Source organism: Arachis stenosperma, chromosome 9 (assembly GCF_014773155.1).
Source record: "Arachis stenosperma cultivar V10309 chromosome 9, arast.V10309.gnm1.PFL2, whole genome shotgun sequence".
NCBI lineage: Eukaryota > Viridiplantae > Streptophyta > Magnoliopsida > Fabales > Fabaceae > Arachis > Arachis stenosperma.
The window spans coordinates 16,981,234-17,044,780 of record NC_080385.1 but is presented as its reverse complement, the minus strand read 5'-3'; the positions used below and the strand labels follow the sequence as shown (position 1 = coordinate 17,044,780).

At 36.3% G+C, this 63,547-nt stretch overlaps 2 protein-coding genes and 2 non-coding genes across 4 annotated transcripts; 3 read left to right on the top strand and 1 right to left on the bottom strand.

Moving 5' to 3' along the window:
- Positions 1 to 12,229: 12,229 nt before the first annotated feature.
- Positions 12,230 to 14,508, bottom strand: LOC130948004 (protein NODULATION SIGNALING PATHWAY 1). Its single transcript, XM_057876717.1, has 2 exons — positions 13,985 to 14,508; positions 12,230 to 13,835 (listed from the first exon to the last, which is right to left on the bottom strand). The coding sequence occupies exons 1-2, from the start codon at positions 14,436 to 14,438 to the stop codon at positions 12,559 to 12,561; spliced, it is 1,731 nt and encodes a 576-aa protein (XP_057732700.1). The 5' UTR covers positions 14,439 to 14,508; the 3' UTR covers positions 12,230 to 12,558.
- A 25,368-nt stretch (positions 14,509 to 39,876) lies between these two features.
- On the top strand, positions 39,877 to 39,984 carry LOC130953676 (small nucleolar RNA R71). The gene has a single exon (XR_009075837.1). It is a non-coding gene; the product is annotated as a small nucleolar RNA R71 (small nucleolar RNA).
- An 8,378-nt stretch (positions 39,985 to 48,362) lies between these two features.
- LOC130952919 (small nucleolar RNA R71) lies at positions 48,363 to 48,471 on the top strand. Its single transcript, XR_009075094.1, has one exon. It is a non-coding gene; the product is annotated as a small nucleolar RNA R71 (small nucleolar RNA).
- A 4,815-nt stretch (positions 48,472 to 53,286) lies between these two features.
- On the top strand, positions 53,287 to 55,822 carry LOC130948569 (F-box protein At2g02240-like). Its single transcript, XM_057877338.1, has 3 exons — positions 53,287 to 53,676; positions 53,898 to 54,016; positions 54,967 to 55,822. The coding sequence occupies exons 1-3, from the start codon at positions 53,407 to 53,409 to the stop codon at positions 55,382 to 55,384; spliced, it is 807 nt and encodes a 268-aa protein (XP_057733321.1). The 5' UTR covers positions 53,287 to 53,406; the 3' UTR covers positions 55,385 to 55,822.
- The last annotated feature ends 7,725 nt before the right edge of the window (positions 55,823 to 63,547 follow it).

Here is a 63,547-nt window from a genome sequence, read left to right as displayed (position 1 = left end):
CTGTTTCCTTTCACTTTCCTCAAAACAATGCTCGCTCCATTTGCCTCCTTGCCAAATCCACAAGTTGAAAGAAATGATATAGAAATTGTTACTATAAGAATAAAATGGATGGCTACAGATGGCTCATCTTTTTTATACTGAAGTATTATGTTACAAAGTTCTTATATTTAATGATAGTGGAAAAAAGTAGCCTCCTTATATGTATAAACAGAAGTTAAATTTTAGTGCGTAACACAGAGTTACAGTAATAATAAAACAATTACTCTCTCTCTTACACTACAAAGTACTTTTTTACTTTCTCTCTTCATAAACTACTATATAATATTAATATATTATTTTTATAGTAGTATAATAATATTGGTAAATACTGATAGTAATATTTTTCTATACTTTATTTTATTACCTCTTCTCTATTTATTTTATACCACGTTATCAACACGAGACTCTGATCAAATTTTTAGGAAGACTCAAATAACAAATTTTTATTATGTCAAAACTCTCTCGTCTTGAATTTAATGCTCTTGATATATCTGGAAACAATTATTTATCATGGATATTAGATGCTGAAATTCATCTTGATTCAATAGATCTTGAAGATACCATTAAGGCTGAAAATAATGCATCTCAAAAGGATAAAGCCAAAGCCATGATTTTTCTTCGTCGTCATCTTGATGAAGGATTGAAAAATGAATATCTCACATTAAAAGATCATGCAGATATTTGGAAATACCTTGAAGAAAGGTATAATCATCAAAAAATGGTGATACTTCCTCAAGCTTGATATGAATGGACGCACTTGCGTCTGCAGGATTTTAAATCCATAAATGAATATAATTCTGTAATGTTTCGAATCACTTCACGAATGAAATTATGTGGCAAAAAGATAATTGACAATAATATGTTGGAGAAAACTTTCTCAACCTTCCGTGCCTTAAATGTGCTCCTGCAGCAGCAGTATCAAGAAAAAGGGTTTAAAAAAATTCTGAGTTAATTTCTTGCCTTCTTGTTGCTGAACGCAATAATGAGTTGCTTTTAAAGAATCACGAAGCGCACCCAACTGGCGCCGCCCCATTTTCTGAAGTAAATGCGACAAATCATTATCCAAAAAGAGGTAAATGGCAAGGTTTTAATAACAAAAAAAAAATTATGGAAGAAAAAAGAATTATGTTGAAAGGAGAGGATCTCACCAGAAGTGGGATAAAGAAAGAAATATTGGGCAAAATAAATCAACAGAGGATAAGTGTTTCCGTTGTGGTGGAAATGGTCATTGGTCACGTACCTGTCGTACACCAAGGCACCTAGTCGATCTTTATCAAGCATCTTTGAAAAAGGATGATAAAGGAAAGGAAACAAATTTCGTTTCAAATGATGCTAAAAATTTCATCACTTATTATGATGTATCCGATTTCTTTGAGGATCTTGAAGGAAATATTGGTCGTTTGATCAATGACTGAATAGTTTAATGTGTGAGATTGTTAAGTATTCATGTAAATAAATAATGTAAAGAACTTATTGTTAATTTTTATTTTCTATGTATTTAAGTTTTAAATATGATGTATATAAATAATAAAATATTAATGTTTATGAATTTTGAAATCATTAAATGTGTCAAGTTTTAAAATAAAATTTGAAGGGCAATTTACCTATATAAAATAAATCCTGGAAACCTTTACCTGATTACAACAATTGGAAACTTGCTTCGTGAATGTCTTATTTCACTTTCTATATAATCCGTGGGAGCCAACCACGGTTTTAAGATTACACATAAATCGTGGCCGGCAGCAAATGATTACATGCAATTCGTGCTCAACGTAAATTGTGAGAGGCAGCCACGGTTTGCCGTTGGTGAATGCAACACATAAACCGTGGGAGGCAGCCACGATTTATGAGAAAGATTTTGTGTGCATAAAACTTTGGAGGTAGCCACGGTTTATGCATGAGCGGCTATGTGAAGTTGGGTGGCCGAGAGAGAATTCGAGGAGCTTTGTGGTTTATGGACTCAGCAAACTTGTTTACATTTTAATACGATTTGAATTGTATTAGTATATTTTTATTTTTTAATCAATTTAATTTTATATAAATAATTAGATTTTTAAATTATAAAATTTGTATTAGTTTGTAATTTAAAATTTAAATAGACATAATTTAAATTAATAATTTATAAAATTGTATGTATTCGTATTATTGTATTCATATAAATATTTGAAACTAACTATAACTAACTATAAGTTTACAAATATGATACTATATAAATCAATGATATGTGTAAAATTATAGTTAGTTATTGTAATTGTGTAAAATAAAGTACTTTACAAGGATATTTTGAAACTAATATGTTAATTATTTATATACTTAATTTGGACACTATAATTTTGCATTAAGATAAAAAAAACTATTAAAATTATTATGGCTTATTATAATCAACCACTATTAATATTATTGCACATCATTCAGCCACTATATTTATAATTCAATGATTATAATGTAATTTAAAGTAGTCCAAAGTCAAAATACACGGTATAAGACATCCAACATAATTACATTGTGAACTTTACACATATATGTACTAATATCTCAAAAACTCAGTCAAAGATCAATAGGCATATTTAACTATTGTTACTGAAGTTATTACATATAATTCAAAAATTAAATTATACCCCTCAATGATATTATCAGATGATAATTTAAAATGTTGAGAATAAATAGAAATAAAAGATGAAATTAGATGATAATTAAATACATTCATATTATTTTTAAATTAAAAGAATATACTTATTTAAAATAATATGATTACGTTTATTTAAATTTAAAATTTTTTAATAAGAATATGTTTATTTAAAATATTAAAATTTTAAATTTTAAATAAACCTACTTATATTAATTTTAAATTTTATTTAAAATAAAACGAATATGTTTATTTAAATAAAAAATTAAAATAATAAGAGTACATTTATTTAAAAAAATTTAATTTAAAAATAATATAAGTATATTTATTTGTTAGTTAAAAATTAACAACCATTATTTTTTTTAAATCGAATAAATATAATTAATCATATGAGTACAATAGTAAAAAAAAATCATATGAGTACAATAATACGAATACATACAATTTTATAAATTATTAATTTAAATTATATCTATTTAAATTTTAAATTACAAACTAATAAAAATTTTATAATTTAAAATTCTAATTATTTATATAAAATTAAATTAATTAAAAAATAAAAATATACTGATACAATTCAAATCGTATTAAAACGTAAACAAGTTTACTGAGCTCATAAACCACAAAGCTCTTCGAATTCTTTTTCAGCCACCCAACTTCACATAGCTGCTCATACATAAACCGTGGCTATCTCCAAAGTTTTATGCACACAAAATCTTTCTCATAAACCGTGGCTGCCTCCCATGGTTGATGTGTTGCATTCACCGAAGGTAAACCGTGGCTGCCTCCCATGGTTGATGTGTTGCATTCACCGAAGGTAAACCGTGGCTGCCTCCCACCATTTCCGTTGAGCGCGAATTGCATGTCATCCTTTGCTGCAGCCACGGTTTATGTGTAATCTTAAAACCATGGTTGACTCCCACAGATTATATAGAAAGTAAAACAAGACATTCACGAAGCAAGTTTTTAATTGTTGTAATTAGGTAAAGGTTTCTAGGATTTATTTTATATAGGTAAATTACCCAAATTTTAATATATGACATTAGTTTTATGTACAGTATTTCTTAAAAAAATAATTTTGATCAAGTATTCACTTTAACTGTGTATACTACTCATTTTATTATTATTTGTTTTTAAAGAAAATGGCAAGGATATATAATGAAGATGTATGTCTTGTGAATAGTGCAAGTTCGCATACTATTCTCAAAAGTGATATATATTTTACCCATCTGGTGCCAAAAGAAGAATGTGTTAATACTATTATTGGCTCAGGCAATGTGATAGAAGGCTCCGGAAGAGCTATAATTTTGTTTCCTGAAAGAACAAAATTTATAATAAATAATGCACTATTGTCTACGAAGTCTCTAAGAAACTTGTTGAGTTTCAAAGATATTTACCGAAATGGATATCATATTGAGACAATGAATGAGGGAAGTCATGAGTACTTATGTATCACAACTCATGATTCAAATAAAAAAGTTATATTAGAAAAGTTGTCCCCACTTTCATCTGGGTTATATTATACCAAAATCAGTGCAATTGAATCACATGCCATTGTAAACCAGAAGTTTGCTAACCCAAATGAATTCATAACTTGACACGACCGATTGGGTCATCCGGGAACAACTATGATACGGAAAATTATTGAAAACTCCCATAGACATTCACTAAAGAACCAGAAGATTCTTAAATCTAGTGAATTTTGTTGTGCTGCATGTTCTCAAGGGAAATTAATTTTAAGACCATCACCAGTAAAGATAGGATTTGAGTCTCCTGAATTCCTAGAAAGGATTCAAGGTGATATATGTGGACCTATTCATCCACCATGTGGATCTTTTAGATATTTTAGGTCCTGATAGACGCATATTCGAGATGGTCACATGTGTGCTTATTGTCTTCTCGCAACCTGGCGTTTGCGAGATTACTGGCTCAAATTATTCAATTAAAAGTACAATTTCCAGAAAATCCAATTAAAGCAATTCGTCTTGATAATGCTGGTGAATTCGCTTCCCAAGCTTTTGATGCTTATTGTATGGCTAATGGAATAAGTGTTGAACATCCAGTAGCTCATGTTCACACACAAAATGGGTTAGCAGAATCACTTATTAAGCGTCTCCAATTAATTACTAAACCCTTACTTATGAGAACAAATCTCCCAACCTCGATTTGGGGGCATGCTATTTTACATGCCGCAATACTTATTCGTTTGAGGCCAACGAGTTACCATCAGTTCTCTCCTATGCAATTAGCCTTTGGCCAACAGGCAAATGTTTCCCATTTAAGAATATTTGGGTGTGCGATATATGTTCCCATTGCACCACCTAATCGCACCAAAATGGGATCCCAAAGAAAATTGGGGATATATGTTGGATATGATTCTCCCTCTATAGTAAGGTATCTTGAGATACAAACTGGGGATGTATTTAAAGTCCGATTTACGAATTGTCATTTTGATGAATCAAAATTTTCAACATTAGAGGGAGAGAATAAGCTTCCTAAAAAGGAACTTAATTGGAATGCATCATCGTTAATGCATTTAGATTCTCAATCAGGGTAATGTGAACTAGAAGTTCAAAAGATTATACATTTGCAAAGAATAGCAAATGAATTGCCTGATGCATTTTCTGATACAAAGAGGATAACCAAATCTTATATACCAGCAGAAAATATCTCAATTCGAATTGATGTCACAGTTGGACAAATTGCCACCGAAGCAAATACACGCCAGAAGCGTGGCAGGCCTATCAGTTCCAAAGACAAAAATCCTCAAAAGAGAAAAGAGATAAATACTATTTCTTTTGGAAAAGACATAATAGAGACACCTGCAGTTGTCCAAAATTCTGATATAATTTTAACGCCAGAAGAAGTTTAGGTACCTAAAAATTGTGAAAATGACGAGATCTCGATAAATTATGTCTTTACAGAAGAGAAATGAGACCGAAATAAGACAATTATCAATGAAATATTTGCATATAATGTGGCATTAAATATCATGCATGAAAGTAAGGATCTTGAGCCAAGATCAATCGAAGAATGTCGACAAAGAAATGATTGGCCAAAATAGGAAGAAGTCATAAAAGCTGAATTAGACTCACTTGCAAAGCGTGAAGTTTTTGGACCTGTAGTCTGTACACCTGAAGATGTAAAACCTGTTGGATACCGATGGGTATTTGTGAGAAAACGAAATGAGAAAAATGAAGTTGTGCACTACAAAGCCCGACTTGTGGCACAAGGTTTTTCACAATGGCCCGGTATAGATTATGAAGAAACGTATTCCCGTGTAGTGGATGCGATAATATTGCCTTATTTAGTCAGTTTATCTGCATATCATAAATTGCATATGCTTTAATGGATGTGGTAACAGCCTATTTATACGGCTCATTAGATCGTGATATCTATATAAAAGTTCCTGAAGGACTGAAGATATCTAAACCATCCAATGAATATTCGCAGGGGTTATACTCAGTTAAATTGCAAAGATCTTTATATGGTCTAAACCAATCTAGACGAATGTGGTATAATCGTCTTACTGAGTATTTGGCAAAAAACGGATTCAAGAATGATGATATATGCCCGTGTGTTTTTATAAAGAAAACTGCATCTGGATTCATTATAATTATTGTGTACGTTGATGATTTAAATATCATTGGAACTCTTGAAGAGATTCCAACAATTATAAAAACTCTAAAAGAAGAGTTTGAGATGAAAGATTTTGGAAAGACTAAATTTTGTCTCGGCCTGCAGATCGAGCATACAAAAAATGGGATCTTTATTCATCAAATAACATACACAGAAAAGATCTTAAAGAGATTTTATATGAATAAGTCACATCCATTAAGTACCCCAATGATCGTACGATCGTTGGATGTAAAAAAGGATCAATTCCGTGAAAATGAAGATATCCTTAGTCCTAAAGTACCATATCTTAGTGCCATTGGAACACTAATGTATCTTGCTAATAATACACGACCCGATATATCATTTGTTGTGAATTTATTAGCAAGATATAATTCCTCTCCAACCAGAAGACATTGGAGTGGAGTCAAACAAATCTTTCAATATCTTCATGGAACAGTTGATATGGGATTGTTTTATCCCTATGGATCCAAGTCACAATTAGTTGGCTATGCAGATGTTGGATACTTGTCTGATCTACATAAAGGGAGATCTCAAACAGGATATCTGTTCACATATGGTGGTACAGTTATATCATGGAGGTCCACAAAACAGACAGTAGTAGCAACCTCATCTAATCATGCTGAAATACTCGCGATACATGAAGCTAGTCACGAGTGTTTTTGGCTCAAGAGTTTGATCCAATATATTCTGTCATCATGTGGACTGATTAACCATAAGATAGCTCCAACTGTCTTGTTTGAAGATAATACAGCATGCATTGCTCAGTTTAAAGGCGGATACATCAAAGGTGATAGAATAAAGCATATTTCTCTCAAATTCTTCTTCACTCATGATCTTCAAAATCAAGAGACAATTGATGTCCAACAGATCCGCTCAAGTGACAATCTGGCAGATATATTTACAAAGTCACTCCCAAAATCTTCCTTTGAAAAATTGGCACATCAGATTGGGATGCGTCAATTTCGAGATATTAAATGATGTTGATAAGAGGGGGAGACTGTATTCTTTTTTCCTTAGTCAGATTTTTTCCCATTGGGTTTTTCTTGACAAGGTTTTTAATGAGACAGTCCCCATCACAAAGGATATTGTACTCTTTTTCCTTCACTAAAATTTTTTCCCATTGGATTTTTCTTTAGTAAAGTTTTAACGAGACAATAATCATAAATGGTCATCCAAGGGGGAGTATTACGATAAGAATGAAATGGATGACCATGGGTGGCTCATCTTTTCCATACTAAAGTGCTATGTTACCAAAGTCCTTACATTTAATGATAGTGAAAAAAAGTAGCCTCCTTGCATGTATAAACAGAGGTTAAACCTCAGCACGTAACACAGAGTTACAGTAATAATAAAACAATTACTCTCTCTGTTACACTACAAAACACTTCTTTACTTTTTCTCTTTATATACTACTAATATAATATTAATATATTATCTTTATATTAGTATAATAATATTAGTAAATACTAATAGTAGTGTTTTTCTATACTTTATTTTATTACCTCTTCTCTATTTATTTTACACTAGAAATAATATTTTTTGGAGTTTTTTGGCCGAGTTTTTGAGATAGTATTTTTTTAGTTTATTTAAAAAAATTTAGAAAAAATAAAAGTAGTTTGATGATTAGATATGATCATATGAGATAAAAATATTTTTTATTTATTAATTATATTTAAATATAATAACACAAAAATATTTATTTATTATGTTAAAATATTTTTATAATAATTTTTTAAACAAATATATAAATTATAATTTTTTAAAAATATATATATTTTTAATATTTATACATTTATTATTAATTTTTTAAATATATTAAAAATAAAAAATTATTAAAATATTTTTTTAACAATTTAATGATACTCAAATAAATTCTTTATTCATATTAGTCAATATTTTGTTCAAAATTTGAGATATAAATATAAATTATTTGATCTTATTCTCGTGTATTATTGCATGAGTATAAAACTCCAATCCTTAAATTTAATTGGATCAATTTAGAAAAGTTATCTAAAATTCTGTTAAATTCAGGCCCCTGTATAGAAAAAGTATATAAAAAATGTGATCCAATTTATATAATTTTAACCAATTTGGGTTGGTTAATGGTCAGTTCATTCGTCGCTTAAGCAAATGTGGAGGATTTGAATCCTAATTTCCTCCCCTGACTTCACCTGCAACCACCTTCATCGTTCATGCTTACGCGATCCAAGTTTGACTCCGCCACGAATTGTTTATTACACTCACAGTTCTGACTACCGTGATTTGTATGGTGTTATCGAATCTTTCTCCATGCAGTCAATATTGGATAATCCGCTAAAGTCGATTACTTCAGTGGACAATGCTACCACAGAATGGTTGGTTCTTGTCATGGATTGTTATGCTTTTTTGATGATGATGGCGGCCAGAATACGCATGGCATCTTGTGGAATTCCTGTACCCGATTCACATTCCAATCACCGCAAATCAGCGGTCAGCCACCCTTTGTGGCTTTGGTTACGATAATCTCAGTGACAGCTAGTCAGCTACAAGCTATTTGGACTTATAAGGAAGAAAGTGCCACTGCCATCTGGTTTGGAATTTAGTAATAGAATTTATACATTTGGACCAACTTCTTCGTGGAGAATAATTGATGATATCCCATTAGGCCTACTTGGTGTCCCAACTGACGATCTTTTTATGCCTGATAATATGGAAGGGGTATTTTTTGGTAGTAACAGAACATGCACTATTAATTAGAATGTTAATCATCTGGTTGTTTATTTTGACTTGGTAAAGAGATTTGTGTTCATTTTTTTCTGTCTTATACCGATTCAGATAATTATTTCTGGAGGATGAGCACTTACTTATGTATCTTGAAAGACTGTCTTTCTGTTTGTTATGAGCATTTGAACGCACAACACTGGTTTCTGTGGCAGATGAAGGAATACGGAAATGCTCAATCTTGGACTAAATTGGCAATCATTCCCTTTCACCCACAACTCGTTAATTTGGGTTTTCCTTTACAATCTTTCTACATTTTGAAAAGTGATGTTCTTTTGGCCATTTCTCCATCTTTAAGAATAGTTTTGTGTAATTTAAATGATGGCAGCATAAATTTACCTGTGATTGACCGCACTAGTGATGGCATGTGTGCACCTTCACTTGGTGAAGTCTTTTGTAGCATTAGTTCACTACCAACTTTGTTATTAATAATGTTATCAAATTTATTTAAATGTTTATGTTTCAGTTGAATTTAAATTAGATGTTGGAAGCATAATGTTCTTTACTGTTTATCGTTAAATATAACCAAAAAATAGATTTACGATCGAATTTGTTTGTATGTGGCCTATTATATATTAAAACTTCATTAAGACTAAAAATTTCAAGTACACATTAGAAGTTTAGGAAGATTAACATTGAATGCTAACTGCTCAACATCAGTCTTAACAAAAAGTATTTAATCATATCAATTTTTTTTTTAAAATTAACAGACTCATATTTACATAATTTCTTTTAAATAAAAAATAAAGACGAACTTATTCAATAAACAGATCTCGTTACTAATAATTAGATCCTAAGAAATTCTCTTAGTAATTAAGGTTTATTAGAAAATGCTTGGCCACCCAACTTTTTTTTTTCCTTTTAGGACTAATCATAATGAGTATCTTTTGTAATAAACTTGTAAATAACATTAAAAAAAGAGAATACATTAGCTAATTGCAGCTAAACTTATTCTCTTGGTTTTTCTTTTGCTTCAGTAGTTATTACTTCATTAATTATTCTTGTCAATTTACTGTTATATTGAATTTGTTGTTATTTTTTTATACACAATTGGATATATATCTTTATCTGTGAAATTTTTACTGTATAACCCTTCCACAAATATTCAATAATCTTTATTCTTTATACTATTAAGATTTAAAAAATATAAAAAAACAAATAAATTCTAAATTTTTAATCTTTTGACAAATTAGTCCTTTAAAATATTTAATTATAAAAACATTTTTATTTTTACAAACAAGAGATATATAAATCTTTTCATTTATTTACTTCTTCGGTATCTGACTATCCATTACGGTAGCAAGAAAAAAGACATTTAGATTTAAGTCATATTTTGTGAACCTCATCTTGTGCTTGATAAACCTTTCTCACTGACCATGACTCCATGAGTAACAGCACCAAGGCCCTAAGCAATTAGCAGCGGCAATGTTGGCATTACTTAACAATTACCCAATTTAAAGACCTAAATGTCCTCTTACTTTTTGGTCTCTTTTTTACTTTGTCATTGTAATAGAAAGACACTGTAATATTCACGTCATTAATTCTTGTGATTCTAGAAAGGTAAATGGACATAAGAACTTATATGCCTCAAATTTATAAAACATGAGTATTTTGTAATTAAATATTTTAAAAAAATAATTTATCAAAAAATTAAAAGATAACCTATTTTTTTTTCTAAAATTTAATATTTAAAATTTAATGTTAGTAAAGTGTTAGCCAAAAATAATAAATTTTATTAATAGAAATTTCATGGGTCATTTCACTTACTTGAGTGCTCAAAAAGTTAATCAGAATAAAAGAACAAGAATAAAAAATTGAATTTTAATTAATTAACATTAATTCATTTATATTGTAAAATTATTGTTTAATACTTATTTTTAGAGAATTTAGAATTAATATTTAAGATTTGACCAGTAGGATTTAGAATTTTTTTTAACACGCATTTCATAGAGTTTAGCTTTTTAGCTTTATTCTATATATTTTGAATGTACCTTTTAGATAATTATCCAAAATTTTATAAATATTAATTAAATATACAAATTATTTATCAAATATAAAAGTTATCTAAAAAATTATTTGTCAAATTTATACTATTTTTGAGCTTTTTTAATCATTCTCTTATTTCGAAGTTATTTAACTAAATATTTCAAATGCATTTGTTCGAATTAACAAAAATTCTGCTATTAAAGATGCTTTTATTTAACAGTGATGTTACACGTATAAATATTTTAATAATTAAGTTTAATTAAGTTAGTGTAATTTAGTGAAAAAATGTGAATATATATTAGACATGTGTATTATTTTTTTCTTTCACACTTTCTGCAACAAAAATTTTTATTGGACAATACAAAAATTTATTGATTATAGTACACAAATTTTAAAAATATAACACACAAAAATTTATATATAATACAAAATTATTAATATAATATATAAATTTTTACATATAACATACAAACTTTTATACATAGCACATAAATTATAGTCTTTTAAAAAATTTTATGTTGCAAAATTTATATGTTATGCACCAAGATTTTTGTATTGTGTATATTTTATTGATATAATTACAAAATTTTATATATAGTACACAAATTTTGTTGTAAATGTATTTTGTTTATTAGATAAGTCAATGTTCTAAATACATAGTCTTCCAAAAATTTGTGTGATGGACATCAAAATTGATGTTTTATATACCAAAATTTTTGTGTTATATATATTTCATTGATTGGATGTCAATATTTTAGATATGTAATCTCAAAAATTTTTGTATTGTATATTAAAATTTGTGTGTTATGTACTAAAATTTATATGTTATGCATTAAAATTTTTGTATTCTAGTTTTTTTTTTTAAATTTATAGTGACAAATAATATTTTTGTTTTTAAAATTAATTTGTTATTTTTTTTAAAAGTTATTTAAAGACTTAAAGTGCTTATAAAAAAATTTAAACAAATGATTTTTTATAATAATTTTTTTAAATAAATATTTTTGTGATTAAAAAATTAAATATAAAATAATTTATTTATAACTTAGACATAATATAAGTTTTTATGTTTTAAAATTTTTTAAAATGAATTTAATTAAATTATTTATTTAAATAAATTCCTAATTTAATAGGAGAAAATAATGGCCACTCAAGGAATAGCAGTAAAACATAACGCGCAGCCTTGTTATAATCATACAATTTTATAATCAAGAATTTTATACAATGGTGAGAAATAGGTAAAATAGAAATTAAAAAAAAAAAAGGTTAAAGACTCCGAAGTCCTGTGACCTGTGCTACCATTTTGGTTCTGAAAACCTCTTAAACTGACAAAGACAAACTGCGTCTCACCATTCCCTTGCAAAATCTAGCTTAGATATGAACTTGTATTAACGAAGTTTTCAACATAACCAATAGCTTAGGCACCAATTCGAATAAATATAAATAACTATGTCTAAGACAGAAATATAAAGATAACAATATAGAGTCCTTTATGATTTATCAAACACACCCTATAGACGCGAATTCAATGTAGAACTTGATCTACCTTGTTTTTCTCCCCCATCCAACTTCCACACAGAACAGAAAGAAACAGCCTGTCCCTTCCAGAATAGTCCAACACACTTGTTATCCTCCTCAACTTTCATCTCCCAATTACTATCATATTTCCTTAACAAAGCTCTAGCTCCATCAATTGTATCCTCTCCAAGCATCCCTCCTACAAACCCTGCCTCCTTCATTCTCTCACACCATTTCTCTTTCCCTTCATTCATCTCCCTCTGGTTGGTCAGCGCCTTCGCGGCCTCGCCTTCCATCACTCTCCTTTCGTCACTCTCCCGGCCCTTGAACGCAACACTCGTGGAATCCAAGAAATTCCACAAGTACTCCACTCTCCGGGAGAATCCGGCCGCGAAGTTTCCACAGCCATTGCAGCTGCATTCAACGTTGTTATCACTTAGTATCACTCCTTTAGGCTCCATGCTTCTCAAAGCCTTCAGAAACTCGCTCCTCTCGTCAGGATTTCTGTGATTCAAGTGGTGGAGCCTAAACTGCGCACAGACAATGAACGTTTCATCCGAAGATGTGTCGATACTCTTCGAATTCAGTGTCTGTAATTCAAGATTATCAATCCTGTTTATCTGCAAATTGAGCTTAATGGTTTGAGCATAACCAAGGAGGTAAGAAGAGAAGTTATCACCGGGTGGACCTACAGAGAAAGGAGTTTCCATGTTCTGTTCATTTTCATTGGAGGAAGCGGTTACAACGGTTAGGCGAACGAGAGGAGGAGGTCCGCCGGGTCTTCGGGTTAACGCCTCAAGAAAAGTAGGCCATTGGACACCATGGGAGACTCCAATGTCAAGGATGTGAAGAGTACGCGAACTACTTGATTCTTCTTCGGAAAGGAATTGAAGGATGGAAGCGTTTGCAATGTTGTTAGGAAAAGAAAACCAGGGGCTAACCTCATAGAACTTGAGGAGTGTCTTATGGAAGAATCTGGAGTCCACTGATGCAAAAGTCTTAGTCCCTGAGTCGTTTGTTATGGTAGAAGTAGATGAAGACGAATACGATGAGGATAGATGGTGTGTGAGTGCGCTGAGTCCGTGTGCCGCGAGTCGGTGATTCGCATCGCCTGTAGGCGAGGCTAGCTCATGGAGCACATACAAGAGGTGCTGTACACGATTCAAATTTTTAGCATTTATAGCTAAAGCACAAGGGATGAGCAACTGTTCCGCCCACCTACCTTCCTTGTTTCCATTGTTGCAGTTATTGCCATTGTTCTTGCCTCCACCTATATTGCATAGTTACAACTTACAAATATGAATATGGTGTTTGATAAGATAAAAGGTCTAAAGTAATTAATATGCTTCATTATTGTTGTGTTGAGCTCTTGCTTTCAAAAAGTAAAGAATTAAACAAGTATATAGAGCTTCTACATACCTTTTCTGTTCCCACCAGATTTTCTAACACTAGTCCCTTCGGCAACTGAATCGCCATTGTCAACTTCATTAGTTGAACGAGCCTTGAATTTCTTGGCTCTGTGGCTCTGTGAAGGCTTTTGGACCGAGCAATCATTGTCGCTGGAGTTTCGTTTCTTCGTCGGCAAGTCTGAAACTGGTAGGTTGTTGTAACTGTAAGGTTCAGGATCCGAGGGTGTTGTGCAGGTTGTACTGGTGGCAGTGGTGGCCACCACGGCGGCAGCGCCGTTTGCGGCATTCGGGGATCCGGTACCGGCATCAATTTGGTTATGGTAGCAGATTATGTCTTGGTTTTGATCCCAGAACTGATAATCTTGAATGGGATATGGATAATCCAAGAATGGTGGAAAGAAAGAGGCAGAACCTTCTAGCTGCCAGTCAAGAGCATCTTGTGTTGGGTTTGGTTCCATGTTCATTGTTAATGGTAATAGAAGGAAGAAAATTAAGAAGGCTTATTGAAGGTTTTGAAGGGGCCTAGCTAGTATACTGTTGGTTCATTGACTGAATGAAGCTAGGAAGGGTAGGACAATAAGAAGTGTTTTTTTATTTTCTGCAAAATCATTTTAATATTAGGCATATGGGTTAGTGTGATGTGGTGATGTTTCCTAGTAGTGCCAAAAGAGGGAATTTTCTAATTGTTCGTGTGCTGTTCGTTTGGAAGATGTGATGTTTTATTAAGGCTTTTAATAACACATCAGTAGTAAATATTTGAAAAATCTGACAAGGGTAATGCTATTTGTGATTTGTGTATTAGGTTAATGTCTTAGCTAGAGGAGGAGATGGAAAATATTGAATAGGTGAGGTCTGAGGTGAGAGCGTAGGAATTATTATTTTATGAATAGTTTGAAACTAATTGTTTAAAAATAAAATATCAATTTACATATACAAATAATATTACTCATTTAGTTTTCTTTTGTTAATAACAAATAAGATCTCAATTTTTTAAAAATAGTTTGGGATTGAAAATTGGATTGTTTTTTTTTAATGTATATATATAGATAAATTATTGTACTCTCAAGTCTCAATTAACGTTTATTACACTATTTTAAATTTTGGCATGATTTGCTCTAACTATGAACTTTTGTATTTTACCTTATATTTTATCAAGTACAATTAGAAATTTGACTATACTAAAGGTACACTAAAATTACCATTAAAATCAGTTACTAGTATAAAATATATATTAGAATATAAATACATATTGAACATAAATTAAATTATATATATATTTATATATAAATATATTAGTAGCTGATTTTAGTATACGAATAACATTTTTGTTAGAAATTATATTTTTATTTTCAAATTATAATGCTAAAAATTTTGTTATGTAAAAAAATTAGTTAAAAATGTCTTAAAATTATCGGTTAAAAAATTAAAATAAAACATTTTGATTTTTTTTAATACATAATTAATGTATTCAATATATTAAAAATAACCAAGTTAAATTAAGTTTTTTTTTTCTTTTTCTTATGATTTTTATGGTTCTTCTGCATCTGATTTTTATTATGCCAATAAATTATTAAACTAAGTTGGTTAAATTTATTACCAAAATAACTTAGTCATGTAATATGGTGGTTTAATTAATAATATCCTTAAAATACTTATTAGTAAAATCTGTATTTAGTGGTTAGGAAATTAAGATAAAGAAAGGTAGGAGACTATTTAGAAACCCTATTTTTATAAACACTTGCATCGGCAACTAGGAGACGATTATGTCTCTTCTTTATATCGTGTGGTTAACTTGTTGTTTTTGTATTTATTAGAGATTGAGATCTACAATGCATAGGATTGGTAGAGGAATTTCTTGGGAGTTAGTTGAGGTAGTAGGATTGTGATGGGTTCTTTTCAAAACTCTAGCCGGCAAAAGGTGTTTGACTAATTGGAAATTCTTTAAGAAAAGTTTTCGTCTGGCAAGGCTTCTCCAACTCTTTGTGGGTTTGTGCTGTATTTTGTTGTTATGTGATGTGTTTATCATTTTACATTTATTCCCCTAAACTCATGTAAGTAGGGTATCATCTAAAAATGTAATATTTAACATTTCAGGTCTTAACAACTTTTCGCACCATTTTATTCAATGAAAAAATAATAATTAAAATAATTCTCAGTTTTAACTTGATAATCAAAACAGTTTTCTAATTTTTAAACTAATTAAAATGGTCTATTGAGTTTAAATCGTTAATCAAATTAGTCACCAAGTTAATGTCGTTGACAAAAATTTTACGTGCTATGCTTACTTTCACGCTGACATAATATTACATAGATATAATAGTTAAACTGATCTCTTAGTTTTAACTTAATAATCAAAATACTTCCCTAATTTTTTAAACTAATATAAATGGTCCATTAATTTTAAACTATAAATCAAAATGGTCGCTCCATCAAATATGCAAAAAAGGCAAACTCATTCTCTTGCAGTATCTCTTAAAATAACACTAATCATTAATATGGATGAAAATAGAGTTGATAGACCTCAAGTATGTAATTGGCAATTTATATAACCAAATCCAACCCATCTAACTTGAGTTTATCAAGTGGTTAGTTTAATCATCTACTTAAATAACTTTTAAAAAATTTAAATCCTGTCTTATGCATAGAATAATCCTTGATCAACACCTTTAAATAGAGCTTAGATTCATAACAAATTAATATTTAACTTGTTAGACTTAAAAATACTATAAAAAAAAAACAAAAATAAATCAAGCCGCTGTACTTGTGCAAATAAAGTCCCACACAAAATTAATCTGACATTACTAAATCGCTAAATTAATAGATCATACCACAATATCTATTGTTTAATATTTATTAAAGTAATGTTGGTCCTCCTCAATAACTCTTCACACAAAAAATTTGCAATCCATCTCAGAAAAAAAATCATGAGATTTATTGTACCACAAAAATTTTGAAGATCAGTAATTTTTAATAATTTTAATCAGTAATTAATTAATACAAATATTAAATTATTTTTAATAACTAAATTGATGCATATAAATTTTAATAAATATAGATATAAACTGTATTAATTTGTATTTAAATTTTAATAAATATAAGTATAAATTATATATTTTATGTATGTAAATTTTTATAAATATAAATATAAATTATTACTAGTTAAATATTGGTTTAAAATAATAGTATTTGAAAAGGAGTATTTTAAAATTTCCAACATTCATGCCAATCTAATCAAATCAGTTGGAGGGTTCTACACAATTTGCTGGCATTATTGCTAGTATTTAAGGAGTGTTAAGGGAAATGTATTCTTTCTCAACATCAGAGGTAGAAAAGAAGAGGAAGGGATTTTTTCGACTAAATTTTTATAATGGTTCCCCAAATTTAGCCTGTGCACCGATTTAGTTCCTGGGATTTCAATTGCACTATTTATTTTCTCCAAATTGCGATCCGGATAACATAATGGTCTTTCGATGAATTTTCGACGTAACTCAGTGACGGCGTTGCTTATGTGGCACATCAACTGTCACGTTGGACGCCATATTGTACACAATCCGTAAAATTCTCCAATGTAATCCCTGTCTTCATGTTTAAATCCTAAAATTTCGTTGGCCTCTCTTCAATGTGGTTCTCTCCATCAACGTCTCCTTCTGCATCTGTTGTGTACACCAATAGCTGTCCCCTATGAGAGGAAGTGGGAGCCATGTTGCAGGAAGTTCCAACCGGTCATCGTCGACGGAGAACTGGAGAAGAAGCACAACGCGAAGCAGGCAGGGACGGGTTCCGAACTGGTGCGGCTGTGGTTGTCGGCCGGTGCTAAGGTGGTAAGGGACAGAGTCGCATCCTAACAAGCCCTTTTTTGGTTGCCCTAACTATAATGTGAGTAAAGGTAAATGATTTGTAGCTGATTGAAATTTTTTTTGGTTGATTTTTTTGGTTGGTTGCAGACAAGTGGGAAAACATGGTGTGGGTTATTCGTCTGGGCTGATTTTGTGCAAGAGGAGTTGTCTGAAAGAGCTATTGCAGGAGATGATGATGGTGACAGAAAGATGAACTTTGCATGGCAGATGGGGAAGAAGGAGGCAGACATTAGGAATCTGAAATTCATAACTCATGTTCTTGGGTTTGGGTTCTTAGTAGTTGTTGTTTTTGTAGGAATGGTGCTATTAAAGGGTTGAGAACATGTCAATATAATGTAGTTCCTAAAGTAATGAATGAAAGTGTTATGTGGTAACATAACAAGTTTTGTGTAACTGATCTTAGTTTGCTATAATATAATATCCCGTTGGATGAAGTAAAAGTACATGTAAATAAATAACAGAAAGATTGATTCAAACCATGGATAGCATTAATTGATCGATACCAAAATATGGCAAACCATTCATAGCTTTAACACATTACAGCCATAAGTAATTGAACAAGTAGCATGACATACTTGATTAGTAATCAACAAAATATACCATTGTTTAGAGTTAGCACAGTCACGGTATCTTTTAACAAAAAATAAACACTTGACAAGTGTAATGTCCTAATGTCCTAATATTAAAGTTCACTTCTTCTGGGGGTGCTTAAATCCAGGAGTCGGCACAAACTTCAAAAAATTTGTGAATCGTGAGGCAATGGCAGAATTTGCACCCACTAAACCTTTTTCAGAGTTATTAGTACATGAATTATAAAGGCTTATTATAGAATTACTATTGTACCTTTTGAGAGTCTTCTGGTTTAAAATAAATTGGTTGTGACAGATCAATCTCTGAAGCTTGACCAATAGGAGCAGAATTGATTGTAATATTAGCAGTAGCCGTAGCTATACTAGTAGTAGTTGCAGTTGCAGTGGCACTGGCAGTTGCAGTGTCAGTTGTGGTGGCCTGGGCAGTTGCAGTTGCTTGTGCACTAGCATTTTTAGGGTCTTTAGCAGCCTCTGCTGCCTTTGCAGCAGCCGCAGCATCAGCTGCAGCTTGAGCAGCATCAGCTGCTCTTTTCTTTTCACATCCTCTCTTGGTGTGACCTTTTTGCAAGCAGTACTTGTAGGTGAAAGGCCAAAGCTATCTTTTCAAGGCTGTTACTGGCTTAGATTTCTTGCTAGAACTTGTGCCTTTGTTGGAGTCCTTCCTCTTCTTTGTTTGAAGGTTCCCTGGCTTCCTCTTGATTGGTGGTGCCAATGGCCTATTAAACTGACTTTGTTCCCAGAAGCTTTGGCCAGGTATAGGATTGATGTGGTACTTGTATGTTTCCTTGTAAGCCTCCATGGTTATCAACTTATGGCAGAAATCCTCTGGGTGCTTGTTGACTCTGGCCAGTGCAGCATAGGCATAAATGCATGGAATCCCTACAAGTCCAGTTTTCATCCAGCTTAGGTTAAAACAAAATCATTTATAAGACAAGTGTAAAATTCAATGAGTAAAGGTAAGTGGATGAGAAAAAACAACCTGTTAACATCCAAAATTGGCAGGTACATAATCTTTTCCCCAAGTCCACCACATGGTTTGTAGGACGCCCATGGACCTCAAACTTCTCATACCCAATATCTCCAGACCATATAGCATGCCAATGTCTGGACTCTTTCCTTACCTTTTCTAGCCTACTTTTGATTACGGGTGGTAACAGTCCTAGGTGATTGTCCAACTTCACCTTGTTCTTAGCCATAGTTCTCATGACAAACATCCTCACCTCTTCTAAAAAGAGTAAGTATAGGCTTTCCCCTTGCTTCTTTGATCTTTGAATTGGAAACCTCACAAGCGTTGTTGCAAATCGAGTCCAATTTTGGGTTGTGCCTGAACTGTGACCTCGTCCATGCCTCCTTGGGCCACTTGTCAAGATACTTCCATGCGTTCTCGTTCAGCCTCTTTATCTTATCCATGTAATCCTGAATGGCAACAGTTAACAGTTGGAAAAAAAGTCCATGTAAGCTAACTCCAGTTGCAGAAAAAGTGGCTTTATGTACCTTAAACTCTTAAAATGTTGTAGCTCCAACACACTCCCATAACAGTCCCCTCAGCTCCAGGTCCTTCTACTGCTTGTTGAAATTTTGTCACAAGTGCCAGACACAGAATCGATGGCCCACATCAGGCATCACGGCTTTCATGACAGGCAGTAATCCTTGAAGATAGCAAACAATATGTTACCATAATAGTCCCTAGCTTTAAATATCGTTCACCATAATAGTCCCTAACTTTGAAAATCGATCACCATAATAGTCCCTATTTTTGAAACTCGTTCACCATAATAGTCCCTATAATTGATAATCGTTCATCATTACAATCCCTTATTTGCACCACTCATTACCTACCTAACTTATAACAAACAGCACACCACAGAGATATAATAAATAATCAAACAATTATATCAGAGGTATCATCACTCACAGCAATATACTGCACTTTATGTGTTAAACCAAGCTAACATAGTTTTACACATTACAATTTATGTGAGATTAAGGTTACACTAGGAAATTACCTTTTGCATATCAGAGATGAAGTTCTACCCATGAGTCTTGTAGTCTTCAAGATCCTCATGTAGCAACTCTAGAAACCACTTCCAATTCTCAAAGTTCTCCACTTCCACAACTGCCCAGGCAATAACGTAGACATACATAAATGGGCCATTAAGTCTAATTAACGAATGACAGCCAGCCCTAAAACCTGACTTACACCCACTCAAGCAGACATACATCCTCTTAAATATGACATCACCACTAGGCTGTGGCTTTGTGCAAATCTGAACAGTTGATCCCGGGTTGGTTTTCAACAGTGTTTCACCATAGTCCCTAAGCATGACATATTACTCCTTCGCATCCCCATAGACTATATTCCTAGCATCACACAGTGCCCGTGATATATAGTTCCTATTGAGTGACAAGTCGTATTTTGTCTTGAAATATGTTGTAGCCTCACAGTTCCTGAAATCGGGATATTTCCTTAGTTTTTTGACCAACTTACTTGCAACCCAATTTCTATTTGCTGCCCTGTTCTTATCCTCTCGTGGACAGGTGTGGTCATTGAAGAAAGTCTTAACTTGCCAGCAGCTATCTTCGTGGTCCCTTGATGCGTACACAACCCACTTGCAATCCTTCACCTTACATACTGCCCTTACCCTTTTTCCGTCGTTCTTCCTGAACCTCATCCGTCTTCCTTCTTGTATAGTGAACTCCCACACTGCCTCCTTGAACTCCCACTTAGTATTGAACTTCATCCCGATTTCTAAATATAGTTCTCTGAACCTAGCACCCTGTCTAAACACCAAAAATACCTCCTCTGAACTTTCTTCTCCAACAAACTCATCCTCTGAATTAGGTGGTGTTTTCATCTCCAAAGAGTGCCACGAATTGGCACCATCCAATTCTGACCCCGGATAAAAAACGTCATGGTTTTCCCCCTTTAGACTTCCCCTCACAAATCCGATATCCACATCTTCATCATAAACGTCTTCCACAAATCCATCATTATCAACACAGACTTTGGCCTTCCCTTTTTTCTTTTCACTCTCTGCCTAGACCTTCTTCCTTGCATTGGGTTTCTTGACTTTTTTCTTTTGTGAAGGAACAGTATATCCAATGCCCGATTCATCCGAGCTATCATCCGGCTCTTGTGGCTTATAAGCCTTGTCCTCAGCACTCTCGTAGCTGTCATGAGAGTCTGAGTCAGAGGATAAAAGAACATGGTCACCAGCATTTTCCTTTGCTTTTGAAATACCTTTCCGTAAAGACCTTAGATAGTATCTCCTAGTCCTAGTTACATTGTTCTGTCTGGGCATGGTTTGGGTTTGGGAACTGTCTTAGACTTAGACTTTGACTTAGGCTTAGTCTGGGACTCTATGTTAGAATTCACATTGCTCTTCTTCGGTAACGCCTCTTTAGCTTGGGGCTTGTATGTTACCATGCTTAAACTCATAGGAGGGTCCTTCTCGGTGGTAGGTTTGACAGGGAGTCTTTCACCATCCTAGAATTTAACTTGGCTTGCTCTCCAAGATTCCTCACCTGGTCATCAGCATGCACAACAACATCCTGTCCTTGTACTATTTTAGGTTCTGAAATGCCATGTTCAATGTAGACATCCACTACCCCATTGTTCTTTCCACCATGAGAACACAGTTCTCTAAACTCATTATCAGAGTCTAAACGCCTCAAACCTACTTTCAGGCTCATCCCTGGGACCTGCCACCAAACCTCCTTCATGGTCTCATAGCCTAGCTCTTTGAAGTAATTTCTCAGGTAGAATACATCCAACCTGTCCACATCCAGATCACCCAAACAGTGCTTATTGTCACGTGTGTATGTCCATCTCCCATCCTTACCTCTCTCAAAATTTCCCCATGATGAAATCCTATGTCTAACAATTCGGCGTTCATCTACAACATAACAGAGAAAAAATAAATTTAACACGCATGCAACACAAAAACAACAAATAACTTAGATATTACACACCATCAGAGATTACCCCGCCCTATTCTTTTCAAAAGAAACAGAGCATTCATTACTGGTTTGAAGAAGAAAAACACTAAAACCCTAACAACATATGGATTCTAACACAAACTAGATGCATCATGTTCAAGTAACTTAACAATCGGCCATATTAGGAATGAAATATGATAAAAAAAAAACAAAATAAAATTTGTACCTTGAAACTAACTTAAACGGTTCCTCAGTCATTGCTTCAACGGTGAACCACGAACCTTCTCCAAAGTTCAGTACAACAATGTTAAGAAATCAGGCAACAGTGCCCTTGCCTGTCGCCACTGTTCAGATTATGGAGGAGGAGACCAAGCGTTGGGAGAGGTGAGAAAATATGGAGGAGAAGACATAACGAATGCCAAACCCTTTACCTAAGTAACTACTACACTCACTGTAATCAAAACAGCGACGTGTGGGCTTTTAATCGTTTTGCCCCATGAAACGACGTCGTTTCGCCCCATGAAACGACGTCGTTTCGAATGTCCAATGTGGCAGTAGCTGTGCCACATAAGCAACGCTATCGCTGAGTCACGCTGGAAATTCACCGAAGGACCATTATGGTGTCCAAATCGCAATCTAGAGGACATAAATGGTGCAATTAAAATCTCAGAAACTAAATTGATGCACTGACTAAATTTGGAGGACCATTATGAGAATTTAGTCATATTTTTTCTTTTAAACAAGATGGCACTGTGAGTTGGTTTTTCTTTTGAATTTTTTAAATTTTATAATCCTCCAATGACATTATTTTCAGTTATTCTCTCTGCCCAAGCAGTAAAATGACGTCATTTTAATGCTACGCAAGCATAGAAGTTAACGTGTTATGTAGAATTTTTATTGGTGATGATTGATGGAAATATCATTTTTTACTATGATTTAAAATTAAGGGACTATTTTGCTAGTTTAAAAACTTGGGGACTATTTTAATTATTGAGTTAAAATCAAGAGATCATTTCAATTACCCTTTTAATTATATCGCTCGAGTGAAACCATCAAGAAACATTAAGATGACTAACGTTCAATTGTTTTTTATTAACTTAAAAAATGTATTTTTTGTATAATTATAACTTAAAAAATTAATTTAAAAAATAAAATATAAAAAATATAAAGTGTTCTTGTGTGGATAAACTTTTAAGCTATATTTCGTCTTACAAATGTATATTTTAGCAAAAAGAATACGGATAGTAGGTACTTACAAAAGACATTCTAATGCTCAAGTCACTAAGTGTTTAAGAGATATAAGAATTATATGATTATAGAATATTAAACATGAAATAGAACTTATCATGTGGTCAAGAAGCAATAGCTCAAATGGCATAGTCTCCTTATATTCAATTAAGAGGTTGCGGGTTTGAGTCTCTCTATCTTCGGTAAAACAAAAATAGAACTTATCATGTGTCCCTTTTGAGATATAGAAATTGGTACCTTTATAGGTATAGGGTTGATGTTATGATCATTAAGTCAGAATTAATTGTATTGGGAATTTTTTCGACCCACAACAACTTATTGATGAATTTCTCGCTCAAAGCAATTAGTTATTGAATATTTACAATTTATATTGAATGTCATATGACATGAATAAGATAAATTGAGAAAATAAATATGTATAAAATCGCAATATATATTGAATAATATATATTGTAAAAGTACAGGAGTTCAAAGGAAAAAAACCCCTTAAAAGTTGATAATTGTAGAGAACAATACAATATATGAATGTCATACATACCAAATGTAAATTACTTAATTTTATTTGTTAATATTATAACTTTGTTTAATAGAATATCCATTAACTTGTTAATAAAGTAATAAAATAATTAGTAATTTAATAATATAATAAATCTTTTTTAGTTATGAGATATATTCTTTTTACAAAAATAGTAAATTTGCATGTTTGTACCTATTTTTTACTTAATTTTTTGCATTAAATAAATAATAGCATAAAATTTAATAGCATAAAGTAAATAGTATAATAGTTATATACAATTAATTTTTTATGGAATCAATTTTAAGATTTGAACTCATAGTTATTGTCATTTAATTGTATAAATAAAATTATTAAATAATAAAAAATGGCTTTGTATCTTAATATAGGATATTTTTTTCTCTTTAAAAAAAAAATACAAGAATCAATGATCTTTAAGAAAAGGATGAGTATTGTCTTGCAAAAATATAAATAAGAATAGAAAGAAGAAAAAAAAGATATATTAATTGTAAGAATTATTCAAAGTATAGAATACATATTGAGGTTTGAATATAACTAATAAATTAATAAATATTAGTTACACAAAATATAAATGTAAAAGTATATATAAATAAAATATATAATTTTATTTGTGTAAGTAGAAAGTTTTGAAAAAATTAGCAAAATTGATAGGCGAGTTTGTATTTATTTGAATTGGTTGAAAGTCGAGTTTCTTCTCGAATCGATTGAAAGCCGAATTTGTTTTCGGATTGGATGAAAGTCGAGTTTGTTCTCAGATTGGTTAAAAGTCGAGTTTGTTCTTGAATTAATTCATTGATCGATTATGACATGTGAAATATTATGATATGTAGAAGTAAAGCAATTCGAATGTATAAAGTACATACTTTATAAAATTTTACGATAGATTAAAATTTGATAAAAAAAGTATTAAATAAAATCTTAAACAAGATTATTGAAATTGGTTAAAAAATTTGTATGTAAGTCAAGTTTTATGAACATGAGGAGAGTAGGATTTATTTTACTTTTCCTACAGACAGCGTCAATTATTCTTGTGTAGATGAACTTTTGAGGTATATCTCGCTTTAGAGGAAATTGAACTTGTCTCTTCATCTTTAAAGAATGTGTATTTCGACAAAAAAAACACGGAGGGTGGATACCTAAAAAGACACTCTCACGCTCAAATCATTAATTGTTTAAGAGGTATAAAAATTCTATGATTATAAAATATTAAATATGAAATAAAACTTATTATGTATTCCTCTTTTGAGATATAAAAATTAGTGTTTTTATAAGCATAGGGTTGATGTATAGAGTTAATGTTATGACCATTGGTTATTAAGTCAGAATAATGGTTATTAAAATCGTTCGTTATAAATTTAGAATAAAAATAAATAAAATCGAATTATGATTCATAATATATAATAAAAACTGAATTATAAGATGATAGATAAAATTAAAAAGTATACCTTTAATAAATCATCATACAAATATGCATAAAATAATAAAATTTGAATTAAATAAGACAAAAAAAAATCATTTACAACAAAGTTAAGATAAAATTAATAGAAAATATTCTTGTCTTTCTCAATTTTATATTCAACTTTTTTAACCCATTTCCGATTTTATTATTCTTTCAAAATTATCACTTTTTATTTCTCGAAGCATTCTCTATATTAATCATCATTATCATCGGTTACAGGATTGTTCTCTTCTCTTCTTCTTCCTCTTTTTCTTCTCTTTACTCTTTTTCTTTATCTAACTAGAATTAATTACAGTTTAGAATTTTAAAAAGTAACTAACGAATCTTACTAGAGAATGAAATTCCTTTTTTATTTTTCTTTTTTTGGTGGTTTTAAAATTTTGCATTCGCACGCTGGATTAAAAGGTTTGACAATGCTCTTGTAAAAAATTTGATTTTTCCTCCCTAAAATCAAAATTCCAAAAAAAAGAGAGAAAAAATTAAAGCACTATATTTCACATTATCGAGATAGTGAAACTCTCAAAATTAATCACACACTAATTGTTCGGTAGATCGATTTTTAAACGGGTCAGAGATGTTATGAGTGTGCATGTGGTTGGAGGAGACTTGGCTCTGGGCGGCTGGTGCGAGAGTGGATCTCCCTGGCTGGCGCTGGTGAGCAAGGAATGCGGCTTCATGACCTTCCGAGTTGTTGTAGTAAAGAGGGGGGAGCCACCTGCAAAAGGGATTCCAACGCTCAAGTCAGAATCCGTACAAGGCGGCAGAAAAGGTGATGGTTAGGTGATGTACCTTTGGGGAGGGGTAGGCCCTCCCCTTATATAGTCTGTACTAGGGCGGGTCCCACAGGAGCAGACCCACCTTCCAGAAAATTTCTTTCCCAGCTGTCAAGTGCCTCGTGGCAGGGGAGGTGACAGGCGGGTCTCCTCCCAGTTCGGACCGTTCGAGTTCGTCGAGTTGGCCGGTCGGGCCGTGGTACTAAACCAGCTAGGTTGGGCCGGAACAGTGCCCCCAACGTGCCAGCTATGGTCGTAAGCACCGTTGCTAGCGCATTCTATTCTTCTTTCTCCTTGGTTGGATCCTCGCGGGGTCGGCCGCTCGTAATTGGGTCGTGCTCCTTATGCGCGAGTAAGTTTCACCGTTTTGAGGGAATGGCAATCGTCGCCTCGTTTCTCGTGCTGGGCATTTAATGCTCTTAATTGCTGATTTGAACCCTGAGTGAAATGTCCATTTTTGCTCTTTCCTTTCGCGCTACTCAATCGTCAGTTACATTTCAGTTTTGTGCCTTCCATTCTCTATGTTTCAAAACGCTCTCCTCTTTTCATCACCCTTTCATTTTCTCTGCAACTCCTCTCTGATTCTCCAGGCTCAAGCGCTTCGATATGCTCTCGTTCGATCAAGCCTTTGTTTTTACTACCTCTTCGTTCATCATTTCCTGGTAAGCCTCATCTTCCCCTTCCTTCAAGTGGATTGACCTTGTGTTGCCATTGCTTTTTTACTGCTTGGAATACGTATGGTTGCTTGTTATTTCTGCTTATTTTTTGTAGCTTTTAGGCCATGCATGTGCATTGTTTGAATCATTCTGCTGTTAGTTAGGCTTTAGAGGGGGTTACCATTTAGATTTCTGGTTTTTAGTTTTCGTTTAACTGTAGATTTAGCCTTCGTTTAACTATAGATAGGCTCACTGTAGTTTATAGTATTAGTTCCGATTTTCCTGGCTTTTTGACCTCGTAGTCTGACTTTGAGTAGTGCCCCTACTGTAGGTATGGCACAACGTCCCATCGCGAGAGCTCTTGTAGCGAGGGCTCCTATAGACCGGTATGCCTGGGTGATCTCAGATGTGAAGGATACTCCTTCACAAATAACTCTGGAGCAGCTTACGAAGTTCTGTCAGACTGACCAGTTGTGCGGTAGGGGTCCCGAGGAGGACCATTACGACATGTTCGTTCCTGTGGATCGGGAGTGAATATGCCACCTTAACTTAAACACTACGCGGGTTGCTGATTGGATCTGGTTGTACAAATCAACGTTCACCAGCTTGGGAGTTTGCATCCCCTTCTCCCCCTTCCAAATGGCGTTACTGAACCGATGTGATGTGGCGCCGTCACAACTGCACCCTAATAGTTGGGCCTCTATCCGATGCTTCGAGATGGTTTGCGAATATTCGAGCTACCAGTCTCGGTGGAGGTCTTCTTATGGTTCTTTGTCTTGATGAATCCCTCCAAAGAAGGAAAAGCCAAAAATGGATACATGTCTTTCTGGGCAGCCCAGGGTCGACGGATTTTTGGGTTGTTCGAAGATTATTTTCACGATTTCAAGGAAAATTACTTTAAGGTGCGGCCTGTAGAAGGTTAGCATCCCTTCTGGTTAACCCTGGAGGGAGAATGCCGCATTCTGACTTACAAGAGCTTCGGGGCTGGGGCCAATGCGTTCACGAAGGTGACATACAAAGGCCTGACCCCGCAAAACAAAAAGGTTGCCGACGTACTGTTCGCTATTTTCAGAAAAAATAATGTTAAACCACACTTTCTTATGGGTGATCGTGAGATGGGTATGGGTTGCATAGGCGAGTAGTCGTCTGGTCGTAGTTTCCTGATTTCAGTTTATTTATTTGTTCAACATTCCCCTTACCGCGAGCTCTTACGTGTTTCCTTGTTTCAGCGTCAATGGCTGGCGAACAGGTTGGACTTGACAATTTATTTCAAATATTTCATCACGGGGATAGTGATAACAGCTCTGCCACCCATACCAATGAGGTGCCGCCTTCTCCTGATGCCGACGCACAATCCCAACCCTTCCAAGGGGAGTAGGTTGGTACAAGCACATGTCCGATTCCCCGGCCAGAGGTCGAGGAAGAGGGGGCGGGGCCCAAGGTCTTCGTTGTCAATAATCCGAGGAAGAGGAAATGGACCTCGAGCACCAAGGGAGTTCTTACCGTGATGGAGAAGAACTTCAACGCTGGGAACTTTATTGACTCCCAGCTCCTACCCAGCACGGAGGACTTCTTCCACGGTGGAGATCTTGCCTCCCAAGCCAAGTGGGTGTATCGCACCTTGCTCTGGGCAGCCACCATAGCAAGGAAAGCGGAGCCCGTTTTGGCGGGGGATCGGACTCTGGAGAATAAGCTTTAGTCAGCCGTCAATGCTAATGAGAAGTACAAACTTGAAGTGAAGTCGCTACAGACACAGCTGGCTGCCTCTGAAGAGAAGGTGAAGACTTCTGACGCGACTGTCGCTTGACTTACTGAGCGAGAGCTTACTTTAGAGGGTCAGCTCAACGTCGCTCAAGGTTGGGTGAAGGAGCTGAAGAAGGAGCGCGACGATGCTGTCTCGTCGGCAAACGTTGCTAAGGCTAAGGTTGCCGATTTGAAGAAGAAGAATAAGGAAACGGTGAAGCATGCTCAAAATGCCATTGGGGCTACCGAGGAGGCGATTAAGGCACAGGTGAATTTGTTGGTGCCCGAGTTTGATATCTCGGCTGTTAGCGCTTTCAAGACCATCAAAGATGGCAAGATTGTCGACCTCCTGAAGAAGTGAAATGTAAAGACTTGTATTATTTATTTTGCATATTGTGGCTTAGTGTTATGTGCTTTTGAACTGGTAATTTGTAGTTTTTTGTAAAATAATTTACCGTTTTGTCAAACACTGACAACAATCGAAACCGAGCAGTGGCTTTATCGTTTAAGCACTTGGATTATTACCTTATTTGCGTAGCCATTTATTGTGGTGCTTAATGAATTCTTTGGCTCTCAGGGTGATCAATCCCGCGATGTCGCAATCTTACAGGTCGAAGAGACTGAACGATGCCGTAAAGGCAGTAAGTCAGAAATAAGAAAGAAATGATTAAAGTTCAACAAAGCGTAATTAGAGCGTGCTAAGTTCATGAACTAAATAGACAAGGTAAGTAATTAGTAGCAAATGAACATGAAACTAAAGACAAGTAAACAATAGCTAGTAAACATGGAACTAAAGATAGGTGAACATGAAACGAGACTGTTGTCACTAAATCGGGTTACCGGCTGACCGCGGGTCTGTTAATGCTTCTAAGAGTAAAATCTCTTTAAGTTTCCTACGTTCCACGTTCTGGGTAATTCCTTTCCGTCTAGTCGCTCCAGTTTATAGGCTCCACTGCCGACTACTTCCTTTACCCTGTAGGGGCCTTCCCAGTTGGGTGCCAGCTTCGCTTCTCCTGGGGTCGGAAGGCCAACGTCGTTGCATCGTAAGACCAGGTCGTTATGTTCAAAACTCCTTTTAAGCACTTTGGCATTGTACTATAGGGCTATCCTTTGCTTTAATGCCGTCTCTAACAAGTGGGCCATCTCCCTAGTCTCGTCAACCAGGTCCTTCTCCACTGCTTCCTCGACTCCACCAAGGCATAGTCGCGGGCTTGGTTCTCCTACTTCCACAGGTATCACCGCATCGACCCTGTAAGTAAGTTGGAAAGGAGTCTCCTTGATGGAAGCTTGTGGTGTTGTTCTATAGGACCATAAAACCAATGTGAGTTCGTCTGCCCATGCTCTTTTCTTCTGGTCAAATTGTTTCTTCAGGCCTTGGAGGATGACTTTATTTGCTGCCTCGACCTGGCCATTGGTCTACGGGTGCTCCACTGATGAGAACCTTTTCTTTATCCCTAGGCCGGTAAGAAACTCACTAAACTTCTTGTCAGCAAACTGTGTCTTATTATCCGATATTACGACCTCCGAAATACCGAACCGGGAGATCACTTGACGCCACATAAATTTTTGGCAATTTGCTGACGATATGCTGGCCAGAGCTTCTGCCTCGACCCACTTGGTGTAATAGTCTATGGCCACGATCAAGTATTTAACCTGTCCGGGTCCTACCGGGAAGGGCCCCATGAGGTCAACTCCCCACTGACTGAAAGGTCGGGAGGCCAGAAGGAAACTCAATTCAATTGCCGGGGTCCTATAGAAATTGGCGTTTCCTGGCACTTTTTGCATTTCTTCACGAATTCATGGGAGTCCGCCATCATCGAGGGCCAATAGTAACCGGCCCTGACGAGCTTCTGTGCCAAAGCTTTTCCCCCAATGTGGTGACCGCAGCACCCCTCATGGACTTCTCTTAAGGGATAGTCTGTTTGGTCGGGGCGTAGGCATTTCAATAGGGGTTGGTTCAGTCCTCTCTTGAATAGCTGGCCCTGTTCTGTTACATACGTACTTGGCTGCCTCCCTCCTTAACGTCTTCGCAGTCTTTTAGTTGTCAGGGAGCTTGCCGTTTTCCAAGAAGTCAGTAATTACGTCGATCCATGAGGGAACGACATCTGCTCGGGTCACATATAGGGCGACTGTAGGCTCTTTTACCAATCCATAGATCAAAGACCGGTTTCCCGTTCTTGACTTCGTGCTAGCCAGTTTCGATAGGAGTTCGGCTCGGGTATTCCTTTCTCTTGGAACATGCTGCACCACGACCTCATCAAATTCTTCATTCAAAATTTTTACCCTTTCCAAATATTTTTGCAACCGGGAGTCCCTAGCTTGATATGTCCCATTGATTTGGGACGTGTGACGATTGGATTTTTGACGGTTTAGAATTTCACTAATGAATTCTCGTTGTAAAGTATAGTTTCTAAACCAAACAATAATCCTTTCATACAAAATATTGTTTGTCACAAGTAACAAACCCCTAAATTTATAAACCGAAGTATTGGACCTCGGGTCGTTCTCCCTAGGATTTACAATAAAGTGTCTTGTTATTGGTTTGAGTCGTTTTGGGGTTTTGGATAGGAAGCATGAAAAGTAAATGGTAATGAAAATAAGCTAACATCTAACAGAGCTCTTGGCAAGATGTGAGAACTAGAAATCCTATCCTAGTTACCTTTCTCAATTGTGATGATAATTGTTCATTACTCCCACTTAGTTAACCTCTAATCATGGAGGAAAATCAAGTGGATGAATCAATTTGATTTCTCAAGTCCTAATCAACTCCCAAAGGAATGACTAGCTTTAGAGGCATTCAATCAATTAGCAACTTCTAATTATCAATCAACAAAGGAATTAGATAACTCAAGAGTCACTAATTACTCTACCTAGGCCAAGAGAAACAAAACCTACACTAAAATCCAAACAAGCATTTTATCAAACACTTGGTAGGCAAAAAAGGAAGAAACATAGTAAATCAACAACAAGAATGAAATCTAACAACAATTATGGAAAGAAATTAACAACAACAATCAAAAGAAACACTTTTATTATGAATTACCTTTATTGAATTAGAAGGGAGTAAAAAGGAACAATACTAGATCTATAACAAAATACAAGAACAACATAATAGAGATTATAACAAAAGAATGGAAGAAGAATCAATGCAATTACAAGGAATTGAGATGTAGAAGTAGAAGAAAGCAAAGATTAAAACCTAGATCTAAGAACTAAACCTAATCCTAATTCTAGAGAGAAGAGAGAGCTTCTCTCTCTAGAAACTACTTCTAAACTAATCCTCAACTAATGGTAACTAACATATGGTAAAAGCATGTTGATTCCCCTTCAATCCTTGGCTTAAATAGCATCAGAAATGAGTTGGATTGGGCCCACAAGGCTTCTAAAATCGCTGGCCACGTTGTGCTTTAAATGAATCAGGTGGCAGCAACGGTACGTGCGCGTACTTTGCGTGTGCGCGCCACCATACGTGTAGCAACTATGGCAAATCTTATATCGTTTCGAAGCCCCGGATGTTAGCTTTCTAACCCAACTGGAACCGCATCATTTGGACCTCTGTAGCTCAAGTTATGGTCGTTTAAGTGCGAAGAGGTCAGCTTGACAGCTTTCCGGTTCTTTCATTTCTTCATGAGTTCTCCAACTTTTCATGCTTCTTTCTTCATTCCCTTGATCCAATCTTTGCCTCCTAAACCTTAAATCACTTAACAAACATATCAAGGCATCTAATGGAATCAAGGAGAATTAGATTTAGCTATTTTAAGACCTAAAAAGCATGTTTTCACTCTTAAGCACAATTAAAGGAGAAGTTACAAAACCATGCTATTTCAATGGATAAATGTGGGTAAAATGTTATAAATCCCCTAAAATCAATACAAGACAAACCGTCAAAATGGGGTTTGTCAACGTGACGACTTGGGAGTCACTGTTCACCTCCACCTTGGTCGCCCCGATGTCCTTTGCTAAGAGCAGGCCACCAATGAGGGCTTCATATTCTGCTTGGTTGTTAGAGACCGGGAACTCGAATTTGATGGACTGCTCATATATCCGGTCGGGCTCTCTAGGATTATCCTTGCTTCTCCGAACGTTTGGTTGGATGCTCCGTGCACATGGAGTTTCCACCGCGTGTTCGGGGTCTCGTGAGGGTCTCCAGTTACTTTCACCAGGAAATCAGCCATTGCCTGCACTTTAATTGCGTGTCTGGGCTCATATTGCAGATCGTATTGAGACAGCTTGACTGCCCAAGTCATCATCCGCCCAGCCAGGTCGAGCTTTTACAAAACTTGCCGGATCACTTGATCCGTCCTAATGACTACATGATGCCCTTGAAAGTATTGTCGTAGCCTTTGGGACGAGGTCAAAAGCGCATATGCTAGCTTTTCAAATTTACTGTACCTTAAGTCTGCCCCTTGTAGTGCTTTGCTAACAAAGTAGACCGGCTACTGAATTTTTCCCTCTTCTCGCACCAAAATGGCTGCCAAGGCTTCGTCTGTTATTGCCAAGTATAAAACAGCGTTTCCCCGTCTTTGGGCTTGCCGAGATTATGCTTTTGAAGTGGTTGAAAGCCTCTTTGCACGCTGGGGTCCACTCAAAAGCTATTCCATTTTTTATCAAGGTAAAGAATGGGAGGGCTTTGGCCGCCGACGTGCTGAGAAATCGGGATAGAACTGTGAGTCTTCTGGCCAACCTCTACACGTCCTTGATGCATCCCGGGATCGTCATTCGGATAATTTCCTCGCACTTCTCAGGGTTGGCTTCAACTCCCCTCTGGGTTATCATGAAACCTAGGAACTTCCCGGTCTCTGGTAGCGCGAAATTGTGAATAATACTTTTTCACAACTCTCATAATCCCTGGTCATGAACTCCAAAAACTTGGTGGTTCAATTCCATGGCATTACACAACTTCGCACAACTAACCAGCAAGTGCACTGGGTCGTCCAAGTAATACCTTACGTGAGTAAGGGTCGATCCCACGGAGATTGTTATCATTGAAGCAAGCTATGGTCATCTTGTAAATCTTAGTCAGGCAAACTCAAATGTATATGTTGATGAACGAAAATAATATAAAAGATAAAGATAGTGATACTTATGTATATCATTGGTGTAAGAGCTTCAGACAAGTGTATGAAGATGCCTTCCCTTCCGTCTCTCTGCTTTCCTACTGCCTTCATCCAATCCTTCTTACTCCTTTCCATGGCAAGCTCGTGTAGGGTTTCACTGTTGTCAGCAGCTACCTCCCATCCGCGCAGTGAAAGCTAATGCATGCACTCTGTCACAGTACTGCCAATCACCGGTTTGGTTCCCTCCCCTACCGGAATAGAATCACTCTTTTGCGTCTGTCACTAACGCCCAGTAGGTTACAGGTTTGAAGCACGTCACAGTCATTCAATCATTGAATCCTACTCAGAATACCACAGACAAGGTTAGACCTTCCGGATTCTCTTGAATGCCGCCATCAGTTCTTGCCTATACCACGAAGACTCTGATCTCACGGAATGGTTGGCTCGTTTGTCAGGCGAGCACTCGGTTGTCAGGCGATCAACCATGCATCGTGCAATCAGGAATCCAAGAGATATTCACTAAGCCTCAGATGCTTGTAGAACAAGAATGGTTGTCAGTCACCTTGTTCATGGGTGAGAATGGTGATGGGCGTCAATCATCACCTTCATCATGTTGAAGAACAAGTGATATCTTGGACAAAGAACAAGCGGAATTGAATGGAAGAACAATAGTAATTGCATTAATACTCGAGGTACAGCAGAGCTCCACACCTTAATCTATGGTGTGTAGAAACTCCACCGTTGAAAATACATAAGCATATGGTCTAGGCATGGCCGAATGGCCAGCCTCCAAAGGTCTAAGATAGCATAAAACAAAGATAGCTACCAAAAGTCCTAGATGTCTCTATACAATAGTAAAAGGTCCTACTTATAGAAAACTAGTACATAGATGAGTAAATGACATAAAAATCCACTTCCGGGCCCACTTGGTGTGTGCTTGGGCTGAGCAATGAAGAAATTTCGTGTAGAGACTCCCCTTGGAGTTAAACGCCAGCTTTAGTGCCAGTTTGGGCGTTTAACTCCCAATTAGGTGCCAGTTCCGGCGTTTAACGCTGGAATTTCTTGAGGTGACTTTGAACGCCGGTTTGGGCCATCAAATCTTGGGCAAAGTATGGACTATTATATATTGCTGGAAAGCCCAGAATGTCTACTTTCCAACGCCGTTGAGAGCGCGCCAATTGGGCTTCTGTAGCTCCAGAAAATCCACTTCGAGTGCAGGGAGGTCAGAATCCAACAGCATCTGCAGTCCTTTTGAGTCTCTGGATCAAATTTTTGCTCAGATCCCTCAATCTCAGCCAGAAAATACCTGAAATCACAGAAAAACACACAAACTCATAGTAAAGTCCAGAAAAGTGAATTTTAACTAAAAACTAATAAAAATATACTAAAAACTAACTAGATCATACTAAAAATATACTAAAAACAATGCCAAAAAGCATACAAATTATCCGCTCATCACAACACCAAACTTAAATTGTTGCTTGTCCCCAAGCAACTGAAAATCAAATAAGATAAAAAGAAGAGAATATGCAATGAACTCCAAAAACATCTATGAAGATCAGTATTAATTAGATGAGCGGGGCTTTTAACTTTTTGTCTCTGAATAGTTTTGGCATCTCACTCTATCCCTTGTAATTCAGAATGATTGGCTTCTTTAGGAACTCAGAATCCAGATAGTGTTAATGATTCTCCTAGTAAAGTATGATGATTTTTGAACACAGCTACTTTATGAGTCTTGGCCGTGGCCCAAAGCACTCTGTCTTCCAGTATTACCACTGGATACATACATGCCACAGACACATAATTGGGTGAATCTTTTCAGATTGTGACTCAGCTTTGCTAAAGTCCCCAATTAGAGGTGTCCAGGGTTCTTAAGCACACTCTTATTTGCCTTGGATCACAACTCTTATTTTTTTCTTTTTCTTTCTTTTTCTCTTTCTTCTCTTTTTTTTCGGTTTTTTTTTTCGCTTGCTTTCTTCCTTTTTTTTGTATTCACTGCTTTTTCTTGCTTCAAGAACCATTTTTATGATTTTTCAGATCCTCAGTAACATGTCTCCTTTTTCATCATTCTTTCAAGAGCCAACATTCATGAACCACAAGTTCAGAAGACATATGCACTGTTCAAGCATACATTCAGAGATCAAAAGTGTTGCCACCACATCAAAATAATTAAACTATTATAAAATTCAGAATTCATGCAATTCTTTCCTTTTCAATTAAGCACATTTTTATTCAAGAAAGGTGATGGATTCATAGGACATTCATAACTTTAAGGCATAGACACTAAGACACTAATGATCACAAGACACAAACATGGATAACCATAAGCATAAAAATCGAAAAACAGAAGAATAAAGAACAAGGAAATCAAGGAACGGGTCCACCTTAGTGATGGCGGCTCTTTCTTCCTCTTGAAGGTCCTATGGAGTGCTTGAGCTCCTCAATGTCTTTTCCTTGTCTTTGTTGCTCCTCCCTCATGATTCTTTGGTCTTCTCTAATTTCATGGAGGAGAATGGAGTGTTCTTGATGCTCCACCCTTAGTTGTCCCATGTTGGAACTCAATTCTCCTAGGGAGGTGTTTAGTTGCTCCCAATAATTTTGTGGAGGAAAGTGCATCCCTTGAGGTATCTCAGGGATCTCATGGTGAGAGGGGTCTCTTGTGTATTCCATCCTTTTCTTGGTGATGGGTTTGTCCTCATCAATGGGGGTATCTCCTTCTATGTCAACTCCAACTGAATAACAGAGGTGACAAATGAGGTGAGGAAAGGCTAATCTTGCCAAAGTGGAGGTCTTGTCCGCCACCTTGTAGAGTTCTTGGGCTATAACCTCATGAACTTCCACTTCTTCTCCAATCATGATGCTATGAATCATGATGGCCCGGTCTATGGTAACTTCGGACCGGTTGCTAGTGGGAATGATTGAGCGTTGTATGAACTCTAACCATCCTCTAGCCACGGGCTTGATGTCATGCCTTCTTAATTGAACCGGCTTTCCTCTTGAATCTTGCCTCTATTGTGCGCCCTCTTCACATATGGTTGTGAGGACTTGGTCCAACCTTTGATCAAAGTTGACCCTTCTTGTGTAAGGATGCTCATCTCCTTGCATCATAGGCAAGTTGAACGCCACCCTCACACTCTCCGGACTAAAATCCAAGTATTTCCCCCGAACCATAGTGAGATAATTCTTTGGATTCGGGTTCACACTTTGGTCATGGTTCTTGGTGATCCATGCATTGGCATAGAACTCTTGAACCATCAAGATTCCGACTTGTTGAATGGGGTTGGTGAGTACTTCCCAACCTCTTCTTCGGATCTCATGGCGGATCTCCGGATATTCACCCTTTTTGAGTGAAAAGGGGACTTCGGGGATCACCTTCTTCAAGGCCACAACTTCATAGAAGTGGTCTTGATGCACCCTTGAGAGGAATCTATCCATTTCCCATGACTCGGAGGTGGAAGCCTTTGCCTTCCCTTTCCTCTTTCTAGAGGTTTCTCCGGCCTTGGATGCCATAAATGGTTATGAAAAAGCAACGCTTTTACCACACCAAACTTAAAATGTTTGCTCGTCCTCGAGCAAAAGAAGAAAGAAGAGAGTAGAAGAAGAAGAAATGAGGAAGAGGGGGAAGGTGGTGTGTTCGGCCAAGAAGGGAAAGAAGGGGTGTTTAGGTTGTGTGAAAATGAAGGGTTGAAGAAGGGTATATATAGGAGAGAGGGGGGGTAATGGTTCGGCCATGGAGGGTGGGTTTGGGAGGGAAAGTGGTTTGAATTTGAAGGGTGAGGTTGGTGGGGATTTATGAAGGATGGATGTGAGTGGTGAAGAGAAAGATGGGATTTGATAGGTGAAGGGTTTTTGGGGAAGAGGTATTGAGGTGATTGGTGAATGGGGGAAGAAGAGAGAGAGTGATGGTGGGGTCCTGTGGGATCCACAGATCCTGTGGTGTCAAAGAAAAGTCATCCCTGCACCAAATGTTGCTCAAAATCACGTTTTGAGCTATTTCTGGCGTTAAACGCCGGGCTGGTGCCCATTCCTGGCGTTTAACGCCAGGTTGTTGCCCTTTACTGGCGTTTAACGCCAGTCTGGTGCCCCTTTCTGGCGTTAAACGCCCAGAATGGTGCCAGACTGGGCGTTAAACGCCCAACAGCTAGCATTACTGGCGTTTGAACGCCAGCTTCTTCTCCTCCAGGGTGTGCTGTTTTTCTTCCTTTTTTCATTCTGTTTTTGCTTTTTTCATTGTTTTTGTGACTTCTTATGATCATCAACCTACAAAAAAGATAAAATAACAAAAGAAAATAGTTAAGTATAAAAAAAAAATATTGGGTTGCCTCCCAACAAGCGCTTCTTTAATGTCATTAGCTTGACAGAGGACTCTCATGGAGCCTCAGAAATGATCAGAGCAATATTGGAACCTCCCAACACCAAACTTAGAGTTTGAATGTGGGGGTTCAACACCAAACTTAGAGTTTGGTTGTGGCCTCCCAACACCAAACTTAGAGTTTGACTGTGGGGGCTCTGTTTTGAGAGAAGCTCTTCATGCTTCCTCTCCATGATGATAGAGGGATGTCCTTGGGCCTTAAACACCAAGGATTCTTCATTCACTTGAATGATCAACTCTCCTCTATCAACATCAATCACAGCCTTTGCTGTGGCTAGGAAGGGTCTGCCAAGGATGATGGATTCATCCATGCACTTCCCAGTCTCTAGGACTATGAAGTCAGTAGGGATGTAATGGTCTTCAATCTTCACCAAAACATTCTCTACAAGTCCATGAGCTTGTTTTCTTGAATTGTCTGCCATCTCTAATGAGATTCTTGCAGCTTGCACCTCAAAGATCCCTAATTTCTCCATTACAGAGAGGGGCATGAGGTTTACACTTGACCCTAAGTCACACAAGGCCTTCTTGAAGGTCATGGTGCCAATGGTACAAGGTATAGAAAACTTCCCAGGATCTTGTCTCTTTTGAGGCAGTTTCTGCCTAGACAAGTCATCCAGTTCTTTGGTGAGCAAGGGAGGTTCATCCTCCCAAGTCTCATTTCCAAATAACTTGTCATTTAGCTTCATGATTGCTCCAAGGTATTTAGCAACTTGCTCTTCAGTGACATACTCATCCTCTTCAGAGGAAGAATACTCATCAGAGCTCATGAATGGCAGAAGTAAGTCCAATGGAATCTCTATGGTCTCATTTTGAGCCTCAGATTCCCATTGGAATTCAGAGGAGATTGGTACACGCCCACTGAGGTCTTTCTCAGTGGCGTCCTCCTCCTCCCTTTCCTCTCCATATTCGGCCATGTCTATGGCTTTGCACTCTCCTTTTGGATTTTCTTCTGTATTACTTGGGAGAGTGCTAGGAGGGAGTTCAGTAACTTTCTTGCTCAGCTGACCCACTTGTCCTTCCAAATTTCTGATGGAGGACCTTGTTTCATTCATGAAACTTTGAGTGGTCTTTATTAGATCAGAGACCATTGTTGCTAAGTCAGAAGTATTCTGCTTAGAACTCTCTGTCTGTTGCTGAGAAGATGATGGAAAAGGCTTGCCATTGCTAAACCTGTTTCTTCCACCATTATTGTTATTGAAACCTTGTTGAGGTCTCTCTTGATTCTTCCATGAGAAATTGGGGTGATTTCTCCATGAAGAATTGTAGGTGTTTCCATAGGGTTCTCCTAGGTAATTCACCTCTTCCATTGAAGGGTTCTCAGGATCATAGGCTTCTTCCTCAGATGAAGCTTCCTTAGTACTGCTTGGTGCATTTTGCATTCCAGACAGACTTTGAGAAATCAAATTGACTTGTTGAGTCAATATCTTGTTCTGAGACAAAATGGCATTCAGAGTGTCAATCTCAAGAACTCCTTTCTTCTGACTAGTCCCATTGTTCACAGGATTCCTTTCAGAAGTGTACATGAATTGGTTATTTGCAACCATTTCAATCAGCTCTTGAGCTTCTGCAGGCGTCTTCTTCAAATGAAGAGATCCTCCAGCAGAGCTATCCAAAGACATCTTGGATAGTTCAGAGAGACCATCATAGAAAATACCTATGATGCTCCATTCAGAAAGCATGTCAGAAGGACATTTTCTGATTAATTGTTTGTATCTTTCCCAAGCTTCATAGAGGGATTCTCCATCCTTCTGTCTGAAGGTTTGGACTTCCACTCTAAGCTTACTCCATCTTTGTGGTGGAAAGAACTTTGCCAAGAAGGCATTGACTAGCTTTTCCCAAGAGTCCAGGCTTTCTTTAGGTTGAGAATCCAACCATATTCTAGCTCTGTCTCTTACAGCAAAAGGGAATAGCATCAGTCTATAGACCTCAGGGTTAACCCCATTAGTCTTGACTGTGTCACAGATTTGCAAGAATTCAGCTAAGAACTGATGAGGATCTTCCATTGGAAGTCCATGGAACTTGCAATTCTGTTGCATTAGAGAAACTAATTGAGGCTTAAGCTCAAAGTTGTTTGCTCCAATGGCAGGGATAGAGATGCTTCTCCCATAGAAATCAGGAGTAGGTGCAGTAAAGTCACCCAGCACCTTCCTTGCATTGTTGGCATTGTTGTTGTTTTCGGCTGCCATGGGTTCTTCTTCCTTGAAGAATTCGGTCAGGTCCTCTAAAGAGAGTTGTGCTTTGGCTTCTCTTAGCTTTCTCTTCAGGGTCCTCTCAGGTTCAGGATCAGCTTCAACAAGAATGCCTTTGTCTCTGCTCCTGCTCATATGAAAGAGAAGAGAACAAGAAAATGTGGAATCCTCTATGTTACAGTATAGAGATTCCTTGAAGTGTCAGAGGAAAAGAGAAATAGAAAGAAGAAGGAGAAGAAGAATTCGAACTTTAATTAGATAAAGTTCGAATTGTGCATTAAGAAGGAGTAGTACTCCATGAGTAGAAGGATGTGAGGAGGAGGGAAGAGAATTTTCGAAAATTCAATCAAAAGATTTTGAAAACATTTTGAAAATTTGATTGATAATTTTCGAAAATTGAAAGTGGAAAAGAAATCAAGTGATTTTTGAAAAAGATTTTGAAATTAGAAGTCAAAAAGATTTGATTGAAAACTATTTTGAAAAAGATGAGGTTAAAAAGATTTGATTGAAAAGTTATGGTTTTAAAAAGATGTGATTGAGAAGATATGATTTGAAAACAATTTTGAAAAGATATGATTTGAAAACAATTTGAAAAGATATGATTTTAAAAAGAAATTGATGACTTGCCTAACAAGAAAAGATATGATTCAAACATAAAACCTTCCTCAACAGAAAAGGCAACATACTTGAAATGTTGAATCAAATCATTAATTGATAGTAAGTATCTTTGAAAAAGGAAAGAAATTGATTTTGAAAACATTTGATTGAAAAGATATGATTTGAAAAAAATTTGATTTTGAAAAACTTTGAAAACTTGAAAAAAAATTGATTTGGAAACAAAATCTTCCCCCTAGCACCATCCTGGCGTTAAACGCCCAGAATGGTATACATTCTGGCGTTTAACGCCCAAAATGCTACCTCTTTGGGCGTTAAACGCCCAACCAGGTACCCTGGCTGGCGTTTAAACGCCAGTCTGCCTTCTTCACTGGGCATTTTTGAATGCTCAGCTTTTTCTGTATAATTCCTCTGCAGTATGTTCTGAATCTTCAATTCTTTGTATCATTGACTTGAGAAGACACAAATTAAAAATATTTTTGGATTTTTAATAATCAAAATGCAACAAGAATCAAATAACAATGCATGCAAGACACCAAACTTAGCAGTTTGTGTGCTACTGACACTATATGAGACACATGAACACTCAAGTCAATAGAATTTAAAGATCAAAACAAGAAATATATGCATGGATTCGAAAAATATAACAAAAACATGCATTTGACACCAAACTTAAGATGAGACTCTAGACTCAAACAAGAAATATTTTTGGATTTTATGGTTTTGCAAATTTTTTTTTTTGTGTTTTTCGAAAATTAAGTGGAAAAAGGTATCAAAATTCTTAATGAGAATTCCAGGAATCAGTGCAATGCTAGTCTAAGACTCCGGTCCAGGAATTAGACATGGCTTCACAGCCAGCCAAGCTTTCAAAGAAAGCTTCGGTCCAAAACACTAGACATGACCAAAGGTCAGCCAAGCCTTAGCAGATCACTGCTCCAAAAGCAAAATTGATGAAAATCAACAAGCTCTTGTGGTGATAAGTTGAAACCTCGGTCCAATCAGATTAGACATGGCTTCTCAGCCAGCCAGATTTCAACAAATCATCATGAAACTCTAGAATTCATCTTCAAGAATTTCGAAAAAAAATACCTAATCTAAGCAACAAGATGAACCGTCAGTTGTCCAAACTAGAACAATCCCAGGCATTGATACCAAAAGCTTGCTCAAAACTTGAACAATCCCCGGCAACGGCGCCAAAAACTTGGTAGCGCGAAATTGTGAATAATACTTTTTCACAACTCTCATAATCCCTGGTCATGAACTCCAAAAACTTGGTGGTTCAATTCCATGGCATTACACAACTTCGCACAACTAACCAGCAAGTGCACTGGGTCGTCCAAGTAATACCTTACGTGAGTAAGGGTCGATCCCACGGAGATTGTTATCATTGAAGCAAGCTATGGTCATCTTGTAAATCTTAGTCAGGCAAACTCAAATGTATATGTTGATGAACGAAAATAATATAAAAGATAAAGATAGTGATACTTATGTATATCATTGGTGTAAGAGCTTCAGACAAGTGTATGAAGATGCCTTCCCTTCCGTCTCTCTGCTTTCCTACTGCCTTCATCCAATCCTTCTTACTCCTTTCCATGGCAAGCTCGTGTAGGGTTTCACTGTTGTCAGCAGCTACCTCCCATCCGCGCAGTGAAAGCTAATGCATGCACTCTGTCACAGTACTGCCAATCACCGGTTTGGTTCCCTCCCCTACCGGAATAGAATCACTCTTTTGCGTCTGTCACTAACGCCCAGTAGGTTACAGGTTTGAAGCACGTCACAGTCATTCAATCATTGAATCCTACTCAGAATACCACAGACAAGGTTAGACCTTCCGGATTCTCTTGAATGCCGCCATCAGTTCTTGCCTATACCACGAAGACTCTGATCTCACGGAATGGTTGGCTCGTTTGTCAGGCGAGCACTCGGTTGTCAGGCGATCAACCATGCATCGTGCAATCAGGAATCCAAGAGATATTCACTAAGCCTCAGATGCTTGTAGAACAAGAATGGTTGTCAGTCACCTTGTTCATGGGTGAGAATGGTGATGGGCGTCAATCATCACCTTCATCATGTTGAAGAACAAGTGATATCTTGGACAAAGAACAAGCGGAATTGAATGGAAGAACAATAGTAATTGCATTAATACTCGAGGTACAGCAGAGCTCCACACCTTAATCTATGGTGTGTAGAAACTCCACCGTTGAAAATACATAAGCATATGGTCTAGGCATGGCCGAATGGCCAGCCTCCAAAGGTCTAAGATAGCATAAAACAAAGATAGCTACCAAAAGTCCTAGATGTCTCTATACAATAGTAAAAGGTCCTACTTATAGAAAACTAGTACATAGATGAGTAAATGACATAAAAATCCACTTCCGGGCCCACTTGGTGTGTGCTTGGGCTGAGCAATGAAGAAATTTCGTGTAGAGACTCCCCTTGGAGTTAAACGCCAGCTTTAGTGCCAGTTTGGGCGTTTAACTCCCAATTAGGTGCCAGTTCCGGCGTTTAACGCTGGAATTTCTTGAGGTGACTTTGAACGCCGGTTTGGGCCATCAAATCTTGGGCAAAGTATGGACTATTATATATTGCTGGAAAGCCCAGAATGTCTACTTTCCAACGCCGTTGAGAGCGCGCCAATTGGGCTTCTGTAGCTCCAGAAAATCCACTTCGAGTGCAGGGAGGTCAGAATCCAACAGCATCTGCAGTCCTTTTGAGTCTCTGGATCAAATTTTTGCTCAGATCCCTCAATCTCAGCCAGAAAATACCTGAAATCACAGAAAAACACACAAACTCATAGTAAAGTCCAGAAAAGTGAATTTTAACTAAAAACTAATAAAAATATACTAAAAACTAACTAGATCATACTAAAAATATACTAAAAACAATGCCAAAAAGCATACAAATTATCCGCTCATCAGTCTCCATGGCAAAAGCGCACTTGAGGGGGTTAAGCCTCATGTTGTGTCGTCGCTGAAAACTTTGCTCATTAGCCTTTGATAAGCCGCTCTCGTATTTTTTAGTCCGAACAGCATTACCCTGTAGCAGTAAGTGCTACCTGGCGTTATAAACGCCGTCTTCTCCTCGTACGGCCAGTGCATCGGTATCTGGTTATAGCCAGAGTACGCGTCCATGAAGCTTAGAAAGTGGTATCCCGCGTCCATATCCACTAAAGCGTCAATGTTGGAGAGGGGGAAGGAGTCTTTGGGGCATGCCTTGTTGAGGTCTGAGTAGTCTACACACATCCTCAACTTCCCGTTGGCCTTCTTAACTAGGACTACGTTTGACAACCAGGTCAAGTAGTCTAGTTTCCGGATGAATCCTGCTTCTAATAAGCTGGTCGTTTGCTTGGCCACCTCGTTGGCTCTTTCCTGGGACATCTTTCTTTGCCTAGGGCTACGGGCTTGGTATCTTCCTTCACGGCCAGGTGATGTGACATGAACTGGGGGTCGATCCCTGGCATGTCTGCAGGTGCCCAGGCAAACAAGTCGCCATTTGCTCGAATCATTTCTATCAAGGGTTCTTCCAGGTTGTGGGGGAGGTTTCTGTTCACGAAAGTGAACTTGTCCTCCGATTCACCGACCCTGAACTTTTCCAGATCTCCTTCAAGCTCTGGTCTCGATTTGTCATCAATTCTAGCGTTGAGATCGGCTAGGAAGACTCCGGACGCCTCCATCGACTTCTTTCTTAGGGAGAGGCTGGCATTGTCGTACGCTACCGCCGTTTCTAGGTCTCCGTTGATGGATCCCACCGATCCGTCATCGGCTACAAACTTCATAACCAACAGCTTAGTGCATATTACTGCACAAAACTCATTGGTTATTTTCCTCCCCAAGATAAGGATGTAAGCCGTGGAGTCCCTCGGAATGACGAACTCTACCATTAGCAACCTCTTTCCTTGGCCTCCTCCTATAGATACCGGGAGGGAGACTATCCCGTCAGGCTTTATAAAATTATATCCTAGGCCGATCACCCCGTGCTGATGAGTCTTTAAGTCGGTTTCTCGGAGATCCAGAGCGTCAAACATGTTTCGAAACATAATGTTGGAGTCGGCGCCAGTGTCGACGAGAATTCGCTTGACTAACCCGGTTCCCACACTTGTCGTGATTACCATGGAAGGGTTTTCTAAGAGGTCGTTGGTGCAGTATTTTACAACTACAGACTAATCGGTAAGTACACCGGGTCGTACCAAGTAATACCTCAGGTGAGTGAGGGTCGATCCCACGAGGATTGATGGATCAAGCAACAATGGTTAAATGATTTACTTAGTTAGGCAAGTAGAAAAGGGTTTTGAGATATTCAAAAGGTTTAAATTGAAATATCAGAAGGCAGGCACGCACATAAATAAGTTGAAATTAAAATATTGGAGAAACAGTTAAGGCTTCAGAGTTATCTATTTTTCGAATAAACTTTTCTTACTGACTATTTTAATCATGTAGGATTTAATTTATGGCAAACTATATGTGACTAGACCCTAATTCCTTAGACCTTTCTAGTCTCCTCTAAAATTCATCGACTGCCAATGCCTTGGTCAATTAATTCCAATTAGAGGGTGAAGTTCAAATTCCAGTTTATATGCCACAAAAATTCTAATTACCCAAAAAATAAGAGGATTATATGTCACGTATCCTGTTAAATCCAAATAATTAAAATTTAGGAGAATATGTTTTCAATTCCCATACTTGAAATCCGGTGTCCAAGAACAATACCTTCTGTAACCATAAAATGACATTTTTCCCAATTTAAAACAAGGTTTGATTCTTGACACCATTTCAAGACAAGAGATAAATGCTTAAGGCAGGATTCAAAAGAATTACCAAAAACAGAAAAGTCATCCATAAATGCCTCAATAAACTTTTCAACCATATCAGAAAAAATTGAGAGCATACACCTCTGAAAAGTTGCTGGAGCATTGCAAAGTCCAAAAGACATTCTTCTGTAGGCAAATACTCCAAAGGGGCATGTGAATGCTGTCTTCTCTTGATCTTGAGGGTCCACTGCAATTTGATTATATCCAGAATATCCATCTAGAAAACAATAAAAAGCATAACCAGCTAACCTCTCAAGCATTTGATCAATGAAAGGCAGGGGAAATGATCCTTCCTTGTAGCAGTGTTGAGCCTCCTGTAGTCTATGCACATTCTCCATCCTGTGATTACCCTTGTAAGAATAAGCTCATTCTTTTCATTCTTGATCACTGTCATCCCTCCTTTCTTGAGAACTACCTGCACAGGACTTACCCAAGAACTGTCAGAAATAGGGTAAATAATACCTGCTTCCCATAATTTCATTACCTCTTTTTGGATTGAGTCTCTTTTGTGGTTGCACAACTTGTTTAACATCATCTTCAAGAAGTATCTTGTGCATACACTTGGTTGGACTAATCCCCTTGTCACTAATGGTCTACCCAAGAGCTGTTTTATGGCTCTTGAGCACTGAAACAATCGCCTCTTCCTCTTCAAGCTTCAGGGAAGTGCTAATAATCACCATATGTGAATTATTTTCACCCAAGAACACGTATTTCAGAGAAGGAAGTAAAGGTTTTAGCTCAAGCTTGGGGGTTTCTTCCTCTACTTTAGGTGTGTAAACCATAGCCTTCTAGGGTGGTGAATCATCAACTTCAACTAATTCATACTTAGAAATAGGATCCAGAATGTCATCAAGCACTTCAGCTTTCAGTACCTCTTGAACAAGTGGTTCAATAACATCTATTTTCATACATCCTTCAGAATCATTAGGGTGCTTGAGAGCTTCAAAAACATGAAGGACCACCTGTTCTTCATTGACCCTCAGGGTCAATTCACCGTTTTGTACATCAATCAGAGCTCTAACTGTAGCTAAAAAGGGTCTACCAAGTATAATAGAGGATTTTACCTCCTCTTCCATGTCTAATATAACAAAATCAATAGGAAAGATGAATGGTACTACTTTAACAAGTAAATTCTCAACAACACCCACAGGTAATTTAATAGAAAGATCAACAAGTTGAAGAGAAATACGAGTGGGTTTTACCTCCTCAATTTGAAGTTTTTTCATTACTGAAAGTGGCATGAGATTGATGCTAGCTCCAAGGTCACATAAAGCTCTCTGAATGGTGACATGTCCAATGGTGCAAGGAATTACAAAGCTCTCTGGATCTGGCATCTTCTCAGGAAGGTTGTGTTGAATAATGGCACTGCATTCCTTGGTTAACACCACTGTTTCTTGTTCCTTCCAATTCCTCTTGTGGGTCAACAATTCTTTCATAAATCTGGCATAGAGAGGCATTTGCTCAAGAGCCTCTGTAAAGGGAATGTTGATCTATAGCTTCTTGAAGACATCTAAAAATTTAGAGAACTGCTTTTCTTGGAAGCCTTCTGAAGTCTCTGAGGATATGGCATTTTTGGCAGGAGCCTTTGGCAATGTAGGATACGTGTCCAAAGAGTCAGGGAACGGGTTGTCTACATGCTTTGGAGGGGCGTGCTCCACTTCTTCCTTTTTCTCCTCTGGAGCTTTCTTTTCAACTAGCTCTTCATTGGCCCTTATCTCAGAGCCAACTGTTTTACCACTTCTCAGTTGAATAACCTTGCAGTCTTCTCTTGGGTTCACCACTGTATCACCTGGAAATGTACTTGTAGACCTCTTATGTATTTGCTTGCTCAGCTGGCCCATTTACACTTCCAAATCTCTAATAGAGGCTATGGTTTCCTGCATAAAACTCCTTATCATCTCCCAATTAGAATCTTCTTAGGATTTAGAGTTAGTTTGCTAAGGTGGTTGTTGCCGCTGAGACTGAAATTGGCAGTTATTGTAATTGTTATGTTGGAAGTCGCCCTGAGAATTATTGTTGAAATTCTGAGGTCTCTGAGGTTGGTCTCTCCACTTAAAATTTGGGTGATTTCTTCATCCTTGATTGTATGTCTGATAATAGGGGTCATTATTGGGATTTCTAGAACCACTCTCCATGTAATTGACCTGTTCAGAAGAGGATTAAGCATAATCATAGTTATCATTTTGCACTAAATTTCCTGCCATGTCATAAGAGACCTCTTGAGGTGAAGTTTGGGTGTTGATAGCTGAGACTTGCATGCCACCCATGTGTTGAGTAAGTAGACTTATTTGCTGAGACATAAGCTTGTTCTGAGCAAGAATAGCATTAAGAGCTTCTTCCATGACACCCTTCTTCTGAAGAGCCTCAGAGTTCACAGGATTCCTGTTAGATGAGTATAAATATTGGTTTCTAGCAACCAATTCAATGAGCTCAATAGTCTCCTCCAGTGTCTTCTTCTTGTGCAATGAACCTCCTACAGAATTGTCTAAGCACATCTTGGATATTACACCCAAGCCTTCATAAATGATATCTAGTTGAGTCCATTTGGAGAACATGTTCGGAGGGCATTGCCTAGTCAGTAGCTTGTATCTCTCCCAAGCTTCATATAGAGTTTTACCATCCTTCTGTCTAAAGATCTGAACCTCCACTCTAAGCTTAATCAGCTTCTTTGGTGGGAAAAATTTAGTGAGAAACTTAGTAACAACCTTGTTCCAAGTATCCAGGCTCTCCTTGGGTTGGAAATCTAGCCAGAGCTTTGCTCCATCCCTCAAAGCAAACAGGAAGAGCATGAGTTTGTACACCTCTGCGTTTACTCTATTTGTCTTCACAGTATCACAGATTTGTAGGAAACTAGAAATAAACTGATTTGGGTCTTCGTGGGGAAGACCATCATACTGGCAGTTTTGTTGCACCAGGGTGACTAGTTATGGCTTCAACTCAAAGTTGTTCGCAGCTATAGGAGGCACCACAATGCTTTTTCCATACAGATCTGTAGTAGGAGCAGAGTAAGAGCCAAGTACTCTTCTTTGTTGCTCATTTCCATTTGGATTTGCCACATTGGCATTAACAGCATCATTAGGATCCATAATGGATTCTGCAGCCTTGTAAAGTCTTGCTTGTTGTAAACGTCGCCTGAGAGTCCTTTCAGGTTTAGGATCAAAGTCTAAGAGATGTTCTTTGTCTCTGTTCCTGCGCATAAACAAACAGAAAACAAAAAAAAGATGGGAATCTCTACATTAGAGTGTAGAGAATTCCCAGTGAGGTAACCTGTGTAAAGAGATAAAAATATTTATTTATTTTTTTAAATTTTTAAATTTTTTTAATTTTTAAATTTTTTAAATTTTTTTATTTTTTTCAAAAATATTAAAAAATGGATTTTAATAAAATTAAAAATAAAACGCCTAATCTAAGCACTCAAACAACTAATAGTTGTTAATCACTATCAATCCCTGGCAACGGCGCCAAAAACTTGGTGCGATATTTTACAACCACAGACTAACCGGCAAGTGTACCGGATCGTACCAAGTAATACCTCAGGTGAGTGAGGGTCGATCCCACGAGGGTTGATGGATCAAGCAACAATGGTTAAATGATTTACTTAGTTAGGCAAGCAGAAAAGGGTTTTGAGATATTCAAAAGGTTTAAATTGAAATATCAGAAGGTAGGCACGCACGTAAATAAGTTGAAAATAAAATATTGGAGAAACAGTTAAGGCTTCAGAGTTATCTATTTTTCCGGATTAACTTTTCTTACTAACTATTTTAATCATGTAGGATTTAATTTATGGCAAACTATATGTGACTAGACCCTAATTCCTTAGACCTTTATAGTCTCCTCTAAAATTCATCGACTGCCAATGCCTTGGTCAATTAATTCCAATTAGAGGGTGAAGTTCAAATTCCAGTTTATATGCCACAAAAATTTTAATTATCCAAAAAATAAGAGGATTATATGTCACGTATTCTGTTAAATCCAAATAATTAAAATTTAGGAGAATATGTTTTCAAGCTGTTGTTGAAGTAAAGAGCTTTTCCAAGTTTTACAAGAACTCAAATAGAAAGAGGGTCATACTTCCGTTCCACCCAAATTCATAAGATAAAGAGCAAAAACAATTCTTAAATTATAAATCCATACATGAATTTAAAATAGAAAAAGCAATAAAATCAATCCATACAAATAGACAGAGCTCCTAACCTTAACAATGGAGGTTTAGTTGCTCATGGTTCAGAGAAAAATAGGATTCTCATCAAAATGTACAGAGTTCCAATTTGATGGCCCTCCTAAGTTAACTAATGGAATCCCTTTTTATAACTAATCCTAATAAATTTAAAATCTAATTATCTAAAATTAAAAGTAATATCTTTTCCTAAAAATAAGATTTGAATTTAAATCAGAATAATCAGTAGGTCTTCAGTTGATGGGTGGGGACCACATGTTTTGTCCATTCTGCAACTTCTAATATGTGTTTTCTGGGCTGAAAACTAGGTAAAATCAGCCCAAAAATCGCCCCCAGCGTTTTTCTGCATTTTCTGCACGTGGCGCATGTCACGCGTACGCGTCGATGGTCTTTTTCGCAAGTCACGCAGACGCATCGGTCACGCGCACACGTCACTGTGCAATTCTTCAAATCACGTGTACACGTCAGTCACGCACACGCGTCGCCATGGAAGCTCTAAATCACGCGCACGCGTCAGTCACGCGTACGCGTTGCTCCTCGCTGCCATCTTCTTTGATTCTTGTGCTGCAGAAACTCCATCAAATCCAGCCGAATGCTACCTAAAATAAACAAAATTGTAAAAGACTCAAACTTGCGTCCATATTGGCTAAAAGATAATTAATTCTTTATTAAACTCAATAAATTAGATGCAAATTCACTAGGAAAAGATAGGAAAGATGCTCACGCATCAGTCGTGGAACCATTGGTCCTCCGGTCTGAACGATATCGTTGGGGTTCTCCTGGGAGAGGGTCTATGGTTAGTTGATGATACGACCAAGACCCTGGCGTCTTTCTTTGCTACGGACTTCGATCTTGGTGCTACATCCCTCTCGACTACGACATTTACGATAGTGAGGCCGCGGTCGTTGTCCTCTTCGGGCTCTTGCCTTGGCTTCACAGCACGGCTTCTATCGTCGTCAGGTCAGTCGCACTTTCACCTCATGGGTTCTCTTATGAATTGCGAGAAGTCAGCCAGGTTGCCTTCCCGAATTGCTTATTCCAGAGCGTCCTTTAAGTCGAAGCAATCTTGGGTTTTTATGGCCGAAACCCTTGTGGTAGTCATAGTAGAGGTTCTTGTTTCCGCTGGTTCTATCTTTGAGCTAGCAAGGCTTCGACAAGATGCCCTTGTCGGCTATCTGTTGGTACACATCAACGATCAGGGCCGTCAAAGGGGTATAATTAGTAAACTTTCCTACCCGGGGGGGGGGGGGGGAATGGCTTGAGGGGTTTAGTTGGTCCTCCATCCTTGGAGTGCTCCTTGGGCAATTCCCCATTCCTGGGCTGACGAACATGATGATAGGCGGGCTGTTGCTTGTTGGCTGCCGCCACTTGGCTGACCTCCTCGTTGTTGATGTACTCTCTCACAACATTCTGGATTTCCTACATTGTCCACACAAGTTCGGTGGTGAGGTGTTTCCTGAAATCTTCGTTCAACAGCCCGTTTGTCAGACACAGGCTGGCCATTGAGTCGGTCAGGCCGTCAATCTCTAGGCATTCGTCTTTGAACCTATCCAGATACTTCCTGGTCGGTTCCACGCTTCTTTGGATCACCCCTAGAAGGTTCATCGGGTGCTTGACCTTGTCAATACGCGTGGTGAACTGTGCTAGAAAGCCACGAGTTATGTCCGCGAAAGTCGTCATGGACCCCTAAGGGAGCGCGTTGAACCACCGGATTGCCGACCCCGTTAGGGTCACGGGAAAAGCGCGACATCTCACCTCGTCGCCCACACCCTCCAGGTTCATCCTGGCCTCGAAGGTCGTTAGGTGTTCCTGGGGGTCCTGAGTTCCGTCATATCTCATGTCCGTGGGCTTGTCGAAGTGTTTCGGTAGCCAGACCTCGAGAATGGAGTGGTGGAAGGGGTTGCTCCCATGATTACGGGGTTTCGTCGTCTTCTCAGTCTCTCCCTGGTCTCTTCTCGGACTTCCTCCTCAGCGTGTCTCGCTAAGGGTCGAGTGTAGATTATGGGGTTTTGTCGTCTCCTCGGTATTTCTCTGCTTTTCCCCTGGTCCTCCGACTCCGCGCGGGTCATGGCGGATCGGGAACTCGTTGCACGCCTGTCCTGGTGCCTCCGGGGGATTCTACCTCAGGCTTCCCCTCTACTCTGAGGAGACTGGGAGCGAGGTTGGCTCGAGTCGGGCTGGTAGCGCTCCCTGGTCGTCAACTCTCTCTCTCTCTCTCTCTCTCTCTAGATTTTGCACCCTGTGGCGCAACTCCTGCATTATTCTTGCGCTGTCGCTTCCCGTTCCTTCGAAAGGACGCCTTTCCCCAGAACGGGTGGCGAGCTCGTCCCCACGGGAGGGGGATCTCGTGCGTTCACGGGAAGAAACCAAAGAGGTCGTCGTACTGATTCGGTGAGCGTTCTCCTCTACGCGCGGCTCGCCTCCATCTTGCCCTTCCACCGGGCCTAGTAGGAAGTCCATTCAGGCCAAGGATCCCCACAGACGGCGCTAATGTTTGGTAGGTCGGTTCCTGAACGGGTCGGAGATGCTATGAGTGTGCGTATGGTTGGAAGGGACCTGGCTCTGGGCGGCTGGTGCGTGAGTGGATCTCCCTGGCTGGCGCTGGTGAGCAAGGAATGGGGCTTCACGACCTCCCGAGTTGTTGTAGTGAAGAGAGGGAGGGCACCTGCAAAAAGGACTCCAATGCTCAAGTCAGAATCCGTACAAGGCGGTAGAAAAGGTGATGGTTAAGTGACGTACCTTTGGAGAAGGGTAGGGCCCTCCCCTTATATAGTCTGTATTAGGGAGGATCCCTCCTTCCAAAAAGTTTTATTTCCAGCTGTCAAGTGCCTCGTGAGAGGGAAGGTGACAGACAGGTCTCTTCCCGGTTCGAATCGTGCGAGTTCGTCGAATCGACCGGTCGAACCAAAATACTAAGCCAACTGGACTAGGCCAAAACACTAATGATACTCAAGCTACAGATTTTACTTGTGAAAATTGTAAAATAGAATATTTAATTCATTCAATCTACTAAAAATAAAAACATTACAATTTAGATATACAACGGAAAAAACAAAAATCACCCTAACATAGCACTAGGAAACCCCGGACTAATTTCATGTCAAAAATAAAAGAAGAATAACGCAATACACCCTAACATTTTCGTACTTGCTTTGCCGCCCTGATCCCTCCTTATTCCTTAAGCAGCTTAAGGACTAAGAATTTGAATTATCACAAAATTTCATGGAATTCCACGCCAGCTTTCCTCTCAGTTTTTTAATTGACTCCCACAATCCCGTGTTCCTTCCGTGTCCCCAGAGTCAGAGAGCACACGCGTCAACCTCTTATTCCTTTTCTTCATTTCGCCGTAACTTCCCAATCTTCTTCCTTAACTATACACACACACACACTAACTGAAGTCTCTCCTTGAAGGAAGATGGATCTGCAAGCGTTGCCGGAAGGATGCATAGCCAACATACTGTCTCTAACCACTCCTCTTGATGCCGGCAGGCTCTCCTTGATTTCCAGAACCTTCTGTTCTGCCGCCCAATCTGATTCTGTCTGGGAACGTTTCTTACCCTCTGATCTGGAATCCATCATTTCTGATTCTCGTCAATTTTCTTCTTTGATTGCCGCCTATCCTTCTAAGAAGGCCCTCTACCTTCATCTCTCCGACCATCCTCTTCTCATTGACCACGGTCGCAAGGTACTTAATCATCTTCTATTCTTTCCAATCAATGGAATTGTAGTGTTAGAATAATAATAGTCTGTACTAATCGATTTGAAAAGGTGAAAGTGACAGTTATTTTAAAATGGATGAGAGTATTAACACTCGTGATATCTTTCTTGAGTTTCCTAAAACTGTAAACCCTAAACAACATTCATTATTTTCCCAATTTATAAGATTAATTCGTTACTAAAATGCAGAGCTTTCAATTGGACAAACGGACTGGGAAGAAGTGTTACATGATTGCTGCAAGAGACCTCACCATTATTTGGGGTTCCACTCCTGAGTACTGGGAGTGGATAACCCTGCCTGAATCCAGGTTAGCTGAGTCTTTTTTTTTTACAAGAATAAGGATTAGTTTGGTAAAGTTTTCGCTTTTTATAAAAGCTAATCTTTTAAAAGTGGTAGTATATGTGTTTTTGGTGAATTAAATTAAAAATAACGTTTTATAAAATAATTTTTAAAATTTAAAAATATTATAATAAATATTAATGTAAGAATTAAATTTAGATATTAATTAATGCATGAGATTATATTAAACTTTTTAATTTTGATAAATACAAGTTAACTCTAAAAAGTTTTTTTTAGGTGCTTTCAAAAATACGATTGTCTTTTAAAAACGGCAAACACAATAATACGAGATTCTTGTGCAAGTATTTTTTAAAAAAATTTTACCAAACCAAGTTTTACATGTATCTATTGCAAGAATTTTGTTCCATATATTAGCTTAACAATTTTTAAGATGTTAATACTGTTAGTTATTGAAGATGCATTCATTATGAATCATATACACCCTAAACCCTATTCTGTTGGAAAGACATCATTATGTTACTAAGAGATGGCGGATATAATAATCTCTTCCTTGTTATATAATATATCAAGGATGTGTTCTCTCTACCTATATGAGAAGTACTTCCCATCCATCATTTGTGATATTATGCTTAGGACTGCAAAAGAAGAAAAGAAAAAAAAATCATTCTTCATAGTCTGTTTGAATTGCTCTCCGTTCAAAATCAAGAACAATACTTCATTCTCTATTGTAAAACTATGTGAAAAGTATTAGGTTGTAGATCCGGGTGCTTGTGACAGTATTTTCATGCATAATTAGTTTATTACTTAAATCTAAAGCAAGTAAGATAAATATAATATTGTGTATGTCCCTTTCATAATCCCTCATAGCTAAATGATTTGGAAAATAATTTTTATTCTACTACTAATTGCGGATGTTTCGTCATTCTTATGTTCCTTGCTTGTTAAACTATTGAACAGGTTTAAAGAAGTTGCTAAACTTCTTGCTGTGTGTTGGTTCGAGATTCGTAGGAACATCAGCACCATTATATTGTCCCCAGGCACACAATATGCAGCTTTTCTTGTGTACAAGATGATCGATGCTCATGGATTTCACTTAGAGCCCGCCGAGTTAACAGTAGGCATAGTCGGAGGGATAAGTTCTACCAAAAGTGTTTGTTTGGACCCAAACGTAGAAGAGAGGCATTTGGGCCCCAATTTCCAAGGATTGGAACGACCGAAGGAGAGAAGCGATGGGTGGTTGGAGATTGAGATGGGAGACTTCTTCAATTTAGGATTAGAAGATGAAGTTGAGATGAGAGTTATAGAGATAGACAGCAAATGGTGGAAGCATGGTTTCTTTCTTCAAGGGATAGAAGTTAGGCCTAAAATCGTATGATGTTGTGGGCGCGTCTGTGGTTTATATTTTGCTTGAGAGAGAAGTTAGCAGGCATCTTGTTAAATGTTAAGTAATTGCAAAATTAGGGGAGGAAATTGGAAATGGGAAAACGTTTCACCGAAAGAAAATCTCTGTTGTAGACTAATATAAAAAGAGAAAAAAGAGGAAGCACAGAGGAATAATGTTTTTTTCTGAAACCTAAGTTTAAAAATGAAAGTTAATTTTAATTTTAAAAATTAAATTTTGAATTAATTAGATTGAATCATAATTTTGAATTTTTTAACTTTTGAATCTTTATTTTCAAATGACGTCATCTTTTTTCTCTCGCAATTCTATGCTATCGTTGTCGTTGTTGTATCACGATTTTGGTGTCTTTTGTAATTGTTGTCTTGTTACTTGTTTCTTATTAATTAAGTGGAATGTTTATTTTACTATATATGCGGATGGTTTTTTTCATTCTAAAGTGGATATTAATTTGGGTATACTATTAGTTTTTTACTTGATTTGTTTGATTCTGTACGTACATATTCCGCAGGATATTCATTTTATTATGTATGTGGATAGTTTTTTTCACTAAAATGTGGATGTTTATTTGGGTCATATTATTTGAGTAAACGTAGCAAAGTGGCAAGCGATGAAAGTGACAAAGACATGACGCAGTAATGGAATTAGGCTGCTGGCTCCACGACGGTGCGACGTCACAGAGGGGAGAAGAAGGCGCGTAGTGGCAGTGTCGCTTGCAAGAAGAACAGGGACAATGGTAGCGTCGAGAACGGGGGCGCGCCGTAGGGGAAGAAGAAGGTGTCGGTTGCAAGGAGCACAGAGGTGGCGTGATGCACGGAAGAAGAAGCTGCAACGGTTGTTTCTTCAAACAGTGGCGACAGCGGTGAGGTGCGTCGGTAACGGCGCGATAGGAAAGGAGGAGTCAAGCAGCCGTGCTAAAATGAGAGAAAAGTGGAAGGTAATATGTTAGGATTGTGGTGGATAAATCTAGTGGATTGTTTTTTGTTTTAGTGGGTCTGGACTTTGGAGTACAACCTATTATTCACATTATTCTCATCTCGTATTGTCTGCCCAGCATAACTTATATAAAAATTAAGAGTTTGTTTGAAATACTATAAATTAAAATTCGTTCAAAAGTTGAATTCTATTTCTTGTTTTAGAATAATTAAAAATGAATTATTTGAATTTTCTTAAGAATTTTAATTTTAATTTTTCTTTCATTTGTATATCAAACAAAAAAGGTCAGATTGTTAAAACAATTCTCTTATTCTTCAAACTTATTATGTTAAATGTAAAAACAAATTCTTTTTTATAATTAATAAAAATATTTTTGATATTTAAAAAAGATTTGGCTTCAAATTATATCTTTATCAATTTTGGACCTCTGATTCTATTTCTCAGTAAAAAAAATAATTAATAAAATAATTTGTCAATGATAAAATTATAAAAATTATTCAAAATTAAAGAACTGAATTCCATTCTATTAATATACGAAGACATTTTAAATTATGGAATTAAATTTTAAATAAAAATAATTTTTTCCTAAAAAAATTAGAATTCTTTTATTGTATTAAATAATTTTTAGAATTTTTTTTATCTTACTCAGCACACACTCACTCAAGATACTACTATGGATTCTATACTTCTATATTCCTTAATCCAGGATTTTAATCCGGTGCAGCTTTCTTAGAGGTCAACAAATCCTCCATTACGTCATTGTTTCAATTGCAAGGATATTTTTTCTCAGAGTTGTTTCTACACGCCTTGAAGTACGAAAGATAGTGTTTTTAATTCTTGTGACTGGATCACAATTTCGCTTGCCAGGATTTCAGTTCAGATAAAAAAAGAAAAATCAGAGTCAAGATTAGCAATGAATGAGAAGAATAAAGTGTGTTAATAACATGGTGGCTACATATGATAGAAGGGAATTCTCTTAATACAAATCCAGCCGACCTAAAAATTACAAACTAAGTATAACGATGAAACAACGAAGCACAAAAGAAATAAATTGTTGGAGATATATCATATATCTATAACTGAAATTAATTAATTAATATAGTTACAGAAAAAATGCAAAGATGAAATTATACCTCAAATTTGGGGACGTTTTTGGAGCACTGTAGCAGGTGCTATTTTCAAGAAGCAACCTGGACAATAAACTTGAACAAAATAAATTGGTAGGAAATTAAAAGAAACAGAAGAATCAGAAAGATGAGATGCGGGACAAAAATTAGAGGAAGAAGAACAAAGAAGGAAAAGATAAATTACATATCTAGTATCCTACAAATACAATATTGATGTTGTCTCTTGTGTAGAGTATGACTTAATGAAATTTTTAAACATTGTCAACATTTGGACCAAACAAGTTTTCTTAGGGTGTGTTAGGAAGAAATACAAGTATATTCTCAGGAATTTTAAAATGGGAATGTCTTATTCTCATGTTTAGTTTAAGATTTAAAAAATTATTTTTAGGTATGTTTTATTTTTTGAATCAAAATCTCACTAATTTCATTCCATTTCCTCCCTGGTTATCTTTAATTCCAATGAAAATGGAATGTGTATAACAAAGTAAAAAGATCAAAATATCCTTCAACTCTAATTCCCTTTCTTCAGATTTTTCACTCCTTATTTCACAAAAAACCAGACCCCTAGCAGAACACCTCCTCCATGAAAACTAAATCCTAGCCAATTTTTTCTCCAAATTCATGGAGGCTCCACCGACGTCGGCGCCGCCAATCTGGATTCGCACGACCACCGAACTCTTTATTTTAGAAAGAAGATTCACTATCAATCGTTTGCATTCGTGTTCATCATCACATCTCATTTCTATTCGTGTTCGTGTTCGTGTTCGTGCTCGTGCTCACGTTTAGCCACTTTCTTTCATCTGAGCTCAATTGCTCACACATCTTAAAATTCCTGAAAATATATTTATATTCCCTCGGACCACACACACTCTTAAAGACTTTGTACCTTTGTCACAATGTAGATGACATGCTGAATAATTATGGCATAAGTATATTTAGCTGAGAGATCAATATATACCACATCTTTCAAACGAGGATCACACCATGAATGATGGGGATAGTGCAGAAGGGTGCATTAATGCTAAATATAAACTATGAAATTTAAACTACAATGCATGATGGAATGGTAAATTCTAATCCAAGTCAATTAAAAATAGAAAATTATATGGTACAGATCTAAATCTGTACAGATTTTATAGATTTAATAATTTAAACCACACATTCTAAAGCTATACTTTTCACTCAAAACCGTAACTCTTCACAAAGAAAAGCGTCACCTAATGGAAAAAAGTAAATTAGAAGATTTAAGAGAAGAAATAATTAAGTTATCAAAATTAATAGATCAAAAATTAATGATTTTGACTAATGTTAATTGTAATGACACCGAATTCTTAAAATCAATACAAAATGATTTTTCTCAAAATCTTTATTTTACTATAAGTTTTATTGAAGGACTTCAAAAACCTGAAAAAACTTATTTTTCACATGGAATTTCTAAAAAATGTTACCATGGAAATGATTCTCCACATCTTTATCATACCTTCAACCCACAATTAAATTCTATAGTAGATATGCTCGAAGAAATATTAGTATGTATAAAATTTCAAAGGAATAAGGAAAAAGAGAATCCTAAAGAAGAAAAACTTCAAAATATAATCAACATAACAGATCTAAAAGTAAAACCACCATTAAAATTATGAATATTGAAGAAAAATTAGAAGAAGTTACAATGCTTTTTAAACAATTAAAAATGGCTCAAAAAAATAATATTATGGAACATGGTTTTCAAATAGAAGAAGAGTTAGTTAATTCTGAAAATATAGAAAATGAAGAACACATTCTAGATTATTCAAGTGACGAAGAACCAGCAATTCCAATACAAGTAAAAAATGAAGCTGGAACATCTAAGGATAATCAATCTCAATTTAAATAGGAAACAGCTTTTGATAATTATGCTTTTAAAAAGGGTTTATAAATAAAAATTCAAAATATACAAAAATACCATCAAAATACGTTCCTAAAATCCAGGAAATGGAAGGAGAAAGAATGCTCGATTTAGACTGCAAAAAGAACGAAAAAGAAATTTTCGAAAACTGGTTAAATTCCTTCTTATTAGAAGCCTTTACTAATCCAAAACTTAGTGAATTATCTGGAAGAGACATTTGGAATTACATAGGGTTTCATACTAAAGGAACTATAAGAGATTATATGACATCAATAGAAAACCAAATAATAGAAGAATTAGAAACAAAAACAACAGCTTATGATAAGATATTATATATAATGATGATTCTATATAAAGAATTTTTTGAAAAAAATATTATAGATCATAGACAAGAAGTCTATAATAAAGAATATCAAGAAGCAAAAAACCATTTAGCTAATATTCAGATATATGATTTATGTAATGTGGAATCTTATATATGTGAATATAGAATACATTATTACAAATTAAAAGAAGAAGATAAAAATCATTATCTTAGTATGTACATAACAAAACTTCCATATCCTGCTAATGAATTTATAATGGGAAGATTTATAAGAGAAATAAATAGAGGAACAATTGAAAATAATTTTAGTGGAGCAACCTCTGCAATAAGAGAGGAAATAAAAGAACGTTGTATGCAAGAAGCAACTCAAAAAAGATTTGCAAATATAATCAGAATTTGCTGTCAGAATAATGAAGAGATACCTCAAAAATATGGTCTTAATAAAAATTTTCAAAGAAAAAGAAAATATCAATTTAGAAAAAGAAAATACTATCCAAACTGGAGAAAAAAGAGATATTTTAGGAAAGAAAATAACAATAAAAACAAAAGACAAAGAAATAACTATTGCCCAAATAAAAAAGAAAATTGTAAATGTTGGTATTGCCAAGAAGAAGGACACTACGCAAATGAATGCCCGAAAAAGAAGGATAAAAAGGATCTTACTAAACAAATAGAAATTGCTAAGTCTTGTTTCATGGAACCATTAGAAGAATCAGATGATAACTTAGACTATATTTTTGAATATGTCTCGGAAACAGACTCAGAGACTGAGTAATAATGCTACATTTATTACTATAAAAATAACAGAAAAGTTTATAAATGCTTTCATAGATTCTGGGGCAACACAATGCTTTGCTAGTTCAAATATAAAACTTGATTGGAAAAAATTAAAGAAACCATTAAGAGTTAGAATAGCTGACAAATCAATACATAAAATTGATCAAAAAGTAGAGATGGTTGAAATTTTTATTCAAAATTATAGGTTCATTGTTCCATCTATATATATGTTAGATTCTGGAATGGATTTTATCACAGGAAATAACTTTTTAAAGCTATATCATCCATTCATTCAAGAATTAACATATATAGTTTTAAAAGCTCCACACGATTCTTCAATAAATCAAAAATCAAAACGTATAAAAATACCAACTACTACTATAGATAAGATCTTAAAATTTAAAATATTTTCTATATTAGAAACATGTTATTTAAATCTATACTTTCAGATAAATATTCCAAAAAATAATCTTGAAATAAAGATAGAAGAACTCTTGGATGAAATTTGTGCTGAAAATCCTTTAGATATTAAAAATACAAATAACGAATTAGTAAGCATTAAATTAAAAGATCCCACAAAAGAGATAAATGTTCCAAATAAAATTCCTTATTTCGCAAGAGATGGAGAAGAGTTCTCATTAGAATGTAAAGATCTTTTGGAAAAAGGAATTATAAGATTAAGTAAAAGTCCTCATGCGGCTCCAGCTTTTTACGTTGAAAACAATAATGAAATTAAAAGGGGAAAACGAAGAATGGTAATAAACTATAAGAAAATGAATGAAGCAACTATTGGTGATGCTCATAAACTTCCAAGAAAAGATTCTATTTTAGAAAAAATCAAGGGAGCAACTTGGTTTTCATCTCTTGATGCAAAATCAGGATATTGGCAACTTCGTTTAGACGAAGAAACAAAGAAATTAACTGCTTTTACTTGCCCAACAAAAGAATCAACAAGTGTGTTGCTTTATGAATGGAATGTATTACCATTCGGATTAAAGCAAGCCCCAGGTATTTATCAAAGATTTATGGAAGAAAATCTAAAAGAGTTAAATGAATTTGTTTTAGTATACATTGATGATATACTAATTTTTACAAAACAGGATAAAAAAGATCATCTTCAAAAATTATTAATAGTTTTAGAAAGATATAAACAGAAAGGATTAGTTCTTAGCAAAAAGAAAGCAAGAATAGCAAAACAAGAAATAGAGTTTCTTTGATTAATTCTATCCACTCAAGGAAAGCTAAAACTTCAACCAAATGTTCTAGAAAAGGTAAATTTATTTCCTAACAGAATAGAAGATAGAAAACAATTACAAAGATTTTTAGGGTGTATAAATTATATTTCGGATCAAGGATTTTTAAAGAATATAACAGAATACACTAAAAGCTTATTTCCAAAAATAAGTACTAAAAAAGAATGAAAATGGGATGAAAAAGATAGTATACAAATTCAAAGAATTAAAGAATTATGTGAAAAACTTCCAGAACTTTATATTCCAGAAGAAAATGACTACTTAATAGTAGAAACAGATGCTTCAGACATAACCTGGTCAGGATGTCTAAAAGCTAAGAAAGCTATAAAAGTTTGGAACAAGAAAAAGAATCACTAGATTCTAAATATCCCCCAAAGGAATTACTTTGCAGGTATATTTCAGGGACTTTTACTCCAACAGAACAGAGATATACCACTCATGAAAAGGAAACTCTAGCAGCAATTAAATCTCTTAAGAAATGGAAAATTGATTTACTACCCAGAGAATTTACATTAAGGACAGATTCAAGTTACCTAACAGGTTTCATACGATATAACTTAAAAGTTGATTATAATCATGGACGATTGGTAAAATGGCAATTATTTTTGTTACAATATCCAATAAAAATTGAATATATTAAGGGTGACAAAAATGTTATTGCAGATACATTAACAAGAGAATGGAGTTCGTCTACAACGCATTAGATCAAGAAATCCAGAAATACGAACAAGAACTCGAAAAATGCAAGCATTGTCAGCAAATAAGGACACAGATCCAATCCCTCAATAAGGCCATCGAAGCAATGAAATCAACACAACAACCAAAACCATCAGAGTTCAGCCAGCTAAGCGTGGTGGACAAATCAGGTGAAGAAAAAATTCCAGAAAATAAAACAATTGCTGAAATTATCAAAAAATCCACCCAAGATAAAAAATATTATGTAATTTATAATGGCCCCATGAAAGGAATATATGATGCTTGGAAAAAAGCAGCACCATTTACACATCAATCAAGGATAATTCATAAAGGAGGGTTTTTAACACTGAAAGAAGCAAAGGAATCTTTCAAGGAATATGAAGCTCTTCATCCAGAGCAAACCCTAAAAAGAGCAGATAAAGCTCCAATTCAAACCCAGAGAACAGGAATAATAAGAAACATTCCTACAAGGGCTGAAATCAAGGAAAAGAAAAGGGTCTGTAGATCAAATCTCAGAGAAACCCTTAACATAGTCCTGAATTGGACTAAAGAAAAAAGGGCAATCTTGGGATATTATCCTATTGTCAAAGAACAGCTAACAAAGCTGGTTATATTTCCAGATGCTTCCCCATCTGACACCTATCAGTTTTTCCAGTATGGATTAATTGATACAATTTTAATTTTTAATGATTTGAAAATTATTAGTGAGTTTTCTGCAGGATTCATTGATGCAGTAAAGAGATTTAAAAATATGATTGACAACGTAAATCCAAGGGATATATCCCTAAAATTTACGAATAGTCAACTTATTTTTAATGAAGAAGAAGAATGCTTGGTTCCAGCACATCAAGTAATCTTCATGTCCGTCTTCCCAGGAAATTTTCAACCAATTGATCAAGTTCAAGATTTAACAATCTACAACCATGAAGGAAGACTAGCCAGCACACTAGCAAGGGTCTTCGAAAGAACTCAAAAGATAACAAGAGAATCTCACACAAGAATCAATTATAAAAGCAGAAATACTTTGCTTGTGTCCAGTAAAAGGAATGAAATTGAAGAAAGAGAGATGAGACTCTTAGTGGAATTTGAATCAGCATTCTACAACTTATCTGGACTCTTAGAAAAGCTCCCCGAAGGGAT

Bases quoted from the DNA above. Each gene is read 5' to 3' on its own strand.
- LOC130948004 (XM_057876717.1), bottom strand. From the start codon at position 14,438: ATGAACATGGAACCAAACCCAACACAAGATGCTCTTGACTGGCAGCTA. The intron at 13,836-13,984 runs GTATGTAGAAGC...TATGCAATATAG, and splicing joins ATCTGGTGGGAACAGAAAAG to GTGGAGGCAAGAACAATGGC.
- LOC130948569 (XM_057877338.1), top strand. From the start codon at position 53,407: ATGGATCTGCAAGCGTTGCCGGAAGGATGCATAGCCAACATACTGTCT. The intron at 53,677-53,897 runs GTACTTAATCAT...ACTAAAATGCAG, and splicing joins TCATTGACCACGGTCGCAAG to AGCTTTCAATTGGACAAACG. The intron at 54,017-54,966 runs GTTAGCTGAGTC...ACTATTGAACAG, and splicing joins ATAACCCTGCCTGAATCCAG to GTTTAAAGAAGTTGCTAAAC.